Below are 70,012 nucleotides of genomic sequence, written 5' to 3' on the forward strand. Positions count from 1 at the left end.
AGACGGCAAAGATGCTCTTCACTGCTTGTCCTACAGGTTGGGGGGGGGCAGGCAGGCAGGACCCCCAGACGCACAGCCCGACCACGCCGGCCCCCTGGCTGACTCACGGCACAGACGTGGCAGCCTTGCCTCCCTCCCCGGCCTGGGTCCCTGCCCTCAGAGGGATCCGTGTGACCGTGAAGGTGGTGCTTGGACAGGCATCGCGGCTGGTGTGAGTGGCTGTGAGAGCAAGTGTGCACAGGTGGGTGTCACCTATGGCCCCAGGGGTTCCCGCAGCGGGGACACCCACATTCTCTCCCTCTGGGTCATCTGTGAACCCCCAGCCTGGGCAGAAGAACCCTGCCCACATGGCCATCTCTGGGAGCCCACCCATCCACCTAGGATGCCTGAGCAGGCCTGCCCTTCAGGGTGGGCTGGAGGTGGGCCTGGGAGCCGGCCAGCTTCCCGAGTCTGAGGGAGCGATGAGCCGGGGTGACCCTGGGCCCCCCTTTTTTTACTGGGGCCTGTTCGCCTTCTCCTGTGTTTGCTGGGGTGTGGGGCTGCCCTCAGAAGTGGGGCCGGGGCTGCGGGAACCAGGCCAGGTGGCAGTGAGGAACCAGGGGCTAACCGTGTGGCGGGCCTGCCCTTCTCAGCTCGGGCCGCGGCTCTGAACAAAGGCGCTTGTCCACCCTGCCCGACAGCAGCCCACATACACGCAGACCTCGGAGCCACGGGGGGGGCAGGGGAGTGCAGACACAGGCGGAGGGCCTTGAGCCCTGGAGCCCCTGCCAAGCAAGCTCCTAAGAGGGGCCAGAGCCCCCCAGGGGTCCCACCCAGGTCCCTTGGGACAGGACCTTGGAGTGGGGGCGCTGAGCCAGGAGGATGCGGGAAGGGCTGGAAGGTGGGGTTCAGAGCGAGCAGCTGGGGACACCAGGCCTAGGGTGCTGGGGAGGGCCTCCCCGAGCATGCAGGGCAGGGAGGGGCCTCAGGGGCTGAGGAGGGAACGGGGTGGGCAACGCCCCTGAGTCCAGGGAGGGGCACGAGGCCTCGCTCGCCACCCCGGCTGTCTCCAGCATGCTCCCCAAGTCACACAGGCTCCAAATATTCCCACTTTCAGGGCTCCTCCCAGCCAGCCGGACGGCAGGGGTGCAGGGCGGGAGGCTGAGGGAAACCCTTTGGATGAGGCCCGCAGGCTTGCAGACAACATCTGGGAAATCCATCACGCCGGCTCCTAAACCTTCTGCCCAGATTAAAACCACCATCCTTTGATTTGGGGCTGGGGGGGTGGGCAGTGTGGCCAGTCCCCCTCGGAGCAGAAATGTAACCACAGCTCAGCCAGCAGGGTACAGGTCTCCCCAGGTAAACGCCGAGAAGCTCCAGAGTGCTGACACCCTGGAGCAGCCGGGGAGAGGGTTTCTGGAGTCCCCCTGGACCCCCGCTTGGGCCCTGGGCCCTAACAGGCAGTTGGGTCCTGTGGGGTGGGGGGCAGCCTGCCTCACTGTGTCCAGGGGCCTCGCTGTGTCCTGGAGCCTTTACAGCTGCAGGAGGAAAGGCCAGCCAGAGTCAGGGCTCATCAAGCTCCACACTCCAGGGATGGACAGGACCACAAGACCCCAACCCCAGGGATGGACAGGACCACAGGCCACCAGCCCCAGGGGTGGAGAGTACCACAGGCCCCCAACCCCACGGCCGTGGCAGTGGGTCAGGGGGAGGCAGCGCTATAGCCCGCAGGCCCCGCACGGCAGCCCTAGCGGTCAGCGGCTCGACCAGCAGTCCGGCCAGAGAGTCCCGTCTGGCCCAGCAGCACCAGCATCACCACCAACATCCTGGAAGTGCGGACCTGGGCCTGCCTAGATGGCAGGAATCGGAGCTGTTTCCCGCGATTTCTAGTCAAATTGCCAGGGCTGCGTGCGGCCACAGGAGCGTCTCCTCTGCGTCCAGCCTGGGTCCCCCCGCTTGTGGGATGGGGTCCAGTTCCTTGGAAGCTGACAGCTGGACCCCTGCCTGGGGCGGCCCTGGGGCAGGCCTCCGTCGTGGCCGTGCACACAGCTGCCATGGTTCACTCCAGGGGTCACAGTCGGGGTGCTGCCGCGGGAGCCCTGGGGGCCGTCCGGCAGCCTCTCCCAGGCCGTCACTCCCACCCCTGAGTGCCCTCCCAGCCCTTCCTGCCCTGCAGTTCCTGCCCTGGCCCCTCCCAGCACAGGCACCCTCAGGCATGCCCGACCTCTCACCCCTCCCAGCACTGCCCCCCCGACTTGTGGCCTCTGCCAACCTCAGACGCAGCCCCAGCTCGCCATCACCCCTCAGAACCCCCGCCCGGCCGCCACCCCCAGCCCACTTTGGCGGGGAGGACCCTGCGGTCTCCCAGCCCCTGTCTCGGCTCCCAGGACCCTGCGGTCTCCCAGCCCCTGTCTCGGCTCCCAGGACCCTGCGGTCTCCCAGCCCCTGTCTCGGCTCCCAGGACCCTGCCGTCTCCCAGCCCCTGTCTCTGCTCCCGGGACCCTGCGGTCTCCCAGCCCCTGTCTCTGCTCCCGGGACCCTGCGGTCTCCCAGCCCCTGTCTCTGCTCCCGGGACCCTGCGGTCTCCCAGCCCCTGTCTCTGCTCCCAGGACCCTGCGGTCTCCCAGCCCCTGTCTCGGCTCCCAGGACCCTGCCTGGGCTCCCTGAGCTGTCCGTCCGGGGCCCAGCACAGGGTCAGCACGGGGCACAGAGGTGCCAAGCAGACAAGCGGACAGGCAGGTGCAGAGGGGACACCCGGGGCCCCGCCCTCGGCTCCCAGCCCTTGGCACTCCAACGCCTCAGCAGGAAGCTGCCTGTGGTCTGGGGGCGCCCTGCTCCCTCCCACCCCCACACCCCACTCTACCCGGTGAGGGTGGATCGCGCACACTGCAGACAGGGCAGCTTCATAAACAGTTTCACACAGGAAGCCGGCACGCGAGCTCCAAATAAGCCCCCGAAAGGAGAATAAGACTGCTTTACCGCGGTATCAATTCACCTCTAATCCTAATGCTCTGCAAAGGTATTTTCTCATAACGACTCCATCATTCCACGAGACGGTGGGTAACAACCCGCCTCCCAGCTTCGCAGCCCGGCTCTTCCCCAGCGAGCGCGGGGCTCCCGCTGTTTGCAGCCAACCCCGCGTGGCCAGAGCACTCGTGCCTCCTTCAGAGTGACCGTGGGGAAGGGTCCGCCAGTCTGGGGAGCAGAGAGGCCAACCCTGAATTAGCCCCCCTCCACGCCTCCGGCTGCCACGGGATGGCCGCGTGTCTGTGGCTCAGACAGAGCACCAGCCAGCCGCCCTTGCCCCACCAGGGGTGGAGCAGGAGCCCTGGGGTCAGCTGGGCTCCTCGCCTCCTGCCAGCCACGCGGACTCCCTGGCCTCGGCCCCCGTAGACCAAGGGCGCCTCCTTCCTGGGTGTGCTTTGGTAGCACATGGAAGAATCAACTTTGTAATCACTTTTGGGCTTCCCTGGTGGCTCAGCTGGTAAAGAATCTGCCTGCAATGCAGGAGACCTGGGTTCAATCCCTGGGTTGAGAAGATCCCCTGGAGAAGGGAAAGGCTACCCACCCCAGTATTCCGGCCTGGAGAATTCCACGGACTGTATAGTCCATGGGGTCGCAAAGAGTCAGACACGCCTGAGAGAGTTTCACTTCACTTGACTTGCATTGAGGTCAAGGGCACGACCCCAGCAGTCCTTTCCAGTCTCACAAGGGCCCCACACGTCCGTGCAGACCTTAGCTGCCTGGACACCACCAGGGCCTTTCTCCTCACGTGACTCTCCCACCTGCTCCTGGATCTGACCCTGCGTCTCCCAGGCTGCTCCTCCAGCACCTGATCCTGCCATACAAGCTGGGAGCCTCTGGAAGGCTCGTGGTCACTACGGACAGAAGCTGCCGCAGCCCTGGCTATGCAAGTGCCACGCCCCCCGCCCCGCTCTGCCCCCTAACCTGCCCCCAACCCCGACTGGCCCCGCCCCCGACTGGCCCCGCCCCCGACTGGCCCCGCCCCCGACTGGCCCCGCCCCATGCCCCTGCCCCCTGTCCACCCCTCCTTCCCTGCCCCCCACCTGGCCCCGCCCCCTGCCCTGCCCTGTGTGGGTCCCGCACGTCCTCCCATGAGCCGGTCACCAGTGTCCCCACTTGGGCCTGGCTCCTGCCTGCGATCGTCCACGGGCCAATTGCTTTCTCACCAAAACTTTGTAGCTGGTTTTACTGAGTAAATCAGAAAAGCCCAAGAAGTCCCAGAAGATGTCTGAAATGCAGATACTTCCCTGGTGGTCCAGTGGCTAAGACTTTGAGCTCCCGACGCAGGGGACCCGAGTTCAATCCCTGGTCGGGGAAATAGATCGCACATGCCAGAACAAAAAGATCCTGCATGCTGCAACTAAAATTAAAAAAAGATTCTGCGTGCCGAAACTAAGACTCCACACAGCCAGATAAACAAATAGCACATGGGAATCGTGTGGGCCAGGACATGCAGGGTTTTGGCCTTCTCAGGGTCCGGGCTCGAGTGAGCCAGTGCTGTGGACCGTCGTGACCAAGCCTGGGACTCCCAGACGTGGGACACGGTCAGTTGGTGCCAGCCCTGTTGCCCCAGAGTCAGGGGCATCTCCCCAAGGGCTCAGCCCATGCCCGCCCACACAGCTGGCCCTGCTCTGATGCCAGGTCGGGGCCTGACATCAGGGCAGGAAGGGAGGGTGGGGGGAGCAGCTCCCACGGCCACGGAGCCCAGGATGGAGTGGTTCCCCTGAGCCCCACACTCAGAGTGAGGACAGGGCAGGGGTGAGGCTGGGAGGCAGGCACAGCCTCGAAGCCCCCTCCCCACCCCCTGTGACATGCGTCAGCCCCCGCCAGCCCATCTCCTCAGCTCAGACCCCCACACAGGGTGCCCAGCCCACTGGTCCCCAGCCTCCCTCTGCCTCTCCCGGACCCTGACCAACCCTCCCAGACATTTCCATCATCAGAGGCCTCTGGCCACCTCTCCCCACCCAGGGGACTCCAGCCCTGGCCACTGGAAGCTTCCCCAACCCCGTCATTAACTGCCCTCCTCACCGCTCCCTGGGGACAGCAGAATGTCAGCCACCTCACACCAACATCCTCAGCTGGCTCTCGGGACCCAGGCTGGAGCTTTCCACCTTCATTAGCGAAGCACAGAGATGCATCCCCCCACCCACCCCCCCAAGACCGTCCACAAGAGCTGAAAGCAAGGTGTTGGTGTGGACCGGCTGCACCTCCAGGCCTGGTCAGAGTGACAGGTTGGATATGGCGAAGGCGCGGGACTGTCTGCAGACCGGGGGTCCGGGTGGACTGGATGGGAGCTGGAGAGCGAGACAGGCGGCGAAACCTGGAAGCGAGGCCGTGCGTCCTGCTGTCCTGCCCGGGGCGAGCCTGTGAGTCTGACGGCGAGAGAGGACATGTCGCCCAAACCAGCAGCTCAGCGCCTGCGGAGGAGGGGGGCCCACGCCGGCCCACGGGCACCCCAGGCAGGGCAACTGCCACTCAGGCTGCCCCGCCATTTCCTGCCGGAGAAAGCAGGGGCCACACCGGGACCCCCAGCCCTGTATCCCTGGAGTCTTCAGGGACGGCTCTGATTGCTGTCAACCGCTCAGAGGGTATGGAATGATGCTCTAGGGTCGGCAGTTTCAGGAGCATCTGCTTGTTTCTTTGGCTGGCTGGGTTTGGTCTCTCTTATCCCTGTGGTTCTTCCCCCCCAGGTGAGGGGACCCCGCAGCCGCTGCGGTCACATGGCCGAGGGGGACGGTGGGGGCCGGGCCAAGGCGGAGGGCCGGTCTGCACGTCACTGGACCTACTGCGAGGGGCTGGAGCTCAATTCCATTTGCTCCCTGGCCTCTGGGAGCCCTCACGCGAATCCCGAGGGACCCGGGTCCTCGACACCCACGCCCACCCAGACCCCCCGCATCCCCCAGCAGGTCTGGCCCTGGCTCCTCTCAGCACAGCGTTTCTCTGGAGACCTGCGGACTTGTCAGGCCAGACGTTCGGGGAGGACTGTCTCTGCTGGGGGTGGAGAGGACCGTCTGAAGGACAAGCGCTCCCCGCCCGGGGCCCGCGGCTTGGGGCAAAGCCCAGGCCAGCACCCCAGGCCCACAAGCCTGGGCCACACAGACCCATGGGCCTCCAGGGCCCCACTGACCACACACCTCTGGGCCCGCACCGCTGCGGACCAGGGCCCCGCGCCCGCCTGCCGTCTGCAGAGCGTGGCCTTCGGGGACCCCCAGAACCTAGACCGCCCCACGGGCAGCGCTACTGCAGGCCGGCATTCACTGCTCTCGACGGGCAGACGCTGGCCCAGGGCCGTGCAGTCAGGGCGGGGGGCCTCCCCGCTGGCTGTGGCACCAAGTCCTTCCTCATGCTCCCGCGAAGGTCCAGACAGCCGTGCACAGAGGTGCCAGGACACTGAGCTGCCCCCCTGGGGCCCTGTGTGGGCATGTCCCCGCGGAGACCACGTCCTGGTTGGGCCAACACTAGGCCTACCCCGGGGGTCCATCCACGAGGGGCCTGAGAGGCTCGGAGCCGTGCCCTGAGCTCACACACGTCCTCCCCCAGCGAACACACTCACTTTTGAGGACGGAGCACGTGCCCACGCTTGGGTGTAGGGTGGATGCACAATTCTGGTGTGTGAATCCAGGGCGTGTGTGATGGGTGTGTCCACTCAACCCTGGGGCCAGCTGGAGCCAGGTCCCCGAGACCAAGAAAAGCAGGAGGTGTGAGTTGCTCAGTTGTGTCCGACTCTTTGCAATCCCATGGACTGTAGCCCACCAGGCTCCTTCTGTCCATGAGATTCTCCAGGCAAGAATACTGGAGGGGGTTGCCATTTCCTTCTCCAGGGGATCTTCCCGACCCAGGGATGGAACCCGTGTCTCCCACATTGCAGGCAGATACTTTACTGACTGAGCCAGGGAAGCCCAAGAAAGGGAGTGACACCCACGAAACCGGGATCAGCCACCACGGGTGGTTCTGGCCAGGGGCCCAAGCCGGGGTCACCTGATGGCCCCATTAAAGCCCAGACGGACCCCCTCAGCAGCTCAGGCCACCAGCCCGAGCTCCCCTCTCCCACCCCCCACCACCACCATCGCTCCATCGCCCAGACGCTGCCAGGAAAAACAGCTGTGACAGGCAGCTTTCCGCGGCCCCTGTCTCGGTTATGGCTTCTGTACGGCCCCCCAGGCAGCTGGCCCTTGGGAGGGACGGGCTTTATAAATAAAATTTATCATTGTAATTACGGCTCCTGTAGAGAGCGGAGGACTTTTACGGCCTCCTGGAGGTCATGAATAATTTAGGAGAAGGGAGAAGGGGCCTCTCTGTTAGCGAACAATGGGGCCCAGAGGTTCCCATTACCGCAGCTGCTGAGGACGCCAGGGCCCGGCACAGGGACCAGGGCCCCACCAGGCTCTGGGGGGACACTGCCTGGGCACCCCATCTTGTGAACAGAGGTCCTGGTCAGTGAGCAGACGCGGCCCTGACCGCCAGAAGCTGAGGATGACAGGCTGTGGCTCCCATGAAGGGCATCGATGGGGCAGGTCCAGGGCTGTGGCCTCGGGTGGACCCTCAACCTGCACCCACACCAGAGGGGCAGCGCCTCTCCTGGGGGCCCACAGGGGCCAGACCCCAGCCCGCCTGACCTCCAGCTCTCCCTCTGTCTGCACACCCCCACCACGCACACTACCCTGGAGAGATCCCAAAGGCAGGAAGCCTCCCTTGCTTGCCTCCAGTCACAGAGGACTCACCACCTCCCTGCCCAGCCTCTGCCCACCACGCCAGCATGACCTCATCACACGGCAGGGCTCGGGGCTTGTGCTCAGAGCCCCCCAGGGTCGTTCCCCCAGCCCCGTGGCTTTCTGTACCATCTCTGAGATGGCTGGTTCATTGGCTGTAGCTTTTGTAACAAACTGCCACAAACCCTTCGACTTAAGCAACAGAAACCTATCCTCTCAGGGTGCGGAGGGGTCCTAAGTCAAGCTGTTGGCAGGGGCACATGGCCTCTGGGGGCTCGAGGGGAAGGCCCCGCCCACGCCTCTCAGCTTCTGGGTGGCTGCGAGAGTTCTGGGCTCGTGGCCCCTTCCTCCAACCTCTGCATCTGTGATCACATCACTGCTTCCTCTTCTGTGTTAAATGTCCCCCTGATGGGGACACACATGGTGGCCCCAACTTTATTGACATTCACAGGCTTCAGACCAGTGATACAGCTGTGTTTTGGGGGACCAGTTTTTCAAGCTACCAAGAGGGTGACCCTAAAGTCACACCTCTCACTAGAGTCACCTTGCACCAGACATGTACATCCAACTCCCCCACCCCAGGAGCCCCACACACATCTCAAATTAACTGGCTCTCATCTCTTAATCCCACAGCACCCCGGAAACCTGCACCCTGCCATCTGCCGAGGGTCAGAATGACGCCCCCCAAAAACGTCCACATGCAAACCCCCTGAATCTATCACGTTAGGTCACGCAGCCAAAGGGAATTATGTTGAGGACAGAATTAAAGTTGCACGACTTTAAAATGGGGAGATGATCCTGGACTAAGGGGGGCAGGGCAATGTAGTCACAGGGTCTTTATTGTTGAAAGGGGGTCAGTGAGGGGTTGGAGCAGCTTGAGTGGGGGCTCTGAAGATGGCCGGGGCCATGGACCGGAAAATGTGAGTTGTGTCAAGGCAACGTGTATGCAGACGTCTGCAGCGGCCGCTGGCCACACCTACACCATCCTCCCAGCAGTCGGGTCTCTCCACGCCTCTGAGACCTCGTTCCATGGGGGCTGCCACGTGAGCCAGCACATCAGGAGCTGGTCTGGGGTGGGGGCTGGGGGAGAGCGGGCGCCAAGACTGGGCCAGGCCGGCCCCTCAAGGCTGTGTGACTTCGGGCGAGTCACCTTCTCTCTCTAACCTGCATTTTCCTCATCCACAGGTCTGGGGCGGCTCAGCGCCTGCTAGGCAATGAGACACAACAGAGAGCTGAACCCCCAGCTCCCGGCCCAGGACAGACCCTGGGAAAGCCGGGCCCTCAGCCCCATGGCCCCTCTGCCCCAGGCAATGCTGGGCCTCAGACGTGGGGCCCTGAACCCGCAGCCTGGGATCTGTGCTCTGCCCTTTCCTCCGGAGACCCCCAAGGCGGGATGTGTGGGGTGCAGGAGCAGGGGGCAGGGCGGGCCCCTGTCCGTTCCGGGCTTCGCTCCAGGCCGGATCAGTCAGCGGCTGGACGCTGTGATCACCCCGCCCGGCCCCCACGTCGGGCCCCCATCGCCTCTCTCCACAGCACTCTGCCTCTGATGCTGCCCTTGGGTTTTCCAAGAACTGCTTGTCTCCAGAACCGGCCCGGGAGGACACATGCAGGCCTGGAGGGCAGCGAGAGGGCGCTGACCCCTCGTCTTGTCTGCAGGCCTGGCCTGTGCTCTCAGGGCCTGGGAAACGGCCACCCCCTCCCCGCTCTGGGGCCAGCGGCCTGTCCTCGGGGTCGCTGCTATTTCTGCCAAAGAGGAGAGTAATTATAGCTCAGCCTTTGCCAGCTGACCGAGCTCTGCAGCCCGGCAGAGGGGCCTGGGGCGGGGACGTAGATTGGCCGGAGATCGGCCCCGCGAGCAGGCGGGCAGCAGCTCCAGACCGGAGCCAGGGTAGGCCGGGCAGGCGTGGCCCCGCTACCTGAGCGTCCCAGCGCCCACCTCTCCAGGGCACAGGAGGGGTGCCGCCACCAAGACTGGGCCAGGACCGTGCTGGACACCTCCTGCTGGGGCAGCCACGGAGGCCGGTCCACACCGCCCCTCGCAGAGCTGGGCGGGAGCCAGGTGAGAGCCTCTCCAGGGAGCAGGGGATGCTCATTCCCCAGTTAGGAGTGAGGCTCAGGGCGGAGAGGCCCCAAGACAGATGCAGGCGGGGATCCTGCTGCAGGCGGGCGGGCGGGCAGAGCGCACACTGGGGGTCCTCCTGGGGCTGCGGGCCACCCGTCTCCTCCTCCAGGGCCGTGGGGCTGCAGTGGGCACAGCCCCGGGTGAGCCAGGCGCTCGTGATGCCAGGAGCCCTGGCCCCTCTGGACCTGGTGCTTGGTCTGCCCAGCGGGGGTGGCGAGTGCCCCTGGTGCTCTGAGCGCCTCCCCAGGGCCCAGGCCTGAGCTGAGGGCCCCCCCGGCCCTCCATCCATGCTCCTGCCTGAGGCCAGGCCGTGCGTGGGCAAAGCCGCCCACACCCCGGGTCAGGCCTTCCGAGGTGCAGGACTGCTCCGGGCATTCGGCAGGGACCGTGGCCTGGATGGCAGGGTGGGACCCTGACCCCTGCCAGCCCTCCGCAGAGGGCCTTGGGGGACTTGTTGAGGCCCGAGCTTGGAGTGAACAGACATGTTCCTGGGGTCACTGGAACCCAGGCCACAGCTTTCGGGTGTCCCCACGGCTCTTTTCTGAGCTGACTCAACCAGAGGGAGTCCCCATCCCGCCCACCGTGTGCGTGGGTAGCTTAGGACACAGCACTTATTTGGCACCTGCTGTGTGCAGGCACCATGGAGGCGTTTGCTCTCCAGCCTGACGGCACTCTGGACAGTGGGCAGAACCCAGGGGTGGACTCGGGGTGAATGTGGCCAGGGTCTGGATGGGGGTCCACGGGCCCCATCACCTGGGGCGTTCGAGGCCAAGGTTGGCTGCCGCCTGCCTGGGGCACACAGACGTCACCAGGGCCTGCTGCTGCCCCACATCCTAAATGCACCCCAGAGATGTGCAGGCTGAGTGTCCCAGTGTGGAGGGGCCTCAGGGACCCCCGGCCAGCTCCCACTCCCCGACTCCCTGCTCCGGGCAGGGCCAGAGGCAGCAGGCAGCCCCAGTGAGTGAGGCCAGCCCGGGGCTCCCCGGAGTCCTCCCCCAGCTCAATTTGGAAACGGTGCTACCTGGGGAGCTGCCAGGCTGAGAGCTGCCAGGGCCGCTGGCTGGCCGGCCTCCCTACTCCCACCCGCCCATGGTGAGCCGGCGCGGGGGCGTCCACAGCCTTCTGTCTCCTTCCCCAGCTCGGAAAAGGCAGAGCCCGTGGGGTCAGGCCCCTGAATTCAGCCCGCCGCTCTGGGCGGGGGTCAAACGCCACCAGGCCACCGGCCCCACAGCGACAGCCTCCTCCAGCAGGGCCATCCAGAGGGCCGCTGAAGCCGCAGCCCCATAGTGTAAGAGAAGCTTCTCGGCCGCCCGTGAGCGGTCCCGGCTCCGGTTCCCTCTCTGCCGGAGGCTCTGCTCACCACTGGACTGTGGGCGCAGGTGGGCAAGCTCGCCCGGGGCGCAGCAGCCAGGGGCCCAGGTGAGCCAGGCAGCAGGCGTGAGTGCGTGCATGTAAGCGAGTGTGGAGACATGCGTGTGATGCCTGTGTGCTGTGTGTTATGTGCATTTGTGTGGTGTACATGTGTGTGTGTACATGTGTACAGATGGGTATGGTGTGTGTGGTACATGTGAGTGTATCTGAGTGTCTGTGTGTGTGTGGTATGTATGGTGTGTGAGTACATAGGGGTGTGTGTGTGTGTGTGTGTGTGTGTGTGCTGCGTATGTGTGTGTGTCTAGGTATGTATATACGTGTACATGTATGTGGTGTGTATGTGAGTTGTGTGATGTGTGTACGTGTACATAGTGTGTGAGTGTGTATGTATGTGTGTATATGTACATGTGTGTGGTATGTATGTGAGTTGTGTGGTGTGTGTACATGTACATAGTATGTGAGTGTGTAGGTGTGTGTGTACGTGTGTGGTGTGTACGTGTGTGTGTACATGTGTGTGGTGTGGTGTGAGTTGTGTGGTGTGTGTACATGTACATAGTGTGTGAGTGTAGGTGTATGTGTCCATGTGTGTTGTGTGTACGTGTACAGAGTGTGTGAGTGTGTATGTATGTGTGTATGTGTACATGTGTGGTATGTATATGAGTTGTGTGGTGTGTGTACATGTACATAGTATGTGAGTGTGTGGGTGTGTTTGTGTACATGTGTGTTGTGTGTACATGTGTGTGGTGTGTACATATGTGGTGTGTGCGTGAGTTATGTGGTGTGTGTACATGTACACGTGTGTGTGTACATGTGTGTGGTGTGTGTGTGTGTATGTAGTGTGTGGGTGTAGGTATGTGTGCATGTGTGTGTACATGTGTGTGGTGTGTATACATGTATATAGTGTGTGAGTGTGTAGGGGTGTGTATGTGTACATGTGTGTGGTGTGTACGTGAATTGTGTGCTGTGTGTACATGTACATAGTATGTGAGTGTGTAGGTGTGTATGTGTATGTGTGTGTGTGTACATGTGTGTGGTGTGATGTGAGTTGTGTGGTGTGTGTACGTGTACACAGTGTGTGTGTAGGTGTGTGTGTGTAGGTGTGTACATGTGTGTGTACATGTGTGTGGTGTGGTGTGAGTTGTGTGTACTTGTACACAGTGTGTGAGCTGGGGGACACATGAGCTCAGCCTCCGGGGCGGGGTCCTGGCTGGCCTGGCTCTCCCTCCTCCGCCAGCGGGACGCCCCTGGAGGTGGTGTGCCGAGTGACAGGACAGCGGGAAGGCTGGCCGAGGCGCTGCCGGCTTGGGCTCAGGGCCCCTGAGGGCTGCAGGACTCAGCCAGCTTGGCCTTCGCCTGAGCCCAGGGCCCCACGGGCAGTCGGGCACGGGGAGGCTTGGGGGGTGACGGAGCAGCGGTGGGGTCCGAGCTGAGGAAGGGCCCCCAATGAGGACAGAGGCCGGCAGGCCGGGGGCAGGTGGGGGGCGGACACAGGGTGCGGACCGCCTGGCCCGCAGGAAGCAGCAGCCCACTGGGGCCGGGGCAGATGCCAAGGGGTCGGGGCCCAGGGCTTGGCGTTGTCCGAGGCCTTGAACCAGGTGGGAGCTGGCCAGGCCAGCCCACCCTGCACCCCCGGAGGCCGGATGGATACTGTTGCCGGCTCCTGAAGGCGTCAGGTCACAGTGAGGAGGGAGAGAAGGTGCTGGGCCAGACCCCACAGGCCATCGGGGGGCGGGGGTCCTGGGGGGCACAGCCCTGGCCAGACCCCTTCTCCTGGGAAGCAGGCAGAAGAGCCCCGCTTCGCCCCCTCAGGGCCCCCAGGACTGGACCAGGAGCTCTGGGGGCACCCAGGGTGGGTTCCCAGCCCAGGGAAGGACAGGGTCCCCCCCAGGCAGTGGCCTAGCAGGCTGTGCCCGCCCTGACAGGGGGTGGGGGAGCGGGTGACACTCTGCAGGCCCAGAGCTATTTTCCACCCTTATCGCCCATCTGTCACAAGGCGGCCTCGGAGAAGGGCACTCATGTTACACGCCGTCCCTGCTGGAGGCCCCGAGGCCTGCCCGCCCCCACACAGGGCGCCCACACCGTCCACCCCGGGGCAGAGACGGGGCCTGCGTGCAGGCGGGCGGCAGGGTCCAGAGCAGCCTCACCCACTGGGCAGATCAGAGCCATGCCTTCCTCCAAGTTCCTGGGGGGAAACTAAGGCCCAGCCCCTTGAGTGAGGCCACTGAGCCTAAGAATGATGGGGCCCAGCACTCAGGCCAGTCCTGGGGGCTGAGAGGCCCTGCTTCCTCTGGGGCGGACCCGGGGCACCCTTTAACAGAAGCTGGAGCCTGGGCGAGGCTGCGGGTGCGGCCGAAGGCCATCGGGAGCAAGAGAGGCCCGGGGCTCCTGAGAGATGGCAGGCAGGGGGCCCCCGTGGGGAGCTCCCCATGCACATGGGCTCCGTGCTGGGCGCGTCCCACCCTCTCCCTGAGAGCTGACCCAGGCTGACGGCCGCGGGCACAGGCGGGTCCCGGTCACCTCTGCGCCCCGGCAGGAGCTGCGGAGGCATTTCCAGCTGAGGAACCGGAGGCTCCGAGAGGTTAAGGGGCTTGCCAAGGTCACACAAGGTCACAGGCGGCGCAGGATGGGGCTGAGTTGGGCTGCCCGCCCTGCAGGCTCAGAGCTGCCAGGGACACTCACCGCACTGCTCGTTCACAGCCAGTCGCGGGCACATGCACGTGTACAGGCACATTCACACACACACATGCACCCTGGCACGTGTGTGCACGGACAGAAGGCACGTACCCCGACACTCATCCTTACACGGGCTCCACATTCATGTGTGTGCTCACTTGCACACGGTCCGTGAACGGTGCGTGAACACGGTCATGCACAGCTGTACACGCACTCTTGCCCAACACATGCAGGTATACCTGTGCACTCACATGCGCACACATGCACTTACACATGTGCACACACACGTACCTCTATGGACATCCACACATGCACACTCACAAAAGTGCTCACACGGGTGTGCACACATTCACACGTTGTCCCACCACCCCCGGCCTCGGGGGAGGGCCCTGGGAACCCCAGTAGGAGTTCAACCTCTGGGCCGCTGGCAGAGCCCTGGCCCCCTCAGAGCTGAGGCTGGGCCCCCAGGGACTCCGTGAGAGCAGGCCTCCCTCCCCACCCCTCCACCCCTGTGACCCTATTTGCAATAAAAAGCCTGATGCTGAGGTAGGAGAAAATTGCTCCTTTTTGAAATAACTGAATGGCCAGACTGTTATCTCCCAGATGGAGAGCGCCCTCCCCCAAAGCAGGCCCCCCTGGCACTGCTTCCTGACCTGGCAGCTTCCACCTCACTCAGCCCCACCTCCACCCTTGGGGGCAGGGTCCTTGGAGGTTGGATGGAAGCCAGGTCATCCCTCATAAAGCGCAAACATCTGCCCCCCTAGAGAGGGAGCAGGAAGGCCCGCCCAGGACCCCAGAGCAGGACCCTGGCAGAGCCTGGGGCTGGGGATGGGAGGGGAGAAGCCACCGCGCTCTTGTCATCCATGGGGACGGGGCAGAGAGGACTGGGTCACACCCCCCGGCGTCCACTTTGCTGCACAGGTTTAAGGCAGATCTTGGGCAACAGCTGCCTGGCTTCACCCGTGCAGGACTGGGGGAGGCCTCAAAAGTCAAGGACCCTTCAAAGGACATGAAAGAAAATTCACACCTGACTGGCCGAGCCCAGAGGCTCCCAGAGGGGGCAGTACCACCTTACACCTAGTACATGAGCAATCTAAAAACCAGGGAGAGAAAGAGGGAGGGACAGAAAGACAGAGGGAAAGACGGAGAGTCTGGGCAGGCCTGAGGGGTGGGCCCAGCAGCTCCAGCCCCTGTGAACCCCAGAGAAGCCTCTCCCAGCGCCCACAAAGCCCTGCCAAAGCCTAGCCCTGGACGCCAGCTTTCAGCCGGGAGCATCCCCAGGAAGGAAGCAGCAGTGATGTTTACTGAAGTCTTATCTGTGGCCTCAAAAAAACTGCAAGTGGCAACAGTAAAATGCAAACCTCCCGAATGTCCGCACTAATGAAGGAGCCTGGTCGTAAATCACAGGGTCAGCCCTGCGGAATATTATGCAGCCACTAAAGCTGATGATTAAGAAGATGGGCAGCAGGCGAGGCCGCTGACCGTGCGGTTCTAAGCAAGCAGGGTTCCTCCGCACCAGGGGCAGGTCGAAGGGAAGCCGTGTCTGCTTGTGGGCGCAGCTGAGGGGTGGGGGGATGCCAGCTCAGCTTCCTGGGAAGAATCTCTCCCTCTTTTATTTTATTCCTGCGCGTGTTCCCTGGGTAATAAATAATGTCTGTGCTTATCTCAGGACCATGTCCCAATAAATGAAGACTGCAGCGCACGCCTTGAGCCCCAACTCCCGGCCAGAGACGCAACATCAGACCAGAAAGAATGAGGAGGCGGCTCCAGGCTCGCCGATGCCCAGGGCGGCGAGGGTGAGGCAAGGCCCGGGGCGGGCGCTGGTCTTGGGGGTCCCAGGGCCCCGTGCACCTGGTCCAAGAGCTGGGCCTCCGCGGGAGGCGGGAAGGGGAAGCAGAGAGGGAGGGGGTCTCTGCCCTTTCCCTGAGCTGGGCTCGGCCCCAGGAACCCCAGGAGGGAGAGCGCTGTGTTGGGAGACCCAGTAGGCCTGGTCCCCTGCCCGCCCGGGGGTCCCCCTGCAGAAACCCAGAGGAGGCAGCAGGCATGCTGGCGAGGCTGCCTGTCTTCTCCAGGCTCCAGGAGGCCAGACAGGAGGGTCTCACTTCCGCTCGCTTCCCTCTACCTCCCACCCCCCAGGAGGGCAGAAAGAGCCCCGCCTCAATCCTGAGACGAAGCCCGCAGGAGCACTGTGGCCGTGGGGATGAGCCGCGGAGGCCCACGAGACACGTGCGGTTCCGAGAGCCCCTGGAGGTGGCCGTCCACTGTAAGAGGGGAGGCGAGCCGGCCGCGACCGGGCGGGAGGGGGGCCATCGCCCGGGACCTCGTGGAGGGCCGTCTGCAGGGACTGCAGTCACGGCCCTGTCCTCACAGTAAAACCCAGGCCCGTGGGCTCAGTCTGGACCGAGTGACAGGAAAACAGCAACCAGACAGGAAAACTAGAACCAGAGCCACCTGGCCATCCCTGTCTCCTTGAGGAAAGGCCAGAGGGCAGGGCTCCCCACACCCACCCGCTCTTCCCTCCTGTGTCCTGAAGCTCCTCCCTGCCCCCCCGCCTTCAGTGCCCACCTCCCGCCCGGCGCCCCGGATCCTCCCCCAGAGCCCGCTCCACACCCCTGCCCAGCTCACTCCTGCCCCAGCCCTGCCGTGGGCCACAGCCTTGTATCAGCTAGCGATGCCTGGTGATGAATACCACAGACTTAGCTGCCTCAGATCCCCCACGCTGATCATCTTGGCGGCCCTGTGGGTCAGGGTGCTGGGCACAGCCACGCCAGCCCTCCCTCAGGGAGGTGGCCACTGGGGAGCCAGCCAGCGCTGGGCCTCACCAGGGGCCCAGGGCCCCAGTGCAAGCGCACGGGGCTATTACAGAACTCACGTCCTCCAAGCGGTACCTCCAAGGGCAGCAGCAGAGCCGCTCCCTGACCTCCAGCCCCTCTGCTCCGAGAGCTCATCTGATGGGGCCAGGCCCACTCGAGACCCCGTCCCCTTGACTCGGTCCCCTTGGGGAGTCCAGTCAGAGCCGCGGGACCCTGGCCCCTCTGCCGTGTCCTGCTGGTGGAAGCACGTCACAGGCCCCCGCGCCCAACAGGGGGGACCACACAGAGGCAGGGATCTGGGGGGGATGGTGGGGGCATCTTAGATTCTGCTGCCACGGCCCCTGAGGACGGGGCTCCCTGAGTCCTGCCGAGCTGTGAATGCAGCTCGCCGCCCCGACACGCGTAAGCATCTCCTGTGAAGGCCGGGGGTAACCAGTGGGAGAGGCCTCCAGCAGGGCCTGCGCCCCGACCCTCAGCTGCCCCTCCCACCCAGATCAGCCCCACCCCCAGGAGCTCTCGACACCTGAACACAGAGACCCTCAGACAAGGAGTCAGGACCCGGTCGGCACTGGCCTAGGGCCCCCAGTGAGCCAAGTAGGATGGACAGCTGGCCGGGCGTCCGGCTGCCCTCGCCCCAGGAGCCCTGCAGTCTCCACCCTCCCTGTCCCTGCCGACGTCACACCCCACCTTCCCCTGGGACCCCCCAGGAAGTGCCCAGAATCTGGAAGCCGGAACCTGAAGCCTATGAGGCTGGGCGGGACCCTGGGGGGTGCTGGCAGAGTGGCCAGCCAGGGGGTGGACCGCCCGGCTGGGTCAGGACCTGCGGGAGCTGGTCTCCATCGGCAAAGCGGGGAGCTCTGTCTGATCTGGTCCAACTCAGGGTCCTCAGGAGGGCGGGTGACGGGGGAAGCCTGGGGGCACCTGGCTGGTGGAGGGGGTGCACCTCCCCGCGAGGAGGCCCCTCCCCGCCCAAGCCCACTCTCACTCTCCTCCCCAGACATCGCCTGCAGGGAGCCCACCGCCACTGCCAAGGGTAAGTTCAGAGCTCTCACCCCCCACCCCCAGAGGCCCCGCCCCACACGCTCCAGCACCCCCCACCCCCGCGGGGCCCCGCCCTCAGCTGGGGTCCCTGACGGACGCGGGTGGGCAGCAACTCCCCAGAGCTGCCCTCTGTCCCTCACTGATCCCCGTGGGAGGGTGCAGGGCAGGGTGCCCGCAGCAGGCCCCCGTTGCAAGGAGCCCACTGGCCAGAAAGGGACAGGGAGACCCAGGCCCCCAGGGAACCTTGGGGGTCACTGAGGTGCCAGCCCCTGGGGGACCCCTGCAGTGTCCCCACCAGTCCCCACAGGGAGGAGGGCACCCGCGGGGTCCCCGCCAGGGCTGGGGAGTCAGGCCTGCTGGCCGGGCTAACCTGCCCCCTTGGCCCCCAGCGCCCAGCCGACCCCGGCCCCGTGGTGGCTCCCTGCTCCTGCGGCTGACGGCCTGCATCCTGCTGGTGCTGGCGCTGGGCGTGTGCTGCGGCCAGGCCGGGCCCGTGGCCGGGGCCCTGGAGGGCCTGCGGGTCCGGCTCCTTGCCGCCCTCCTGCGCCTGCGGCTGGCAGCCCTGGCCTGCTGGCGCTGCCTGCTGCAGCTCTGATGGTGACACCCGCCCCCTGGGGCCCAGTGGCGTCCACTGGGAGGTCTTCTCCGAACAAGAATGTCACCACTGAAACCCGGGCACCCACTGGTTCCAGCCCCCAGGGCTACCCTTCAGGCGCCCCCTCACCCCGGCAGGAACTCTCGGTGACCTTGGGCTGGGCCTGGAGGTGTCTGCATATAGCCCCTTCAGGCCGGAGGCACCCTCCCTCTTTCCAGGGCACCCAGAGGAAGAAAGGAAACTGGGCTTTGCTGCTTGGGGGTCTGAAGCCCAGACCCCAAAACCCCGCTGGGAGAGGTGGCTCAGGGGCATGCTGTCTCCTACAGTCACATGTGGGGGGGCCTGGCACCCCCAGCTTATCTGCCACCAGCGCTGGGCCCCAGGCCTGGGGAGCCCCGCTTGTCCGGAGCATGCATGCCACCTGGCACCTCTGAAGCTGCCAGCCTGGGGGCAGCAGAGAGGGGACGGGGAGCGCTGAGCAGCAGGGTCGCCGCCCTCGGGACGCGGCCGTCTGGGTCCCGACGGCCCCACGTGGGCTGTGTGGAGCCCGGGAGCACCATGACCGTGTAGCCCATGCAGCCAGACCGAGGGGGCCCTGCGGAGACTGACCCTGGGTCCTCTCAGATGCAGGGAGGGAGAGGGGCCTGAGCAAAGCAGAGAGGCCCCACCGGGGGAGAAGCCCCCCACAGCCGAAGACGGGAGTCCGCATGCCTCCTGGACTCCTGCCGTCTGCCCCCATGGGTTAGGTGGGGAGACGCCGGTTTTCTACTCAAACACTGCCGCCTCTTTCCTCCTGGAGACATTGGCCCCAAGGAGGGAAGTTGGGAACGATTTGCTTTGGATTCACTTCAGCAGCTGCTGCAGAGGTCGGGGTGCTGTGCAAGTCGGCACCCTGGGGCTTCAGGGGCCGGGGCACCTGTCTCCAGGGTCCCTTCGGGCTTCAGAACTCAGGGAGCCCTGAGCCAGGAGCCCAGCGGACAGAGGCCCGCCTCCGGGGGCAGCGGCCCTTGGGGACCCTCCAGCATCACAGCTGCCACCCTCACAGACGCCAGCCGTCCCCTGCGCCCACCCCACCCCCTGAAGAGGAGGGGGCAGGCTAAGTGGCAGATCCAAGCCCACAGGTCTCAGCACCCCCAGCCCTGAGCCCGTCGTGAGGGGAGCACCCGGCAGGGACCGGGCTCCCCGACACCCCTCCTCACGGCCCACCGCTCTCAGCTCAGGGCTTCTGCAAAGACCCGCTCAGCTCCGGAGGGTCCGCAAGACCTGGTCCCCTGCTGCTTTTGGAAAAGTATCGCTCAAGGCACACCCGACAACCTGGAGAATCCTGAGACACGAAATTCGTCCTCACACCCGAGAAGCGGCGACGGGGAGCAGACAGAACAGAACCCACGAGGAGACGCGCAGATGGTGACCGCAGCCGCGGGGGGCGGGGGCACTCCCGGTTCCCAGTAAGTCTGGGAAACTCCGGGAGCAAACACAGAAGGCAGTGTTTCCAGTCTTAAATTGAAAGCAGACAGAACAACAGAAACAAAGGCAAACGGATGGATAAAGAGATGCCTAACCATTCACGTTAGAGGCTCAGGTATTTTTGTTTTTATTTTGACTTGAGAAATAAATACATTTGCGTTGAAGAACCTTCACTTTCAGTTAAGCTGGAGTAGAATTAAAATAGGACGTCCATTACCAAACAGCAATGGGGAGAAGCAGGCATTGAGGAAGCAATGGGGCAGACCCTCCTCAGGGGGCCCCAGGGCACAGCCGGCCCCTCCTGTCCAGCCTCAGGGGGCCTCCCCGGCCCACTGCTAGGCCACCGGCTCCTGTCCCAGGACCCCCTCCCCGAGGCCGGCTGTGCCTTTTCCGGGAGCCCCCAGGATGGGGAAGTCTGGGGATGCCAGTGCCTCTGGCCCGGGACAGCCTATGTATCAGTGACAGTTCCGCCCTGCAGGTGGCCCTGTAAGTGGACACAGGTCTCTGCTGGTCTCACCAAGGGGCTGCCCAGACCAGCTCCAGGCCATCCACAAGTGCCCAGGCTCACCCACACCCGCAGCAGAGCCTCCGGTCCAGAAACCCACATCCAGGTCCTGCTCCGCCCTCTAGGGCCCAGATGGCTGCTGCCTGCTGGGGGGATAAGGCAGAGCCACCCCCTTCTGCGGGGAACAGACCAGGAGCTCTCAGGGGCCAGTGGACTGGGCAGGCAGACCCCCTTGGGGGCCTCAGGTTCTGTCAAAACCCTTCCCCAAGTACCCTGCTGCTCTGGCCAGAACCCCCCGCCAGGCCAGGGGCCTCCGTCACGTCCGCCCCGAGCCCCACTCCTGAAAGGTGCCAGCCGAGCACATCATGACAAGTGACCTGCACCTCCCTTCCCGGGCCCAGACTGCCTGCCACACGGGGCCCCTAGACACAGGCCCAGATCTGTGGCCCCTGGACGCCCTGGGCCCCTCCTTTTAGGGAGATCGAGCCACTGCAAATGAGCACGCAGGCCAGATCTGTCTCCTGAGCCGGGGGCCCTGAGGGGCGTCCACAGCCAGGCAGCCCCCAGGTGGCTCAGCACCAAATCTCGGGTCCTGGGTCCCCCTCACCAGCTCCTCCGCCTACTGCCACGGGGCAGGACTGTGCCCTCAGGGCCCCCTGAGATGGGAAAGCGACCCCTCCTCTGGGGTACGGGGGGCCCTGGGGATGAGGGTGCAGACAGCTGCCCGCTCTGGTCTCCACCCACACACGCACGCTCGCACACACACTTGTGCACGGGCACACGCATGTGTACACAAAACACGTTCACAGACGCTCACACCTCGTCACGCAAGCTCATGTGCACACACGCACGCTCGCACACACTGACCACGTGCACTCACATCACACACACATCCACACCCTCACACGCCTCACAGGCACACACACACCCGCGGTGGCACCAGGCCCCTCTCCCCTGCAAGACGGGTCACCCCCACACCCGTCTCCACCCCACAAACACAGGCCCAGCCCACAGGGGGGCCCCTGGGGCCACCCCAAGTGAGGCCCCCAGGAAGCCCGCACCATCGCTGCGGCCTGACTCCAGACCCACCCACCATCCTCTGCTTTCCCAGGGGCTCTGGAGCCGGAGCAGAGGGGGACTCAGCCCCGGGGGGCGCCGGGGCGAGGGGCTCCTTCCCACACGCAGTGCTTGGCTCGCAGGGGGCGGGCTCCTCGTCCCCTGCACGCTTCAGAGGGCGGGTGACGGGAGACGTGTGGCCACTGCTGGCCGCTGGGGTCACACTGTGGCCACAGGCTGCGGCCACGGAAGCTGGCAGGAAGTCACAGATGGCGTCTAGCCGAGGCCCGCCGGGGAGCGCGACCACAGCAAGCCCACTGGCTGGGGGCCTCCCCCAGGCTCACCCCCGGGACGGGCGGAGGCCCCTGCTTGGAGCCTGGGGGAGGCTCCCCCGGCCCAGAGCTGAGGGCGGCCCCACTCCCGCAGGCTGCCAGGCCCGTTCAGGATGGGAACCGGGTGCCCGGGGAGGGGGTCGCTCAGCACTGCACACAGAGCCGAGAGGAGGCATGCGAGGCGTGGGGGCTGGGCAGAGCCAGGGCCGCGGCCCAGAGCAGCACGCGCCCCCCAGCCCTGGCGAGGGGGCCGGCCGGGCCTAGATGACGGCGCTCTTCTCGTCCTGGAAGGCGGCGCGGGGGGCGGGCCGGGCCAGCAGCAGCTCCTTCTCGTGGACCAGGTTGTCCAGCAGGTCCTCCTGGCGGTAGTTGTGGTAGACTTTCAGGAAGGCCAAGATGGTGATGGCCAGCCAGGCCAGCCACGAGGCCCAGAGGCCAAACTGCAGGGGCGGAGAGCGCGTCAGGAGGCCAGCCAGGTCCAGGGGCCACTGCCAGGGGCACCCGCCCGCTGCCCAGGGCCAGAAAGGATGGGGGCATCACCCCCAGCATCCGACAGCCCTCTTGGCCCCAAGCCGTGCCCCTGCCTCAGGAACACTGCCCACCCTCACGTCCAGGGCCCAGGGCGGGGGGCGGGTACTGGGCTCCAAGGAGAGCTCGTTTCATCTGTAAGGGAGCCTCTTCTAATCGCTGGAACAAATTGACCTTTATCTGCTGTTTCCAAACAGTTGGAGGGGAAACAATTTAATCAGAACCAGGCTCCAGGCACAATTAAACTGGCTCAGTGGAAGGTGTCTGTCATCACTCAGCCCACACCCTCCTTATCTAACCCAGACAAACTCGGGCAGGAGCGCTTCCCACAAAATTTACATGAAGGTGTCTCCGGCAGGCTCGGCTCATCTCAGCTGGACCCACCGATGTCCGGCCCCCCAGCCCCCACCCCAGAGGGCACCTCACTATGGAAAGAATCCTCAGGCCGGCCACTGGCCAGTGCAGGACCAGAAGTGGACCTGGAGGCTGGCGGGACCTGCCCAGAGCCGAAAGAACCCGCCTGCCCAGGCACCCCGCCATCCCTGCCATCAGGGTCATCGTCAGGGTCAGGCACAGATTTTGAGGGACAGACCCTCTCTGACCACATGTCCTAACACACCTGTGTCCAGCAGACGGGGTCCCTAGACTGACGCATGGTCTCCTGGAGGGAAAGGGATGAACCTGATCCAAGGGCAGGACTGGCAGAGCAGCGTCTCCCCAACAGTGGCTGGGGGCTCCTCCAAATGCGAAGGCCCCCTCCAGATCCCCTCCAGAGACCCCCTCCCTCAGACCCTGCCCCGGCTGCTTCACTGGGGACTCACCGTGGGCCCTCAAGCATCTGTCTGAGGGCCCACATGGCACCAGAATCAGGATCCAGACTCCTGCCCCAGCCTGCAGGCTCAGATGAGCAGCACAGAGCCACCCCTCACCCACCAGGCCTCCTGCTTCTGCCCTTAGTTCAGGCTGTTCCCTCCTCCCAGGATGCCCCACACCCCACACCTCCCCACCCGCACAAAAAATGCTCTGCCTCGGAGATCCAGCCCTCCTACAGGAAGCCTTCCTGACTGCTCCCCCAGCACTGTGCTCACTGTGTCTCCTCTGCCATGACAGCATCCTTAACCAAGAGTCTGTTTCCTCCTGGATGTGGGGGAGTGGGGGCGGGGCGGGGTGGCAGGGCTGTGCGCTCAGTGAATAATCAGCGGTGAGTGGTCCCCTCCCTGCTACCCGGGCAGCCCTGCCTACCTGGGCAATCGCAAACTGATCATAGAAGGCAGAGTTGTCCACGTTCAGCTCCAAGTCGATGCCCTGGAGCTCTTCACAGCTAAAACGGCAAGACGCAGGGGTGGACGGTGACCACTGGGGGTACCAAGCAGGGGGACAGCATAGCATCACCCCCAGATGGCGAGGCGCTGTCCCCAAGGTGGGGCAGACAGGGCCCATCCGTGGAGCAGGGACCCTGCAGATCTGACCCCATCTGGCCCTGGATGGTGGGGGCTACCAGCCCTGGCCATCGCTCCCCTGAAGCCCCCGGCCCTGGCCCCCATGGCCACATGGCACTGCAGGGCCAGGGGCTGCAGAAGCAGGGGTGTGGGTTGCAGCTTCTGACCCCTCAGTCCCCAGACTGAGCTGCACGGCAGCCCTGCTCGAATTTCCTGGGCATCCAGGGGGCACCCCTTTAACCACCTGGGGCTGGCAGCACAGGCCAGCAAACCCAGCAGCAACCAGCAGGACACCGTGCAGTCCTAGGGACCTCCACAAACTCCTTGTCTGCGGACAGGCTGGGCGGGCTGGGCCTCCGAAGCCTGGAGTGGATGAGGCCTGGCCTCAGGGACCTGTAGCCTCTCAAACGTCAGGACACATTAATGGGAGCCTGGTGCCCAGAGAGAGGGAGGCCCAGAGGCCCAGGCACGCCCCAGAAGGAGTTGGGGGTTGAGGCTGAAGGGCTGGAAATGGAGTTCATGAGGGTAAAGAAACTCTGGGTGCCTTTCCAGAGGAGCCCAAGGCCATACCCAGCGGCCTGCCCGTGCTCTGAGGGCTCGGGATGGGGGGCAGGCGGTGGTGAGCAGTCAAGTGTCTGGGGGCTCAGTGGGGAGAGCCCACACAACTCAGCATGGGCAAGACCCCCACACTCAGAGGGGCTGCCCTGCTGTGGACCCTGAGGGGGTCACCCACCCAGGGTGTGCAAACCATCCTCTGTTGTGCGCCCCAGGCTTCTGCAGAGGCAACAGGGACCCCCGGGGTGAAGGGGCAAGGCAGCAGGTAGGTGCCCCCACCCCTGCCTCTCACTTCAGCTCTTTTGTTATTTATGTGTTCAAGTTCCAGATCAGATTTTTCTTAGAGAAAGAATCTGGAGCCTCTGGAAGAGGTGAGGTCCCTGCCTTTCCAGAGTCCTGGAAAGTGGATACTTTCCTGGATACTGGATACTGGATACTGCCCTGAGGGCCAGGCAGGGGGCAGCCCCAGGCCAGGGTCCGGCAGTCACCATGCTCCACCTGGGCTGCCCCCAAGCCAGAGACGGTCCCTCACTCAGGGCCCAGAGCTTCCTTCCCAGCCCGAGGCCTCTGTCCCCAACCCCCTCTGACCAGAAACTCCCAGTCCTGCCCCTCGGCACCCCGCTCACTTCATCTTCATCTTCCTCCTAGGACCTGGAGCCCACCCCGTGGGGTCTCATCATCTGACCATGTGCTGGCTTTGATGGGGAAGCTGGAACCTCTGACCTCCGGGACCTCCACCCCCAGGGTCCTTGGGGGACCTGCTCTGGCATGAAGCTGTGCCAGGCTCCCTGAACTGGGAAGGGGGTGCAGACCAGCGGCGGGGCTAGCCAGAGGTGCGCAGGCCGCAGGGGGCACCGTGGGGGCACCATGGGGGCACGGGGGGGCTCTTGCGGGAAGAGGCTGGTGGGGAGTCGGGGTGGGGCCCGGGGCGCACCTGTGGGGCACGGAGCCCTTCTCGGTGATGGCGTCACACCACATGGTGAAGCCCACGCTCACGATGGTGCTGGCGATGAAGACCAGGAAGACCACGAAGGCGCTGACCAGCAGGTTCAGGAAGGCGTAGAGAAAGGAGCTGCAGCAAGGGCAGGCAGGGCGGTCATCATGCCCGCCTGGCACCCCAGGGGCCCCGCAGGGCCAGGCGGCGGGGTAGGGCAGCCCCCGGCCCTCAGGTTCCCAGAGGACGGGGTGGGGCCGAGCAGCGTCCCTGCCCTTCCCGGAGCGTCCGTCATCCCACAGCCCCGCTGCCCAGCCCATCCTCCCAAAGCCCAGGAGTGCGGGCCATCTTATAGCAGAGACGGGGCCTCTGTTTAAATGCAAGTCCACCTTGTTCCAAAGCATCAAGGCCAGCACGCACACTGGCAGGCAAGACTGCCTCTCCCGGCGGCTCACCCTCGCGGGCACCCACCAAGGCCGTTTACCCGCACAGCCATCAGTGCGGCTGACCGGCGCCTGCACTGGGGGCCACGTGACCCTGCTCTGATTTCCCCACTGGAACCTGAAAGGCCAAGGGGTGACCAGGGCAGGCACCTGGGGGACCTGGGGGGCAGGGCTGAGGGGGCGGAGCTCACTCAGGGCAGGACTGCACTGCCGGGGAGCGGGGGCGCCCAGGGCCTCTCCAGGATCCACATGGGCAGGTCCCCACTGGGATGCTTTCAGACGGCGCCAGTATTTGCCCTCCCATGGGGCACGCGAGGGGGCATGGTGGGAATAACCACCCTCCAGACTCTCCAAGCCACCCACGAGCATCCTGTCTTCTCCAAACCACCCCCTGGAGACCCAGAGCCCTGCAGGAGAGCAGGTGGCCCAGCTGAGGCTGCAGGGGGCGGGGGGACAGGGCTGTCCCACCGAGAAGGGCCAGGCGGCAGAGGGAACTCCCTCAGGGGGACAGCAGCCCAGCCCCACCTCCCACCTGCCGCAGGTTTCACGTGAACATCAGTGCTTTCAGGACATCAAATCTGAGCAGAATGATTGGCCAAATATGGCTTCACAGAGAACATTCATCAAACAAGGTATCGTCTGGGACCTCAGCCAAGAAAACATCAAAGTTACTGTCCCCGCACGCGCTAACTGTTGGCTGAGGCCAAGGGGTGTTGGACATGATCTATCCATCGTCCACCCCCACAATCTGTACTGAATCCCACAAGCCCGGGAGGGCTCCTTGCCCTCTGTGCGGACAGACACCTTCAGGGAGCCCTGGACAGCGGGCCTGAGACACAGCCGGCCCGTCAGAAAGCTGCCCCTTCCCACCTCTGAGGGTGACTTACGACAGTCTCTGAGAGACAGAAGCCCCAGACACTCCAGCCGCATTCCTGTAAAAGGGGCACAGTTTGGGGGTCTCCATCCCACAAGACGGGCTTCCCTTATGTCTCAGCTGGTAAAGAATCCGCCTGCAATGCAGGAGACCCGGGTTCGATCCCTGGGCTGGGAAGACCCCCTGGAGAAGGGAACGGCTACCCACTCCAGTATCCTGGCCTGGAGAATTCCATGGACTTTATAGTCCATGGGGTCACAAAGAGTCGGACACGACTGAGCAACCTTCACTTTGATCCCACGAGACAGGGAAGGGCCCATGCTGGGGTCCCGCCGGCTGACAGCCGCCTCTGACTCTTCCCTCACTTCCTGCCAGTTTCCTTGACATCTGCCCCAGGCTTCACAGACTTTTGGAGAATCGGGTGTGTGGGAGCCTCACCCGGCCCTCCAGAGCTCCCAGTACAGGAATGGGAGCCTGGCACTCACGGGGTTAACTCCGCCTTCCTCCTGCCACCTCCCAGGGCGCCCAGCCTGGATGTGCCGTCTCCATGGTGACAGCTATCCTGGGAAGCCCTGGGAGCAATGTGCAGGCTGAGGGACGCGTGTGGGCAGGCAGATGGGTTGTGTTAACCCAGCACTCCCCAGCCGTCAATCACACACCACGGCCACCTGGACGCGCAAGGCTGCCCCAGGCCCCCGGGCCTGAGACTCACCCTCAGCTCAGCCAGAGGCCTGACATGGCGATGCCCCAGGAAGACACAGGCACCACGGATCCATGGACCCCTCCCTCCAGGCAGCAACCAGGGTGACTCCCCCTGTACAAAAGCAGCCTCCGCCCCTGACCCTTCACACCTCCCGGGCGCAAGTCAGGGGCGCCCACTTTGCAGACACAGTCTGCACGAGGAGGGAGCTGGCACCATGGACTCCGTGTCGAGACCATGAGCTTGAGACCCAACTGTGAGCCCTTCACACAGAGCAAAGGGTAGGATTCCACCCTCAGTCTTGGTGGGCGTCCTTGGTAGTCTCTGAGGCTGGTCTCTTGAGAGATTAAGGTGCACGCTAAACCCTAAGCAGGTAGGACCTTCTGAAAACCTGAGTCTGACCAGGGCAGTGGGTCCTCTGTGTGCTGGGCTCCAGGGGCCACCACTGCCCCTGAGAGCCTTGTCCACCACACGGCTCTCTCTACTGCCCCTCCCAGCCTCCTGGCTCTCCTTGACCCACCCCAGACCTGCTCCCCTGGTCTGTACAGCTTGACCAGCTGCGCCAGAACTGGCTGCCCGCAGCTGACCATTCTGCCCATGGCAGGTCCAGACCTGGCTGACCCAGCGATTCCAGAGGGCTGACCCCTTGGCCAGACCGCGAATCTGCAAAGGCATCCGGGCCCGTGAGTGGCTGTGAAGCAGCAAACCTCAGGATGCAGCAATCTTTCTGTCCTTCATTCAACAATCACTAATTTGGTGACTCCTGGGCACCATGCCCGATGCTCAGCCCTGAGCACACAGAGGTGAGCAAGGCGTGTGCCCACCTTGGGTACAGCCAGCCCAGGGTCCCCTCGGATGGACAGCCATGACCTGGGCATCCACAAGAGCTTTGACCAGGTCCTGCAACCAGAAGAAATGGAAGAATGACACTCATGACAGATGGCATCACAGCTGACCGACTGCCAACAGGGTCCTGTGATGGACAGGGTGGGGCAGGGGGACACAGGTGGACAAGCACGTGGCCGTAATTCCTGAGGGCCGAGAAGGACATTCTGCAACAGATGTGCCTGGAGAAGAGAAGGCTGGCTCAGCCTTGGCCGCCATGGTGGAGGCCACTGGTGGCAGGACAGGTGAGCCCCTGGAACTGATGCAAAGCGACAGAGGACCCAACATGTTCCTCCAACCAGGACAAATCAGTGGAGCAGAGGCTCCCTCTGTCCTCGGGGGACGGGTGCAAGGAAGGAGCGCGGGAGGCACGTACTCTCTCAAGCCTCAGTTTTCTGTCTTTAAAACAGGGATGGTAAAAATTCTAAAAAAGAAAAAGAAGGGAGATATGCGTATGACTGATTCAGTTCCCTGGTGGTTCAGACGGTAAAGAATCTGCCTGCAATTTAGGAGACCCAGATTCAATCCCTGGGTGGGGAAGATCCCCTGGAGAAGGAAATGGCAACCCACTCTAGGATTCTTGCCTGGAGAATTCCATGGGCAGAGGAACCTCATGGGCTACAAGTCCATGGGGTCCCAAAGAGCCAGACACGACTAAGCAACCTTCACACATGTATACATGATTCACTTTGCTGGATAGCAGAAACTAACACACCATTGTAAAGAAACTATACTCCCAGAAAAAATAATTTGAAAAAAGAATGGGGATGCTGATGGTTTCACAGAGCTGATGGACACCTTCTATGAGACGATGAAGGATAGAAGCTGACCCCGGTTCCTGCCCAGCTTGTGTGAAGTGGGCGGCGTGCATGACCAGGACTCCTTTCTTGCAGGCTCTGGGCTCTCTGCACCCTGCCTGCTCCCAGCCTCTGGGGTGTGTGTGTGTGTGTGTGTGTGTATGTGAGTTGCTCAGTCATGTCCGACTCTTTTGCAACCCCATGGACTACAGCCCGCCAGGCTCCTCTGTCCATGGAATCCTCCAGGCAAGAATACTGGAGTGGGTTGCCATGCCCTTCTCCACCAGCCTCTGGTGGTCCCTCTGAAATCTCACATCTCTCAGAGCCACAGGGGCTGAGCACCACCTAGAGAGCCACTTAAGTGTCCTCAGCAAGTAGGCGCTGAACACCCTGAGGCCACTTATCTTGTCGAAATGAGCAGGAACCATGGGCGTGAGCTGATGGTCAAGCCACGGCCCCCACCTGGCCAGTGCCCACTGCCCTCAGCTTCGCAGACTGAAGGGACCTGTGCCTGCCCCACCTGCCGGCCACCCGTCCTCTTCCTCAGACCCCGTCTCGTAATCAGAGTTCCTCCAGCCCTGACCTGGACCAGAGATGCTGACCGCCGACACCGCGCTTGGCAACGTGGGTGCAGGTGAGGCCTCACATGTCTCCTCAGGACACAGCTGTCGTGAAGGTTGAGGGAGGGATGAGCGGGGCAGGTGCCCTCCAGGACTGACCTGGGCTCACCCCACAGAGCCCCCACCCTGCAGCACACAGAGAGCCCCCCCCCAGCTGACCCGTGCCTTCTGCAGACCCCAGAACCTGAGTCCACTGGGTTGAACCACATCCTCTACACTGGCCCACGTCGGCACTGCAGTATCTGAGTGAGACCTCCCTGGGAAGTAGGGTCTTTGTGGGCGTCACTAAGCTCCAGATCTCAGGATGAGGTCATCCTGGATTTAGGGTGGGCCCTAGGTCCCGTGACTCGGGTCCTCCTAAGAAGAAGGAAACAGAGAAGAGGCCCCGTGGAGACTGGAGTCACAAAGACCCAAACCAAGGGACATCAGCGTGGCAGGCGGCCACCGGGAGCCCGGAAGAGGCCTGGAAAGGATTCTCTTCCCAGACGGAACCAACTCTGCCAACTCCTCAGTTTTGGGCTTTTGGCCTCCAGGACTGTGGGAGAATAAATCGTTTTAAGCCCCCAGTTTGTGGTGCTTTGTTACAGCAGCCCCAGAAGCTCATGCACATGGGTTGCTGGGATTTCACACCTTCCCGGGTTGGGATCCCCCAGCCTCACTGGTCCCTTTCCTCTTCAGCTTGCAGCCTCCCATTATCTCTCCACCCCTCTCTCCACCCCAAAGCCAAGAGCTCTCAGGGGCCTCTGCTTATCTCTTACCTCCCCCCAAAAGAAGTGAAAAGCCACTCAGAACTGCCAGAAGATGATGGATGGGGTGAGTGGGGCAGAGTTTGGGAGAAGGCTTGGACTTCCACCTGGACATGAGGGCTGGCAACAGGTAGGATCGGCCTGTGCAGGAGCTCTGGCCACTCCAGGGTGCGGCGATCCATGGCCTGGGCATGGGGGGCCCACAGTGGGTCCCATGGGGTGGAGGCCCAGGGGGTGTGACCGCTGAGGACCCCACCCCAGGGAGCCACATCATCCTCTCTCACAGAATCGAGCCAAGACAGGAAAAGGTGAAGAGGAAGACGGAGGCCAGGAGGAAAGGAGGCAAACGGGGACCTCACACGCGAGCCGCTCCCTCCCCACATCCCCCAGCCAAGGTGTGAGTGCCGGCCGGGGGCCTCGAGGGGCTTTCCTCCAGCTTCCCTCCTCCACCGCCTCCCTTCGCAGGAAGATGGGGACGCGGGGAGGGTCCCCTGTTAGTCTGGTGGGCCTTCTGCCTGCCCGTTCTTCCCCATCCACCCAACTCGACGGGGAGCTGTCCGCGGTGCTGACGGGTGTGGGCCCAGCAGAGCCAGCGAGGGAGGCCCAAGCCTGCTCAGAGATGACGATGCAACATTTGCGCCCCGGGGACGTGGATGGTGACGCGCACTTGTCCAGAGAAGCACTGGCCTTCTACGGAGACGGCCATGGCCCCTGGGTTCTGCGTGGAGACAAAGGGCAGTTTCCCTGGAAGTGATGAGCCACGCCTGATACTTCAAGGCCTCTGGAACCATGGGGAGATGGAGGGGCTCGCACTCCTCCTGGGGGAGCGGTGGGCACACACGGGGCGCCGTGCCAGGGGTGTGGGCTGCGTCTGTCGGTGAAGGGCAGCCGTGAGCCCCCCCCCCCCCCACTTACCCCTCGTGTCCCTTGCAGAGGAAGAAGAGCGCGCGCCAGGCGTGAGCGGCGGCGAGCAGCAGGGAAAGCAGGCTGGCGAGCAGGCTGAAGCGGCAGGCGGCCGGCGGCCCCCACTCCTGCACGGTGAAGCGCTCGCGCTCCTGCACTGTCAGGTTGGCGCTCAGCCACATGCCCTCGGTGAAGAGCAGGCAGCGGCCGCGGAAGTCGTGGCCGTTCTCAGACAGCGGCACCACCACCACGAAGCTGAACAGAAAGGCCAGGAAGTAGCAGACGCACTGCGCGAAGAGGAAATTGTTGAGCGCCATGGCGAGGCCGGCGGGCCGAGGAAGCGGCCGGAGGACACGGCGAGGCCGGCTGGGGACGCGGGGAGAGGGGCGCCGGCCGGGAGCCGGGGCCGCCTGAGTCTCCCGGCGCCGCGCGCAGGCCCGGCCGGAGCCGCGCGGGAGGCTGCGCAGTGGCTGCGCCGGCGGGTCCTGCGCGCCCCGCCCGGGACGCGTGCGCAGCGGCCGAGAGCCGGCCGCGCCTGTGGTCAGCACCGCGGACAGCTGCCGGCGGGAAGGCCGCAAGCGGGACCGCGGGCGTGGGAAGGCCACGCCCGCCGAGAACCGGGGAACTGGGGCACCGACGCGGAAGCGGAACGAAAACCAGGAAGCAGGAGGACCGCTATGTCGGCTTACGGAGAGCCGACTCTGGGACCAGGAGTTACACGTGGGGGCTTCACATGGAACGGTTCCCTGGTTCCCAGCACCCACATCAGCGTTAAGGGGCGAAGGCCGGGAGAGAGGCACTCAGAGGGACGCAGGGAGGGGTGGGAATGAGGTTTGCGGTCCAGGCTGCAGCAACTCTTTTGGGGTGGGGGTGGGGGGGCCGGGCTTGCAGGAAGTGTGCGGGAAATGAGACAGAGAGCGGAGAAGCTGGGGTCATGAGAACGACAGAGGTCATCCTCGGAGCCGGGAGCCGGGAGCCAGGAGCGGGTCTGTGAGCTGCTTTGCTTCTCCACCACAGCCCCCTCGGAAGGGCCATCTCTCACATGGCCTGACAAGCACAGCTCCGCGCTGGTGCTGGTGAGATAAACAATGGATGCCCCAGCACCTCATTAAGACAGCCTTTGCTGAGATGGAATCTGCTGGTGCATTAATTAATAGAATTAACGCCTTTTCTGGTTCCTTTTGAGACCGAGGCACGTTTAGTCCAATTCCCAGAGCAGAGAAAGCCTCCTCCTAAAAGGAACTGCCAAGTGGTTTAAAATTACATCAGCGTTTTTGTTGCAAGCATGAAAAAATCATTTTGTTTTATTGCCAAAGTAATATAGGCTCATTTTAAAAGTCAAGCCACATAGAAACGTATAAAATAAGAAGACAATGTCTCCTTCTTGTCCCCCCATCCCACCCCCACCCTGCCACACTACCAGGATGACCACTCTTCACAGTCCGGCTCCTGCTTTTCTGGGCACGCTGCTAAGCACATAAGCACACATGACCACAATTTACACATATGCTTTATACTATACACACCATTCTGCAGGTTGATTCTTTAATTCAGCAATATGTCATGGACATTATTCCCTGCCCACACATAGAGATTTACTTCATTCTTCTTAATAACTGTGTAACAGTCGATAATTATGATGATTCCACAATTTGCATAACTGTTCCTCTTTGGGTAACTGATTAATGCCTTTCATTTTTGCTATTTCAAATACTGTTGAGTGAGTTTCCTCATGCACATAGGCTGTGCACTGCTACAAGTGCTTCCTAGAAGAGAAATTCTTAGAAGAGGAATTGCTGGGTCATGGGTTTGTGTGTTTTGAGGGTTGGCAGAAATTAGCAAACTGCTCTCTTAAAATGTCATACAAATTTACCTTTATATCCATATTTCAGACACCTGCTCCAAAACTGAGAAAAATTGGTTGTTTTAAAATTCTATCAGTCTTATATGGGGGGAGGGGGAATCTCACTGACGTGTAAACTTGGGTTTCCCTTATCATTATGAAGCTGAGCATCTCCTATGCTGGTGCCATTTGTAAGTCTGTGAATTGCATATCCGCTTGGCATTCACTTGAAAGTACACACCAAAGACCAGCCTCAGGTCTGGGACAGCAGCCCTTCTCTTGGAGGAAACACACAGGGTTTCTGCTGCTGTTGAGTTCCCTGATTCAACCAATGGATCCCACTCAGGAGATTCAGTGACACTCCACCCCCCACAACTTGGAGAAGAGCTGAAATCCATGCATTCATTATCCAGTGAAAGTGAAAAGGGAAGTCGCTCAGTTGTGTCGGACTCTTTGCGACCCCATGGACTGTAGCCCACCAGGCTCCTCTGTCCATGGGATTTTCCAGGCAAGAACACTGGAGTGGGCTGCCATTTCCTTCTCCAGGGGATCTTCCCAACCCAGGGATCAAACCTGGGTCTCCTGCGTTGCAGACAGACGCTTTACCATCTGAGCCACCAGAGAAGCCCATTATCCAGTGGATTGGCTAATTTAAACACCTCAGGGGACTATCCTGGTTGTCCAGTGGATAAGAATCTGCCTGCCAGTGCAGGGGATGTGGGTTCAATCCCTGGTCCAGGAAGATCCCAGATATCGCAGAGCCACGAAGCCCCTGCATCACAACTACTGAGCCTGAGCCCTGGAGCCCGGGCTTCCCCCACAGGAGAAGGCACCGCAGTGAGAGAGTCCTTGCACCACAGCCGGAGAGGGGCCCCCGCTCGCTGCAACTAGAGAAAAGCCACACCCGGCAACTGAGACCCGGCACGGCCAAAACAAACACATGCTTTTCTTAAAATTTACAAAGAGAGACATCTCTGGAATAGCATATCTATTTTTAAAAAACACACATGAGGGGGTCTTACACTTTAAAAGCTTGGCCAAAACAAAGGAGACCATGACAGCTAAGAGGCAAGTGACCCAATGGGACAACCACAGAATAAATTCAAATGATTATTAAATATCTACCATCTTTTAAAGTCTTTATTGAATTTGTTATAATATTGCTTCTGTTTTACGTTTTGGTTTTTCGGCCAAGAGGCACGTGGGATCTGAGCTCCTCAACCAGGGATTGAACCCACATCCCCCTCACTGGAAGGCAGAGGCTTCCGCTGGACCCCCGGGGAGGTCCAAGATCTACCACTGCAAAAGGTCCAAGACTCCAGCATTTTTAGAGATGAGTTCCACTTACCCCTCAAAAGTCATGGAATTCCCTCGTCATTAAAATACTTTCAATCTATAGAAAATGTGGAAAACTCCAAAATTCATATTTTAGAAGTCAGTGTTGCACTAATGCTAGAATTCTCTTAGAATAGTGAAGGAAAGAAAGTAACGAGAAGTTGCATTTACAAATACTGATGTAAAGAATTGCAAAGGAAATGTTGGCATCTTGAATACAATCCAATGTAATAAGAAAATAAAACATTATCAAGCAGAAGTTATTAAAAAATGTAAGAACAGGTTAGCTTTAGGTAATTTATCAATAATTTATTACATCAACAAGCAAAGGAGAAAATTGCAAATTTTTCATCCAGTGATACCCAAAGTCATTCATATAACTGAATACCTGTTCTTTTTTCTAAAGTCTGTGTGATAAGAAGAAAAGTACCTGAATATGATTTAAAAAAAAAAAAGCTACCTTAAAACAACAGCAGGGAACTTCTCTGGTGCTTCAGTGGTTGAGTCCGTCTTGCAATGCGGAGTGTGCATCGCACCCTGATCAAGAAGCTAAGATCCCACAAGCCGCAGCTAAGCCCGTGCACCGCCACGAAGAATCGGAGTGCCACAACCAAGACCCAACACAACCTAAGTGATCAATCAACCAGTTTTTAGAAACAGTGTATATAAAAAAGCAACAGCAAAAATCTGCACCCATTCAAATCAGAAACAAGACAGGAAGTTGCACTCTCACACCTATTATAATCTGCTTGGCAACTCTACCCAATTAAACAAGTCAAAGAAAAGAATGAGCTATGTATCTATGGAAACAGACAGAATTATATTTATTGGAGAATATGACTATATGGGGCTTCCCAGGCAGCACTAGTGGTAAAGAACCCCCCTCCCAAAGCAGGAGACCTAAAAGACCCGGGTTCCATCCTTGGGTGAAGAAGATCCCTGGGAGGAGGGCAACCCACCCCAGTATTCTTGCCTGGAGAATCCTGTGGACAGACAGAAGCCTGGTGGGCTACAGTCCATGGGGTCGCAAAAGAGTCAGACATGACTGAAGCAGCTTAGCATGCACGCACACGTAACTGTATGCCTACAGCGCTCCAGATACCCTGCTAAGGAAACACTAGGATTTACAGGAGGATTCTGTGAGAGGAACGGACGGACGTGAGACAAACACACAAAACTCAACAGCCGCCATCGTCTAAACCAGAAGCTCGGGTCCGCTTCTCCGGGAAACAGATGCTGAAGACTCTGAAATCCACACGCGGCAGCACCCATGAAGAGGTGAGGCGGCAGAACCCGGCAGAGGGGCTGTCGGCCTGGGATGCAGCTGCAAGGAGGCCTCAGCCAGTCCCACGGGAGGCTCTGAGCGCCCGCAGACGTGTCCCAAGCCGAGGCCACGGGATGTGGCCATGGCGGGCATGAATTGTCTCTGCTGAGGCAGCTTCCTGAGGCAGAGGGCAATTTCTAGAGAGAGTCATGCTTGTGGCCCCTGAGCAGGTCCGCCTGTCCTGAAGCAGGTGTGTGCCCCAGATCACAGCATGCACCGTAGTCCACACCCTGAGCAGCCCCGACCCATGGACTGCACAGAGACCCCAGGCTTCTCGAAAGCTCTACCGGCTGCGGAGCTTTCCCTTCTCTCTCCGCCAGGCCCAGACTCACAGGCGGAGCGGGTCTGGCCCACACACCCTCCTCTCCTGAGTTTTTCCGGGTAGATGCCAATGAAACCCCGCCCCTGCAGCTCACCTGTGACTTTCACCGCGACCCCTCGATTGAAGTGAGCTACTTCCTTGTTCAGGCGGACTGCCGCTGCAGGGCACGACTTTGTGAGGCAGCCCGTGCGGGGCAGACCTGGCCATGTGGTCAGCTGAGGCCCCGTGTCAGGCCCTCTGTCTCCACCAGGGCCAGTGGCTGGTCCGGAGCTATTGCATAAATGGTGGTCCCTTCTGCCTTGCTCCAAAACCTGAGGGTCTGCACTGGTGATCCTGCTGGGCTTATAAACTCCGCGTAGCATCCGTTCCCACATAAATACCTCTAACACCATAGGCACAAGACCGGCCCATTAGTATGGCCCGAGCACAGGGTTGCCCACATCCCAGCTTAGAATTTCTGTAGGGTCTCTCCTGCTCCGGGAACAGCCAAAGCTGCAGCCTTCCTTCCACAGGACTCAGTAAATGAGTTGGAGCAGGGCCCCCACATGTGAGCTTCAGGCCCAAAGAGGCCTCTGAGCCTGGTCCTTCCTCCACCTCAGCGGCGGCAGGCGCTGGGCTGGGCGGTCTGCTCTGGCATCACAGAGGGCGCCCCAGCATGCCGTAGACCACGGGACCCTACACGCACGCCAGAGCGGCGGGCCCTGAGTCTGCATGGCTCCAGCGTCTCCCCGAGGCCTCGCACGCCCGCCCCTGCCAGCTCCTTCCATCGGATGATCACGGTCACGGGGGACCTCGGGAGAGTGTGAAGTCTGTCCAGATGGTTCAGGCCCTTCGGCAATGCAATGACAGAAGACAGGAGAGTTAATGCAGCCCTGGGGCAAGACCGTAGTGAGCCTTGCGTTTCCTCCCACACAAATGCAAGCTGTCGCCTCGGGTAAAAAGGAGCGTATCGGCCACACGAGTGGCCGGGTGCCCGGTGCTGCGGGCCCATTACTCTGCTCCGGCAGAGACGCCACATCCAGGCGGGGCCGTGGTTCAGATTTCTATGTGGTTGCGTTTGCACAAGTCCACTGTCATCCTCCGTGGGCCCGGGGGCTCAAGAGAACGGCGGGAGCCGGGACTCCTGAGTGTTTGTTCCAGGAGGCTCCCTGGGAAGCAGACTCCGGGGGTCAGGGAAGGGCTTGGGGACCCACAGGGGGGAAGGTCAGGACAGACCAGGATGGGGCTGAGCTCCCAGGCTGGCCTCAGCTGCCCCTGGGGCCCAGGGCCTCCCCTGTCCACCAGTACTGACCAGTCCCGGGGAGCAGCTGTCCCGGGCGGAGGTGACCCCTCGTCAGGCGCAGGGAGAGGGTAGTGCTCAGGGAAGCCGGTAGACTGAGCCCAGCTTCTGAAGCAGCTCCGCCGGGGGGCTCAGGCGCCGCCGCGGGGCAGGCCTGCCGAGGTCGAGAACCCCGCCTCCTTGAAGCCAAGCCCTGGGTCTGGTCCCCCACTGTTTCCGCCCTCATCACGGACTCTCACACTGGCCTTCAACCGGACCGCAGGTGGCTCAGCTGCCGGGCAGCCTTCTCCAGCAGCGGCACCAGCTGTCTGATCCCGCAGCTTTGTTGTGATTGTGTTGCTGCCGCCAGGCGCCGGCGTGGGGCGCAACAACCACGGCACGCCCCCACCCCAGGGTCACACCCCGGGCGCCGGGGCCGCAGCGTCCCCAGCATGACCTCGCCACCAGCATCAGCGCCAAGGTCGCCGGTCCCACCTTCATGCTGTGTCTGCAACTGACTCCAGGGACCACACGGGAAACAGACTCGGGGCTTTGTGCTTTGTGGAGCAGGGGAGGGGCCTCCTGGAAAAGAGCTGTGAGTGACCAGGGGCAGCAGGACGAGACCTGAAGTTGCTCAGTGACTCAGAGGCAACGAGAGCCAGCTGACCCCACCACAGCAGCCCCCGAGAAGGGTCCCAAACTGGAGCTGGGACTGGACCTTTCACCCCCAGACTGGCCGGTCACTGGACATGGACTCCCCCCAAGGAGGCACTGCAGGAGCTTGCCCCCTGACTTCAGCTGCCCCCAGACTGGCCTGCGGGGAGGCGGCTGGTGGTCACAAGCAGGTGAGGGAGCGGACACCTCGGTCCTGCGGGGCCTCCGTGTGGCCCATCCCAGGCCCCCGGGAACCAGCCAACCACTGGGAATGGAACCCCGGCCACAAAGTCCCCGACCACGAGGAGACTGGAGGGGGCACGTGGCCGAGACGAAGGGACATCCACGCTGCTGTAGGACAGAAAGTGAGGCTGGTGGCCCAGAGGGAAACACCAAGCTTCTGGGTGACCATCTCCCCGCCACTGAAGGCCAGTCCTTCCCAGAGAAACCTGCAGGGGTGTTGCCACTCCAACCCAATTCCTAGTTTTTTACTTTAAACTTTAGTTATAAAGAACGGATTTTCCATGATTGTCAGAAAGTTATGCAAAGTGTTAAGCACTGCCATGAAGCAGGTATAGAACAACACAGGGCAACGGGCTAGAGGGACCAGACACAGTTCAAGTGCACGGGAAGCTGGCAGAGGAAAAAGTGGCCCACCCGTCCGGGGAGGGGGGGGCGCTCACTGCACAGAGATGTTGGCACAGCCGATCAGACGTGTGAAGGAAAGTACGTGTAACCCTACCCTCATCCCAACACAAAAATAAGCTCAGTATGTTTTAAAGGACCAGAATGCAAAGCAAAACAAGAAACATCCAATAAGAAAAAAATGTAAGACTATTTGCATAATTCCAGGAAAGGGTGACACTTTCAGCCAAGACAGAAGTCCAGTAACAAAAAAAAGAGAACATTCAACCATTATACAAATGTTAAATCCTCTATGGCAAAGTAAAACACATAGCAATTTTAAAATACTACATTGTGTGTATGTGTGTGTGTGTGTATGTGTGTGTGTGTATGTGTGTGTCTGTGTGTATGTGTGTGTATGTGTCTGTGTGTCTGTGTGTGTGTCTGTGTGTGTCTGTGTGTATGTGTGTGTCTGTGTGTGTATGTGTGTCTGTGTGTGTCTGTGTCTGTGTGTGTCTGTGTCTGTGTGTCTGTGTGTGTCTGTGTGTCTGTGTGTCTGTGTGTGTCTGTGTGTGTCTGTGTGTGTCTGTGTGTCTGTGTCTGTGTGTGTCTGTGTCTGTGTGTGTGTGTGTCTGTGTGTGTGTGCTAGTCGCCCCAGTCGTGTGTGACTCTTTGTGACCCCGTGGACTGTAGCCCACCAGGCTCCTCTGTCCATGGGATTCTCCAGGCCAGAATACTGGAGTGGGTTGCCATTTCCTTCTCCAGGGGATCTTTCCGATCCAGGGATCGAACCGGGTCTCATGCATCGCAAGCAGATTCTTTACCATCTGAGCCACAAGGAAGCCTATTACATGAGTATACTACGTATTAAATAGACAAACGTTACATTTGTGTGTTTCAAACACACGAGAACTGAGTCTGAAGACAAACACCAGGGCCTGTAGCTTGCACGGCTGTCTCTCCATTTGCAACAGAAAACACGCACAGCCCGTGTAATCCGGGGGTTTAATTCCCCGCCTGTACAAAGAGCTCCCGCAGACTGAGGAGACGAAGGATAAACGGAGGGTTCATGCAAGTGGAAACACAAGCCTGGATATGGAAAGCTGCCTGCACTCTCGGGCAGCGAGGAGACGCAAATTAAAACGGAAATCACTCCGAACGCAAAAGGTCAGTAGTAGGGGTGGGGGGCGGGTGTGTCCAGGCCGGGAGGCGGGGTTCCGGCTGCGGAGGGAGACCGGCTGGGTCTGGGGGCTGGGGCACATCTGAGAAGCTGCGTCTGCTCCGTCCTCCGCACCCCCCACCCCGCCGCCACCGGATCTTCCTCCTGTAAGGACATATGTCCATGAATGTTTATCACAACGCTCTGTGCCTCCCAAACGCAGAAACAAGCAGAATGTTTACTAACGAGCGCCAGGCTGAATACACTCCTGTGCCTCCTCGATGGAAAAATACACACACGAGAGGAGCCAGGGCTCCGGGCTTCGGCGGGAAGGATGAACCAGCACAGAGCGAAATCTGAAAAGCAAATCGCAAAGTAACGTGTGCGGTGCTGTGCGTTCTGCACGTGCGGAGCCTGGCTGTTTATCTGACGCACAGGTGAGACGGGTGCGCCCGGAGCAGGAGGCGGCAGGCCAGCCCGCCGTCGCCTCGGGGGCGCGGAGCCTGCTGGCGGCCCGGGCCCACGTCCGTCCGTCCCCTCTGGCCCACAGGTTCCTGATGCCGCTGGGGTCTGAAGGAGCACTGTGCGACTTCACGGCGGTCACCCCAGAGTCAGATGCGGAGGCTGCTTTCGGGGCCTGAGGGCGGCTGGCAGCTCCCCCAGCGTCCTGGAGGCAGGATTTTGTCTGCCGAGCGGAGTGGAGGAGGAGCAGCGCTCGGCCTCCTCCTGGCCTCCTCCCAGGCCTGTGGCCAATCGGCTGCAAACCTTGCCTCTCTGAACCTTTGCCTCTTCATCTACAGGTTGGGCTAATATCTCCCCACCGCAGGCCAGGCGTGTGTGGGGGCAGGGCCACGACCCAGGGCTGTTCTCAGGAGGACATCCATGAGCTCTTCTCCGTGGACCGCGCCTGGGCACCTGCTCCATACTGGCCCCGGGTCAAGCACCGGCTCCCCGTCCCGGCCCCCAGACCTGGAGGATGGGGACCAACTTCTGACCCTGTGATGCAGGTACCACAGCTCCCCAGGGCATCACCACGCTGACCAGAGGAAGAGGCTGACCCGAGGAGGGCCCAGAAGGATCCGGACCTGGGAGGGCCCTGAGGGAGAGAGCCGGGGACACACAGGGGTCACGGCGCACTGCCAGCTCTTCAGAGTCGGAGAGTCACAGATGGAAGACTCTGGAAGGAACGCCCCCGTCAGGCCTCACCACCTCCTCTGGCCTGGGGGAGCAGGGTTGGGGGCGCTGGTGGCGGGAAGCGGGACACACAGCAGGAGGGGAAGGCCTCCCACCAGGATTCTGGATTTACAGATTCCTTTTTGCTTTGTGTATGTCTCACTGTATTGCAGCTTATGGCTTTCCTGTATTCTTTGTGAGCTTTTCTATTTGCCAATTAGAAATATCTTCCTTTGTCCCTCTTAAATATTTTGCCCTGAATTTTATTTTCCATGATATAAATACTGCGTTACTTACATTTTTTGGTATTTTTGATAGGGGTTATTTTTTCAGCCTTTTTTGTCATTTGTTCTAATTCCATTTGAAAGTCCTAACCTTTTAACACATTTACTTAACCCATTGACATTTATTGTGATTTGTGATAAAATAAAGTCTTACTTTATATTTTCTATTTTATTTGTTTTCCCCTTTCTTACCTTATTTTACAGAAAAAAGCTTTTCTTATTCCATTTTTCCCTTAGCTGGCTTTGAAATATTTACATTCTATTTTCAATCTTCTCTTGATTGCCTGTAGACTTAAACTTACCATTTTCTGGCAGTGATCTGGGCTTAGACACCCTCAGAACAAGGCAAGGCTTGCAGTGTAATTTTATTTCTCTCCATGTCTCACGTCTCCCCCAAGCCTCCCCTAAGCCTCCCCTGTTGACCCCACAGGGAATTTTAGCTTCAGAGTGTTAACATTTTTACAAGTGATACCTATTGATTTGAACTTCACAATGTGCTACCTTTTTTTTTTCTTGCATCTTCATCCTCCCCTGTGAAACGTGAACAGCAGCCCCTGACCCACAGCCTCACCGTGAGGATCAAGATAGGCCTTCTGGGTGCAGCTCTGAGCGGAATTCTAACAGTAAAACAATAACCATCGCCGGCAGCACCTGCCTTCCCTTTCTTCCTGCTGAAACACCTCTCCTAGCAGCTCTTTCAGAACGGTGGGTGATGGGAGCCAAATGTCTTTCTTCCACATAAACAATGGACTATCCAGGCATTTCCTCCCAGAACAGGGAAGACTTTTCTGTCTTGTCACTTCCAACATGGAGAAGACAGGTGTCAATGTCATCCCTGCTCTTTTTCAGTAACATCCCCTGCCTCCTCCTCCTCACCCAACTTGGAAGCCTTTAGGATTTTCTCTGTATCATCACTTTGCACTTTAATGTGTCCAGAAGCAAGTTTGGTGTGTGGGGGGTGGGGGGAGTTGTTTGCACTGATCCTGCTCAGCACCTCATGGTCTCTTCCGGCGAGCTTGGTTTACCCCCCAGTTGTCTAGAACCCCAGAAGATGGGTGCCGGGGCATTCAGACCTGCAGGCCCCATCTCAGCTCATCTTGTGTCCTGACTGTCCCTTCGCCTCCGTTGTGGTAAAACCTTCAGCTCCCCGTCCCAGCCCACTGCCTCCCGGTGGCATCTCCAGGCTTCATGCAGCCCAGCCACAGACACATGTTGGCTTGTTCCTAATGACTATTTAAATCCCAGGCCTCTCGGTTTCTCCGACACACCCTCTGTCTCCCTTCTCAGGACTCCAGTCCTGCGTTTCAGATCCTCTCTGCTGGCTCCACTGACTCTGCTGCCTTTTGTTCTCACGAAGGCGCACATCCCTTGGAAACTGGGTATTATGTGACGGTGAGCTCACCTTAGCTGTGGCTTCTCCCCATGAGGCCCCTGATGTTTTGCCTGCCACACCCTTGGGGGTGACAAGGCCCTCTCATGACGAAACCTCAGTCTCTTCTGAACACTCTTTAGAAACAGGCCTTGTCCTTGGCCTGCTGAGTCCAGTTGATCAAGAATCCCCCACCCCCGGGACTTCCCTGGTGGTCCAGTGGCTAAGACTTCGCACTCCCAATGCAGGGGGCCCAGGTCCCACGCCTGGTCAGGGAACTAGGACCCGGCACAGCCAGACTCAATGGGCATGAATCTGAGCACACTCTGGGAGATGGTGAGGGACAGGGAAGCCTGGCAGGCTACAGTCCACGGCATTGAAAGAGTTGGACACGCACAGCGACTAAACAACAGCCAAGTAAACAAATAAACAGAATCCCCAGCTCCTGACCCCCAGCCAAGCCCCGCCTCTCCCACCTGGGATACGCCCCACGTCCCTCTGGGTCACTTTCCATCCGTTCCCTCACCCTGCCCACCAGACCCTGAGTTTTCAGAGTTGAGCCCAGTCTCTCTCTCCTATTGCAATAGTCTTGAATAAAGTCTTCCTTGCCATATCTAAACGTGTTCGGGGTAATTTTTTCCTCTTTTACAAAAGGAAGGCTAAAGGCTGAGACTTACCTTCAGTCTCCAGTAAGAGTGGAAGGGCAGATCATGCCCAGCTGAGGTGATTGGGTCCAGACCGGGCGTGAGTGCTGCATACCCCTCCCAGAGCCACCAGATGCCAGGACATGCCCTGTCCCTTTGAACCAAGATCCCACTGTCACTGATCCTAGTTTAGGCAGACCCTTGATCACTGAGCTTGACCCCAGGTCGGGGGGCGGTGGGCAGGGTACAAGAGAAGCCAATCACTGCCTGGTGAGAAAGCCTCGTTACACACAAGCATCCGTGCTACAAGAGATCAAGGAAACGGCTTGCACGGGGGGGGGGGGGGGGGGGGGGGGGGGGGGGAGCCTTTATGGAACCGAGGGCCCCGTCCGTGCCCTGAGCAAAGCTTGTTTGATGTCTAGGTTGTCCCACACCCAGGGATGGCTTTGTCTGCCACCCACAGAGCAGATGTCCCCGCTCACCATTGTGAAAAAGCTGCGGCCACAGACAGAACACGGAAACAGTCTCCAGTTGCAGAACATCTGGGGGTTGGGGGGATGAGACGGCGGCGGCGCAGGAGAGGGTAAAGAGACCAGTGCAGGGAGCACATGTTTGGAGAACTTCCGCCCTTTATTTGGCACTTCCTTTTTTAAAAGAAAATGTTTATAGCCCAGGAAACCAAGAGAAGAACCAAACATAAAAAACTGCCATGCCCTACGATCAAAGGCCAATTGCAGTGCATCGAATTTGTGCACAGAGGCAAAGAAATTGTTCCTGAAAAAAAAAGTGCAAATTGCTAGTTCGCTGCATGTAAATGAACCGTTAATTGCTTTTTGCAAACAATATTTATGCAAATGGTCTCCCACTCTGCAAGGCTGTGCAGATAATGCCCTCACATCCCCATTTGTCACCAGCCCAGCCGGACCCCCACCGCACACTCTATCTTCTCCCTCCGCAGTCCTGGGACCCTCTCTGCCGCCTCCTTCCTCCTTCCTCCTCAGCACCTCTGCTCCGATATCCTCCTCCCTGAATCCTGACTCCTTCCTTCCATACATGCAGGTCCTGCTATCACACCTCCTATCCCCAAGTGAAAGTCGAGGAGACTTTCGCCCTGCACGTATGGAAGGAAGTCACGTGGCAAAGGCAGAAAGGAGTGCAACACGGAGACTCCAGGTCCCCTTAGAAAGGCCGAACCAAACTTTCACTCGCCTCTCACCCTGCACTCAGCACTGCCAACATCTCTCCATCAGCAAAATCAACAGGAAATCTAGGAAACTGGGTAAGTCATGCAGACACGTCACACTACTCCCAGTACGTAAAGACCTTCTGAAAACCAATAAGAGAAGGCCCACAAGTCAGCAGAAAGAAATTTTCAAACAAGATGAATCATTAGAAAATAAAACCCACTGAGTCTTAAACACATGAAAGGGATCTTTAAATCGCTTGCATAAGAAATGTGCTCTGAAGCTCCCCTAACAGGATTTGGGGAACCAAAGAGGATGGAAGCAGCCTGGGTCTACATCCCCTGAAGAGCTGCCAGAAACAACGAAGAACAAGAAGAAACACAACCGCACGGAAACCGCGCCCTCAGCACGACTAGAAGACCAGACAGCCCTGACTTCAAAACAACTGCAAGTGCAGAAAGAAAAGGAGAAAGAGCAAGAGACGCCAGCAGGCAGTCTTCCCCTGCTCGGCAGCAAGTGAGAGCCGTCCAGGACGACTGGGGAGGGGGCCGCAGACGGTGGCTGGCCGAGCAGTCAGCGCAGAACCAGAACCGCCGGAAACAGGGCAGCCGGGCGGCCCCACGTGCGTGCACAGCGACACGCATCCTACACATCGGGGCGTCGAGCACAGAGACACCGCGTAAAGTGGGATCTTTGAGAAGCAACGCGTCAGGAGAAGCAAAACAGAAGGAAGACCTGCCCTGTGGGAGTCACGTGGCAAAGGCAGAAAGGAGTACAACACGGAGCTTCCAGGTCCCCTTAGAAAGGCTGAACCAAAGTCCAGAGGACACACCGCCTGTCCCACTCCCACCACCACCAGAAATAAATCTATTAAGGAACCCGGACTTTGCTCTTTGCTGCACAGATGGAAGAGGGGCTAGAACCAGCAATCCTGTCAACAGTCCCCCTCCAAATCCACAAAATTACAGGTCAAAATTACCTCTATTCTGACATGAAAGTGAAAGTGAAGTCGCTCAGTCCTGTCCGACTCTTTGTGACTCCATGGACTGTAGCCCGCCAGGCTCCTCTGTCCGTGGGGATTCTCCAGGCCAGAATGCTGGAGTGGGCTGCCGTTTCCTCCTCCAGGGGATCTTTCTGACCCAGAGACCAAACCCCAGTCCTTACTCCTCCTGCATTGGCAGGCAGCTTCTTTACTACGAGAGCCACCAATATGCTCAAAAAAGCATTTGGGGATAAGGAAACCATCCAGAGTCAGAAATTCAAAGTCTAAAAACACAAATGGACAAAAGTGGGGAGAAGTGAAAAGGTTGGTGGAGATCAGACAAGAAAAGGAGGCCGGGGAGAAAGAGGCGAGTGAGAAACACCAGCAAAGAAGGAATTCCAAGGCGTAAGTGCAGCCTCTAAGGAGGGAGACCGGCAGGAACAATATTCACAACCACAGCCCAAGAAAATGGTCCAGAAGTAGAGACCGGAGTCCATAGGGTGAGAGTCCATTCCCGTGGATATCGCGGAGGATTGGCCTGCTATGATTGACTCTGAGACACTTCCTGGAGAAACACCTACAGTTCCAAGAAGAACCCAAGACAACTCACAAGAGCAAAAGAACTCTGCTGGCATCAAAAATAACAGCAAAGCAGCAGTGAGGCAATATTCCCAAAACACCAGTGAAAGTCTGAACCAAAGAGTCTGCACATGCAGAGAAAACACTTCCTGTTTCTGCAATGCTGTGGATTTCTGAGCCAGAAGTGCTGGTGACTTGGGTTACAGGTTGCCTGGGGGGCAGACCAGCCTTGAAGTTTCAGACAGTGACATACCTAGGAGAGAGGATCCCAGGTCTATCTCCCTTTGCCACGTCTTTAGATTTCAAAATGGGATAAAACTGAGAGCTATCCCATTACATCCCCAAGGTGGTAAATGAGGGACCGTCCCTTCTGTTCTCTGCATTAGAAAGAGAAGCTTCTTCTCCCGGGCTCCTGGGGAGGTGAACGCCGGGCTGAGGAGGGAGTAATCTGTATAGTGGCTCATATATGAGCCGCAAGAATCATAATTTTGGGTCCCTCTCCAATGGGCAAAGCTCCTTCTGCATGACAGGGTCCATCCTACCCTCGCCTGCTGCCCTGGGTGGGGACTCGTCACAGGGAACAGATGTGAGATATTCTGCAAATGAGCCCAAGGCCTTCCTCAAACCCAGAGATCTCATGCTTAGCCGTCCAGGATCCCATGCTTACTTAAGCTCAGGATGAGATAGATAAGTTTAGATACAAAAGTGTATCCATACCCAGTCAAGGCATCCTTCAAGTATCAAGGCCATAGCAAACGGTTTCAAACACATTAGAACTTAGGAAATTCTGAACCAGGAGCCCTTCTTGAGGAAACTTCCAGATGATTAACTTGATCCAACCCAAAGGATGACCCAGAAGACTTCAACTGAACCAATGTGGTGGAGGGGAGGAGGGAGGAACACTAATTCAGTAATATTATGTGTGTGTCATGATAAGGATAAGGCGACACTTAGAAGCAGGCCTTCGCAGGAGGAGAGAAAGAAAAAGAGAATGTGTCCGTCTGTGTTGCACAGACAGAAGGGGGGCGGGAGTCATCACCAGAAACTGACAAACCAACAGTGAGGATGTAAATAAGAAAACAGGACACTATGGCACTTACAAAGTAGGAGCCCAGCGGTCACCGTGACAATACAAATACAAAGCCACAGAAAACAGCAACAAAAAGAGCAAAGGACGCATGCCAGAGAGCAAACATTATGACATGCACATAATCATAAAATGCGACAGCTAACACCAAACACGCAGGTCACATTAATAAGCGTTAACAGGTTCGGTGCGTCCGTTAAAAGAAAAATATTCAATTTGGCTCACAAGCAACAGCCTGCTCACCACACCACAGGAGGGACCCACCTAAAAAGGTGTAACAGACACAGAAGCTGCAAGGAAAGAGGTGGACATAGCGAACGTCAGACAGAAAGCATCAAACAGGACAGAGAAGGCCTTTAATGCAAGAAGACGCAATTCCAGACAAAACGGAACAGTCACAGAGAAAAGGACACAGCAGCCAGCTGCCTGAGGGAAAATCTCAGGAATTCAAGGAGTCGTAGAGACACAAGGAGAACTCGACTTCACTGCATCCTCGCATCCTCGCAGGGCCAGACAGACACGGGGACAAGGAAAGAAGGCGTGACTCTAACCAGGAGACACACCCAGGCGACTCCACCCACCCCCGGCCGCCTGGGAGTGAAGCTGGGCATCAGGGGCCACATAGGGCAGCACTGAGGCTCTGACGACACCCGGTGGGTGGGCGGGGGGGTGGCCGTGGCTCAGACACAGCCGCCCCCGGCTCTGCACCCGGGACCCAGAAACTGCCCTCCACACAGGTGCTCCTGGCGGGATGCCTGAGGGCCACACCTGCACAGGAGACAGAGGTGTCACATCCGGCCAACAGGGAAGGGCCATGGACAGGCCTCACATGCACACACACACAAACATGCACACACACACGCACACACATGCACACACACACATACACACAGAGACACACGCAGTCACAGGAGACAGACGGCTTCACATCCGGCCAAAAGGGCAGGGCTATGGACAGATTTTACATACACACACACACATATACTCACACACACACACACACACACACACACACATACACATTCACATACATGCAGACCCACATGCACATGTGCACATACATACATGTGTGTGCACACACACATGCATACACATGCGCAGGCACACATGCACATACATAAACACGCAAACACACACATACACACACCTACACACATACACATATGCGCATGCACACAGACCCACAGATACATGCACACGTGCACATGCATACACACATGCACGTCAGACACATACACGCACGCAGACACGCATACACATATCTGCACACACATGCATACACACAGACACTCACAGACACACATACATACACGCATAAACACATACATACACAAATACATATAAATGCACATGCGTACACACACACACACACACACACACACACACCATAGGCCTAGGGAGAACCTTCTCAGGCACTCATGGAACAGTCACAGAAATTGGTCCTAGATGGGGTCATAAAACATCAGGAAGCTCCATAAAGTAGAGGTATTACAATAAAAAATCAGCTCGTAATATAAAACTGGAATTTAACAACAACATGAGGGGGGGAAAGGCCCTTCCTCTTGGACATTTTCTCTTTGGAACCAAATAATTCTTAAATGAAAGTAGAAATACACATTGAAATTGCATACTTTATTTTAAAAGCAATAATAGGGAAAAGGCTACATATATGGTTCCAGGGGATATATTTGAAGTGGTGATCAAGGGGGAAATTCATAACTCCAAACACTTTTATCAATAAACGTGAAAGATAGAAGGAACAGAATTCCCAGCTCAGATATCTAGAAAAAAAAAGCCATAGACTAAACCAAAAGAAAGCTCAAGGAATGAAATAATGAAGATAAAAGTTCAAATTAATGAGTCAGAGAACAGAAAAACACTGGCAGATTAATAAATCAAAGCCCTGATTTTTTTAAATTAACAAAATAGGCAAACTACTAACTAACTTGAACACAAAAAAGGGAAAAGATCAAATACAAAATAAGAAATGACAAGAAGAAATTAACCATTGGAGCAAAAGAAACTAACCATTGGAGCAGAAGAAATGTTTAAAATCATGGGACCACTTTGTAGACATCCATGCAAATAAAATTTAAAACCCCGATGTTTCAGGTTAAATTGTGTCCCTGTCCCCCCAAAAAAACCATAGTTACTATTTTTGGTATGAGATACCATCCTCAGTGCCTCAGAATGTGACCTGATTTGGAAGTGGAGTTGTTGCCAAGGTAATTAGTTAAGGTGAGGTCACCTTTACTCACCTTAACTCGTTGAAGTAGAGTGAGCCCCTTGTCCAATGTGACTGCTGTCCTCCTAATATCCCCAGATGGGGAATCTGGGACTTCCCTGGTGGTCCAGTGGTTAAGAATCTGCCTTCTAATGCAGGGGATACAGGTTTGATCCATGGCTGGGAAACTAAAATCCCACATGCCAAGGGGCAACTAAGCCTGCACACCACAACTAGAGAGCCTTCATGCCGCAAAAAAAAGGACCCCATGTGCCACAACTAAGATGTGCTGCAAGACAAGGAAATAAATAAATTTTTTAAAAAAATAACAGGAAGGGATTTGGATACCATCCCACAGAGAGGGAAGACACCACGTGAGGATGGAGGCAGAGACCGGAGTGAGGTATCCACAAGCCAAGGATAGTCAGCAACCAGCAGAAATCAGGAAGAGGCAAGGAAGTCCCCTGCAGGTCTCAGCAGGAGCCTGGCCCTGATGTCATCTCTGCTTCACACTTCTACCCTCCAGAACCCAGACAATAAAATTCTGTTATTCTAAGCCACCCAGTTTGTGGTACTTTGTTACAGAAGTCCTTGGAAACTAATACACTTAATAAAAAGGATAAATTCCTAAAGAAACGTTTGGTCCCTAGGTCAGGAAGATGCCCTGGAGTAGGAAATGGAAACCCACTTCAGTATTCTTGCCTGGAAAATTCCATGGACAGAGGAGCCTGGTAGGCTGCAGTCCATGGGGTCGGGAAGAGTCAGACACGACTGAGAGACTTCACTTTCACTTTTCACTTTCATGCATTGGAGAAGGAAATGGCAGCCCACTCCAGTGTTCTTGCCTGGAGAATCCCAGGGACGGGGGAGCCTGGTGGGCTGCCGTCTATGGGGTCGCAGAGAGTCAGACATGACTGACGTGACTTAGCAGCAGCAGGAGTGATACATTTAAATCTTATAAATACAGTATAAAAAAGAAAATGATAAGCCAGTATCACTCACAAACAGTGATGCAGAAGCACTAGGTAAAGCAGCAGCAAACAGGGTTCGATGCCACATAAAGAAAGAAAATGCAACATAACTGAGTGAGATTCATTCCAGGGATGCAGAGTCGGGTCAACATTAAAAAGATTTTCCTCTAAGATTAGGAATGAAGCAAGTGTGTCCAGTATCTCTGCTACTATTCAATGTTGTTCTAGAGGTATTAGCCCATGCAATTAGACAAGAGAAATTAAATAGAAGCATGTGAAAGTGAAAGTGTCACTCAGTCATGTCTGACCCTTTGCAACCCCATGGACTGCAACTCGCCAGGCTCCTCTGTCCATGGGATGCTCCAGGCAAGAATACTGGGACCAGTAGCATTCCCTTCTCCAGCGGAATCTTCCTGATCCAGGGATTGAACCCAGGTCTCCTGCACTGCAGGCAGATTCTTTAGCATCTGAGAGAAAAGAATTTAAACTATATTTATGAATGATAGGCTCATATTTCTAGAACACTCATAAAGAACCAATGATAAAACTAACTCAAATAATAAAATATTTCAGCAAGGTAGCAGAATGTATAATTAACATATGGAAACCAATAGCCTTCATGGCCTTCAATGGTGTGGATCACAACAAACTGCAGAAAATTCTAAAGAGAGTGGAATACAAGATCACCTTACCTGCCTCCTGAGAAATCTATATGCAGGTCAAGAAGCAACAGTTAGAACCAAACATGGAACAACAGACTGGTTCCAAACTGTGAAAGGAGTACGTCAAGACTGTATATCGGCACCCTGCTTATTTAACTTCTATGCAGAGTACATCTTGCAAAATGCTGGGCTGGATGAATCACAAACTGGAATCAAGATTGCCAGGAAAAATACCAACAACCTCAGATATGCAGATGACACCACCCTTATGGCAGAAAGCAAAGAGGAACTAAAGAGCCTCCTGATGAAGTGAAAGAGGAAAGTGAAAAGGCTAGCTTAAAACTCAACATTCAAAAAACTAAGATCATGGCATCTGGTCCCATCACTTTATGGCAAATAGATGAGGAAACAATGAAAACAGTGACAGATTTTCTTTTCTTGGGCTCCAAAATCACTGCAGATGGTGACTGCAACCATGAATTTAAAAGACGCTATGACCTACCTAGACAGCATACTAAAAGGCAGAGACATTACTTTGCCGACAAAGGTACGTTTAGTCAAAGCTATGGTTTTTCCAGTGGTCATGTATGGATATGAGAGTCGGACTGTGAAGAAAGCTGAGTGCTGAAGAATTGATGCTTTTGAACTGTGGTGTTGGAGAAGACTCTTGAGAGTCCCTTAGACTGCAAGGAGATCAAACCAGTCAATCCTAGAGGAAATCAGTCCTGAATATTCATTGGAAGGACTGATGCGGAAGCTGACGCTACAATACTTTGACCACCTGATGCTAAAACTGACTCATTTAAAAAGGCCCTGATGCTGGGAAAGATTGAAGGCAGGAGGAGGAGAAGATGACAGAGGATGAGATGGTTGGATGGCATCACCAAATCGATGCGCAGGAGTTTGAGCAGGATCCAGGAGTTGGTGATGGACAGGGAAGCCTGGTGTGCTGTAGTCCATGGGGTCACAAAGAGTCAGATGCGACTGAGCAACTGAACTGAACTGATACCTAAAATACTAACCAGATGGAACCCCCGTCTCCCATGTTGCAGGCAAATTCTTTATCCTCTGAGACACCAGGGAAGCCTAGTTAGAGGACATAATGGTACAGAAAACACTAATTACAGTAGCAACAAAGATTAACTATTTATTCTTGGGGAAAAAATCAACAAAACGTGCAAAACCTTTATAAAGAAAACTTTAAAATGTTTTCTTTAAAACTGAAAGACTTAAGCTAATGGAAAGAATTTTTGTTTTTTGGGGTTTTTTAAATTTTTGGCCGTATCATACAGCATGCATGACCTTAGTTCCCCAACCAGGGATCTAATCCACACTCCCTCCAATATAAGTACCAGAGTCATAACCACTGCCCCACCACGGAAGTCCCAGACATCCCCTGTTCTTGAATAAAATGAGTCAACATAAAGATTTAAGCCCTCTCAGTGAAGTTATAATATAAATTTAATGGTATCTCAATAAAATGCCAACAAGGCTGTTTACAGAGCTAGACAAGTTGAAGTTTGTATGGGGAAAAAAAAAAAAACATATACAAATAGAGCCAGGAAAACATTTGAGAGGGATAAAGAAAGCTATAAGGCAGCACTCTCTATCAGATCTTAAAACATGTAAAGCTGCTGTAACTGGGAACTGGAGCAACAGTAGATGAACAGACTTGGGGAATGGAATAGAAAGTCCAGAAGTAAGCATATGCATATACGAAAATTTAGTATATGGTAAAGACAGCATCTCAACTCATAGGAGCAAAGATGGACTCTGTGTATATGTTATCTGTATGCACATATGTGTTTTTTTAATATTTTATTTTGAAATAATTATAGACTCACAAGAAGTTGTAAAGAAATGTCCAGGGAGGTCCCAAGTGGATAAGACTCTGACTGCCAATACAGGGGACATGGGTTCCACCCCTGGTCCAGGGAAATTCCACATGTTGCAGATTCCACATGCCTTGGGTCACCGAAGCCCCCAGGCCACAGCTACTGAGCCCACGCTCCTCGAGCCTGTGCTCTGCAACAAGAGAAGCCTGCACATCACAGGTTAGAGAGTAGGCCCTGCTCGCCGCAACTAGAGAAAATCTGCACACAGTAACCAAGACCAAATAAATAAATTTGAGAAAAAAGGAAAACAGAAAAAGGCGTAAGTGGACATCTCACCAAAGAAGATACACAGATGGCAAATGAGCACAGGAAAAGATGTTCAATATAATGAATAATGAGGAAAATAAAAACTAAAACCACACATATCAAAATGGCTAAAAATAAAGTCATAACACCAAACGCTGCCAATGCTACAGCAAAACTGGACTGCTGATGGGAATGTAAACAGCACAGCCATGCTGGAAGTCTAGTGGCTTGTTTTAAAAGACGCACTTTTTACAAACCGTGCTGGGACAACTCAGAAGCCATTTGGAACGACATGAGTCAGAGCCACGCCTCACACCACACCCAACAGCAGACTCCAACCAGACCAGTGCGGAAGGAACCAGGAGTGAATGCCTTTAACTCTGACACAGGGAAAGAATCTCTAACTGTGACTCAATAGCCAGAGGCAATAAGAGAAAAGGCGTACAAACCTGACTAAACAAAAGCTAAAATTCTGCACAGAAAAAGACACCGCAAGCAAAGTCAAAAGATAACTAACTGACAAAGTAAGAAAAAGTATTTATAGCACATACCATCCCATAGACTATACAGTCCATAGATTTCTCTAGGCCAGAATACTGGAGTGGGTAGCCTTTCCCTTCTCCAGGGGTTTTTCCCAACCCAGGGATCAGAACCCAGGTCTCCTGCATTGCAGGCAGATTCTTTACCAGCTGAGCCACCGAGGAAGTCCAGATAAAAGGGTAATATTCCTAATTCTGGCTTCCCTGGTGGTTCAATGTTAGAGACTCCACCTGCCAATGCAGGAGACGTGGGTTTGATCCCTGGGTTGGGAAGATCCACTGGAGGAGGAAATGGCAACTCACGCAGTGTTCCTGCCTGGAGAATCCAATGGATGGAGGAGATTGGTGGGCTACAGTCCATAGGGTCGCAAAACAGTCAGACACGACTTAGTGACTAAACGACAACATTAAAAGTTCTTAAATACTGACGGCAGAAGGAAGAACAAAAACCCACTAGAAACAAATGGAGAAAAAACATGAACAGAAAATGCCCCCAGAAAATGTAGAAGTGGCCCTTAAACATATGAAATAGTGTTCAACCTCACACACAACTGAAGAATGCAAATTAAAGGCACAATAAGGTATTCAGCCTCAAAAATGAATAAAATCCTAACACAGGCTTCAGCTCGCCCGAACCCTGAGGGTACCATACTCAGCGAACTAAGCCAGTCACCAGAGGAGAGATCTGGGTGATTGCACTCACAGGAGGGCCCTAGAGCGTCAGTCAGGGGCCGGGGAGGAGGGGTGAGAGGTCAGTGTTGGACGGGGACAGGGCTTCTACTCGGGGAGACGGAGAGTCCTGGAGGCCACGGCGGGGCTGGGTGCACAACAGTGCCAGCATACTCAGCGCCGCAGAGCTGCCCACTGAAAAGTGAGCAAGGGGCTTCCCTGGCACCCAGTGGTAAGGAATCCGCCTGCCAGTGCAGGGGACACAGGTTCCACCCCTGGTCCGGGAAGATCCCACAAGCTGAGGGGCAATGAAGCCCGTGTGCCACGACCGCTGAACCGGCGCGCAGAGCCCGTGCTTCCAGACAGAGGCGCCGCTGCAGTTAGAGGCCCGCCGTGCAACCAGGCCCCTGCAGCACCCAAGACCCAGCGCCGCCAAACACCCAGAAACAAAAACGCCCAAAGTTTCATTTTTTTCAAAGGTTACCATTGCAGGTGTTTATCCTACCACACCCACACCAAAAAAAACCCACAAAAAACCCTACACTCAGATACAATTTCATACTGATGAAACCAGAAGGAGTGGCAACTCATCCCGCCGGTGAGGCTGTGGGGAAAGCAGCGCCCTGACACTTGCCGGGAGAATGCAAACGAACAAACACCTGGGAACCGGGCAACGTCTTAGAAACCACACACCTTCTTGCCTTGTGACCCAGACGGCCGAGGATGCACCCTGAAGATACCACGGCAAAGGTTGTTCGCTGCAGCCTCCTCCGTAGTTGCAAAATGTCAGAAGCAACCTACATACCCACATCCTTTCCTCTCTCTCCCACCCTCAAAATTCTAGCTTAGCATTTGCATACTTAATTAAATCCATTCTGTGCTCCATTGTTGGAGGATGTGGATGATCGAAGGATTTAGGGCAGGGGCGTAGAGTGTGTGTGACACGCAGAGACTGTGTGTTTGCATAGATTCGCCTAGTGCAGAATCATCAGTAGTGAGTTTCAACATTTAAAAATCAGACCCAATATTTTAGAGTGTTAAAGTGACTTTCTGCCTCAAAGTATGGTTCCTGTTTGGTTGTCAGTGGGGAGAGAACTGGACCAGAAGAAACACAGAATGAAAGCAGTCTTTTTAGTTGCAGTGGTTCAGCACACAGACCCCAGGGTCTGGGGTTTTTATCGGGAGCTGCTCATGACAGCAGCCTCTATCTATCAGAGGTTCAGCATAAACCATATTGTTTGCACGAACACTTTAGTCATGGCAAGTTCCAGAGGTGGCGGGAACTCTCCGGAAACCCACATCCCCAGAGGTCAGCCACAGGTCACCCTTGCAAGCAGGACTTTCTAAGGACAGCAGTCTCAGCCCCCCTCTGCGAGCCCTCTTCTGCACAGACAGGGGCTGAGAAGTTTCCAGAACTAATGAAAGGTAGAGTCTCAGGTCCGTGACTCATAAGTTCCAGGCAGAATTTAAAAATCAATTACATACCTAATTATACCACAGTGTAACTGCAGAACTTCACAATAAAAAAAATATATTAAAAGCAAAGAGAGAAAAGCATATGTCTTAGTTTGCTAGGGCTGCCGTAATGAAATATCACAAACTAGGTGGCTTAAAAAATTATTTTTAAGAAATTTATTTTCTCATAGTCCCAGAGGCTGGAAGTCCCAGACCAAAGTGTCTCAGATATGGGACTTCCCTGGCAGTCCAGTGGTTAAGACTCTGTGCTTCCACTGCAGGGGGTGTGGGTTCTATCCTTGGTCGGGAAACTGAGACCCCAAAATACTGGATTTAACAAAAATGCATATAACAGACGGGCTCTTCCCTGCTTCGCCCACAAGTTTTGATAAGCAGTTACTGTTCAGATCTATTTTCTCATTTCCCTATGAATACCTCTTTGAAGCTGGATTATTGAGAAGCGTTTTTTTTCATTCTGAAACTGTGAGGTTTGCTAATACCGTTTGCTACTGATTTCTAAGTTGACTACTCTTTCAGCAGAGAATGCGTCCTGCAGGATCCACAGGTTGGTATTTCTGAAATGTGGCCAGTTTTTGTAAATCTTCCATCCTCCAGGAGGATGACCTCTAATTAGTGCTATTGTCCACGTGCGTTCTTGCAATTATGGAATCATGTTTCTACACCTCTCCTACCTTTATTCATTTTTATAATTATCAGCTCAGGTGACTACTGAGCATTTGAAATACCACCAACAGGGTCTGAGAAACTGAATTTTGAATTTTATTTCACATCAGTTTGTTCACATGTAAACGGTACGTGTGGCTCCGGGCCACCACACCGGCAGCGCAGGCGGAAAGTTGGCTTGTTTCACAAACGGCACCAGGACACCACCTTTCCACGGGAGGAGGGTTCAGTTCAGCGCCTGCCTTCCACCACAGGCACCCTGAGCTGCAGGGGGAAGAAAATCGCCTTGTAGGCTCTTAAGTTTGTTGAAATATGAAAAACCAAACTATTGGGTTGCCCCAAAAGTTCATTCAGGTTTTTCTGTAAGCCTCTTACAGGACACAGACTATGCTCATGATACTGGTGAAGCACAGAACTTCTTAAATAAGGCACAGAACAGACAGACAATAAGGAACGTATCGATAAGCTGTCCAGCTTGAATGTGAAATTCTGAGTGCCAGAAGTTTCCCGCAAACAGAGAGAAAAGCAAAGAGACTTGGATAAAAGTGTTGCCGTGCATGTGACTAGTGAATTGCTAGAATCCAGAAGATGAAAACAACTCCGACAAAAAGCGATCTGGAAGGGAAAAAGACATGTAACTGGAGAGTGGGCTGAGCATACGGTCCAGGGGCCCCTAGGGTCTCCGGCACCTTTCACTGCTGCCCGTGGCCTCCTGCTTGGGCGCGGACACCCGCTTCACCAGAGCCCCGCCTTGGCTGTCACCCCAGTGGCATGGCCAGCCTGCCCCCGCTGCCACTCACCGGGCACTGACGTCCTCTGCCTGGTTTTGGACAAATTCAGGCCAATCCATTCTCCCTCCCAGCGGCACTGATTAAACACTTGTATCAGAACATCCATGTGCCACGAAAAATCATAGCCATGGGTTGACCCTCGGGCTCTGTGGGCAGCAGGATGGCTGAAGACCCAGCTGCCCACCTGCTGTCTGAGACCCCAAGCCCTAGGTGGCCCCTGGCCCCAGGTCCCACGGCCAGCCAGGCAGTGGAGACGGGTGAGTAGGGCCAACTGTGACCCTACTCACGGGCCCCGTCCACCCAGGCCAACGTGGAGGTGAGGGGCTGGCCCTGCAGGTGAGCGGGACCGTCCTGCATCTCCATCTCACAGGATCCCTCGGCCTTGGGTAGGACCCGGCACAGGGCTTGGGCCAGCCTGGGTTTCTGCAGCCCCACCGTGGGCCTCAACCCAGCTGCGGGCCTCAGCCCTGCGGAGAGCGGACCAGAGCAGCCTTCTCCTGACCTCACTTGATCTTAGTTACCTTCTCTCCAAACACAGCCACGTTGGAGGTTAAGCTTCAAACAGGAACTTGGCAGGGAAGGAAAGCGAGTTCAGTCCCGCAGCCTGTCCACCAGCGCCTCTGGATGGTGCCAGCTGGGCCCAGAGGTGGCACTTGGCGGCCCAGCAGCCACTGGTGGGGGAGCAGGACAGGGCACACCCACCCAGTGAGGGGCAGCTCACACCCCGAGCGAGCCCGACGCACAGTCTGCAGCTGCCCGGACCCTCCCCGAGATCAGCCGGGAGGGCAGGCAGGAGCAGCGCGGGGTGGGGGGTGCCCTGCAGGGGGCACAGGCGGCCCGGACAGCAGGCTCCAGGTCCACGTGGGCTGGGGGGGGACAGCAGCGGCCACACGGGAGTTTCCTGCCCTGGCTGGAGCCCACACCCTCCCGCACCCCAAGACCTGGACAGACAGTTCACTGGGTGCTTTGAACTGAACGGTACTCTGAGCTACTTCTTTCATTTACAGGCAAATTCACATTATCTACACAGGAGCACATGAGACACTCCTCCTCCCAGGAGGAGCGGGGTGCTGGCTGTGGGAAGGCACGACTTCTCGCGCTCGCATCTCTGGAGTCCGTCTGTCTTTCCCGCTGACCTTCATTCCCAGCCCGCAGCTCCCAGCCTAAAGGTCCCAGAAGATCGCCAGCCGCTTGTGGTTTTACAGGATAAATTGGGCTTCGTAACTTTTATATGCAGATCAATAAAAAGCCTTTGCTATCTCATTTAAATCAGTGAGCAATGAACCGGGATGCGTACCTCCCCCATTCCCTCCTCCCACCGCCCCCCTCCCCGCAAACCCCTGGAGCCAGGAGGCAGCGCGAGGGGCCTGGATGGCCGCCCCCAGAGCAGCAGGCGGGGGTCACCCAGGACTGGCTGTGTGGCCTGCCCCCACCCACCCTGGCAATGAGCGGCAGCCCTGCTGGGCCCGGGGCCTGGGGACTGGCCAGTCCAGCGGTCCAGGGGACTCTGCCTCCTGGTCCCCCAGCAACGTGCCACACTGGACCACCCTCATCTAGGATGTGGTCCGAGCAGTGACCTTAGCGGTCCCAATCCAACCCCTGACCTTGACCGCAAAATGCCCCCTCACTCTCAGATGCAGAGCACCAGAGGGGGTCCACGAGTAACCAGCCCCTGAGAGAGGAGGAGGTGGGGGCAGAGGGACTATCCAGTGAGGCGAGGACACGGAGAGGCCAATGGAGCGCCACCCTCAGCCCCTCTGTTCCCCACACCCACCTCCCGCCACCCCTCCGCCCCCCACCCCTCCACCACGCCCGCCGCCCCTCCACCCCCCACCACTCCACCACGCCCGCCGCCCCTCCACCCCCCACCACTCCACCAAGCCTGCTCCTCCGCCCCCGCCCCTCCACCACGCCCACACCCCCCACCACGCCCGCCCCCTCACCTGCCGCCCCTCCGCCCCCCACCACTCCACAGCGGGACACCACGGACAAGGGCTCACCCAGACACATGGGTCTCACGGTCCGGAGGCGGGACATTCAAGGCCAAGGTGCCGGCAGGTCTCTGTCTCTAAAAGGGCACCAGCCGCACCCTACGACCTCATCTAACACTTTTTAATACTTTTTATTTATTCGGCTGCATCAGGTCTTAGTTTCGGCACTCGCGATCTCTTCCTTTCATTCATAGTTGTGGTACATAGGATCTAGATCCCTGACCTGGAATCAAACCCTGGCCCCTGCACTGGGAGCATGCAGTCTTAGCCACTAGACCACCAGCCAAGTCCCAACCTCGTCTAACTCAGCCCCTAGTCACCTCTCAGAAGCCCCACCTCCTACCACCACCACACCGGGGCTCAGGGCCTCAGCATCCGAACCTGGGGCACCAGGCTGAGGCATCACCCACTGCCTCCCCGTGAGAGCCGGCTCCACACGGCAGACACAGGTCCCGTCGCCCCTGCAGAGACGCCCCTCCGGAAAGGACAAGGGGAGGCGCCAGCTCTGCTGAAGCCCCCCAGACCTCTCACCGCAACCCGAGCAGCATCCCTGGGTGCCCGGGCTTGTGGGCACAGCCTGAAAGCCCAGCCGCGCCGACCTGCACCCCCACCTCCCACCCAACTTCTCCGCCCTGCACGGAGCTGGGGGATCGCCAGGGGCCACAGGTGTGAACCTGCAGGCAGGCCGGTGGGGCGGCCCAGCTGAGGGGCAGGAAGCACTAGTCAGGGCAGCCTTCGCTGGGGGCCCTGGGCGGCGCTCCCCTCTCCCGGGGCACCTCATCCTCACGGCTGCCCCAGGATCATGCCCCCCAGTAACCAATACCCCTGGAGATCTGGCTCTCCACAGTCCCTGTGAGAGGCTGGGACAAGCCTGTCCACCATCAAAGAACAGGAAAGACCACCGGAAAGTTCACTCACCCGCCTCTGAACAGAGAGGGGGATGATGAACAGAAGTCTTTGGGGTCCAGCGCCTCCTGCACCTTCCCTCCCCTCCTCCCTCCGCCGAGCTTCAGGGTGTCACATGCCTCCCTGGGGCCAGGCTGGGGGGACAACGAATCAAAGAGCTCCTTCTTGGAGCCCTGGGTGGGGGTGGTCTATACTCCCCAGACCCCAGACCCAGGGCCACACCTGAGCTCATGCTGATGAGTGGCTTTGGGTGGGGGGGCTCGACACCAGACAGATCAGGCATGAAGGGGAGGAAGGGGCTGGAGCCTGACTCAGCCGCATGGCCAGATCCAGCCGTCAGGCCACGTGATAATCGCTTTGGTGGGCTTCCGGGCGGGATGCAGGGCTGGGCCAGGAGGGGGCCGTCCCGAACCACAAGGAGCCAGCCTGGCAGCTCGGGGCTCACCCAGGCATCTCCTCGTTTGGCTGGTCCCGGGCTGCACCCTTTATAAAACCGTCACCATGAGCAGACAGCCTTCCCAGCTCTGTGAGTCGGGCGAGTGACCCAGGGACCCTGCGGAGCCCTGGGAACGTGGGTGTGGCTGGGGGTCAGAGGCCGCTCACCGCGAGGTGTTGGTGGGGACACCCCTTCACCATGAGGCTGTGCCACCTGCAGGGGTCCACGCAGAACCACCTCAGTGTGCGGGCAGGGCAGGGGGGCGGGGCGGGACATGGGGCAGCTGGGGTCCCCGGGGGAGCGTCACATCCCAGCAGGGAGGCAGCGTGGCGAGGCCTGGCCGTTGGGGGACAAAGCTCAGGAGGGATATCTGAGGAAGGAGCTCGAGTCCCAGCCGCCGTCTGACTGCTGTCCCGGACAGCGTCTGGAAAGGTTTGCCACCTTTCCAGAAGCACAAGCGTCAAACCTCCAGCCGCTGTTGGCAGCTGAAGGAAAGCCGGGCACAGCGGGGGTGAATCTTCTCCAGAGCGCGGCGGTGCCCCCCCTCCCGGGGACCGGGGACCATTCCATGCGGAAAACAGGGGCCTGGCGGCTCAGGCTGCAAAGTGGTCTGGGGCCCTTCCTGGCCCGAGGACCCCAGGGCCTCCTGAGCCGGTCGGTCTCCATCTCGTCTCTTTCTACGCTTGCGTGGGCACGTGCTACGCAGACCGGCGTCAGAGAGGTCCGGAGAGCGCTGGGCGAGTCCAGCTCGTGGTTCACAGGAGGCGCTTTTTCTTTCCGAGAGGTTCATAAAGGAACGGCGCTCCTCGTGATCCCTGCCAGTCCACAAGACCTGCTTCAAAATAACACCAGCACCCCGGTCCACAGGGTCCAGACAGCTCGCCCTTAGATGAGCGGAGTCTCCTGAAAGGAGCAAAGCAGGAAAAAAGCCACATGAGTGATGTCGGCAGACACAGCAAACGTCTGCACAAAGTTCAACACCTATTAATCTCTAAAAACTCCTGGAAGGCTTCGAATGCAAGAGAACATTTTTACTTGATAAACTCGATCTTCAAAAACCCCTCGGGAGACAGCAGATTTAAAGGACAAATCTAAGAGTCCTCAAGATCAGAGGTAAATCAAGAATGTCACCCGCCCCCACCCTGTTGAACATAATTTGAAAGACCCGGGAAACGTGCGGGACAGAAAAAATGAAGTCAGAGAAGGGAGGGTTGGAGAAGACCCTCGTGACGCGTGGATAACGTGACCGTCTCTGTAGAACTAACAGGACACCAGATAAACCTCCAGAAATCATGGTAAGACTCCACACTGCCGTAACACGCGGGAGGTGAGCCACGGCTCACAGCGCAAACAGCAGCCAAGCCGGGAATTAAGCCGCGCCCAGCGGACTGCGCGTGCGCATCTTAGGGCTCCGAGGAAGGGTGCCGATGCTGACCGAAACGAGAAAGAGCCGCGGTCAGCTCGGCTTGGCCGACTGTCCCCAGGTGAGTGTCCAGACCAGTGTCCTGCAAATCCGAGCCCCAGCTCCTCCTAAATCTGCCCGCGGAGACTGAAGGCCCAGGAATGGGGACGCAGACCGGAAAAGAGCAGGAAGACAGCGCCCACTCCCCCAGAACGTAGATGACCCCACGGCCGCGGTCACCAGGGTGACTTACCGACAGGCCGGCTCTGCGGACGAAGGAGCAAGGTCGCCCTGAACAGGCCTGGGGACACGTGGGCTCCAGGGGGCACCGGTGACCCACGCCCGGCCAGGGAGACACGGTGCTGGGAACGCGGCTCATCCCTGGGGAGAGAAGGCTGGTCTTTATAAAAAGCTGGCTCCAGATGGGCCGCAGGCGGGACCGCGAGGGCAAGTGTGAGAGAACCGTGGGGACAGCCGCTTGGCGGACGACTGCCCACGGGCACCCCGGGGGAGCCCCAGGCTGTGCCGGGCAACTGAGCCACACACTTGGAGACCGCAGGGCCGCGGCTCCCGCCCCCCAGGCTGGAACACAGAAAGCTGGCGCTGCCCAGGGTGGGCCAGGACGCGGGGAGGCGGTCACCTGCATTACTACTGCAGAAAGCCTGCTGCGCAGGGGCAGACAGGAGGTCCTCGCCCCGAGACTCATCAAAGGCAGGGCGCTGCGGGACACCACCCTGGTAAGTGGAGTCTGGGGCCCCGGCTGCAGCAGAGGGCCGCAGAGATGGCCCCAACCGCCCCAGCCTCGGGCAAGGGTCCCGACCCAGTCAGAGCCCAGCCTGCTCTGTCACACACGCTCAGAGCGGGAGCTCTGGGCAGGGGCTGAAGACCACCGGTTACCAGCTCTCCATGTCACCACCCGAGGCCCACAGTGCAGGAGACCCCGCCACTGTGGCCTGGAGTCTGCAGGGGCCTCCCGGGCCTCGCCAGCCTGTCTGAGGGGCAGCCCTTCCCCCTTCTGCCAGACCCTCACCCACCCCCTCCGCCCCCAGACCTTACTGCCCTGTGCAGTGGACCTCACTGGTAACTCACTCTGAGACCAGCTGGGCGCGACACAGGAGCCCTGACCGGTCAGCAGCGGCCCCTCTGCGGGACTCGGCGTGGTGGCGGAGGGGGGGTCGCTGGTCAGGGCCCAGGCAGGAGGGGACCGCCCCACTGCCAGCCCCACCCCCCGCGCCCCGCCCTGGAGACCCCACGTCCCCTACAGCTATCAGCAGCCCCATCTTCAAACAGGTTCTTTGAAGGGGAGGAGAAACAATCTCCTTCATATAAATGTTTAATTGGGAATTAATATTTATGAGGCTCTTGAATGACGGGCCGCAGGTTTAATAAATATTAACAAGGATGCGTCTCCCCCGCCCCAGGAGCCGCGTTAATACCTGTTTGTGCAGCGTCCATTATTCACCCAGAACCTCAGTTCCAGCCCCAGGAAGCGGGGCGGATCTGCCCCCCAGCTCCGGGGGCTCGTGGGTAGGGGAACCTCCTCGTGGAGGGGGAGGGGGCCGTGGCGCGACCTCCGCAGCTGCTGAGTCCATGAGATGGACACCTATCTTCGGGCGGTAAGAGCTCCGACCGCACGGGCCCCTCTCTCGTCCCGGGCAGCCAAAGGTGCCGCCTCCCGCAGGAACCCCCGCCCCTGGGGCAGAGCCCGCCTCCTCCCTCCTCCGCGGAACCATCTCGGGGCGCCGGGAGAGGGCAGCGTTTTCCTATTGGAAGCCGGGTGGTCCTGCAGACCGCGCCCACCGCCCCTCTGTCTCCCGAGCCAGGGCCGTGGGTGGAGCTCGGGCCCCCTCGCGTGGCCAGTGCCGGCAAGACTCCAGCGGGGACGCGACGGGAACGGGGGCCCTGGGTTGGGGGGCAGCCGGGCACCCACGAGCGCCGACCCCACCAGCGGCCGGAGCCTCCCACTCCCACGACCCAGCGCTGACCGCGTGACCTGCGTCGGCCGCCTGGGCTTCCTCCCGCGACCCTGGTCTGGCGGCCCGGGGACTGTCCGCAGAGATGGGGAGAGGAGCCCAGAACCTCTGCCGGCAACCCCTACGTGCTCACGGAAACAGCCCTGCCCCACCTTGGGGGCCTGGCAGCCTGGCCTCCCTCCTCCCCCCCAGAAACACCTCTGGGGTCACCTCTGTGCTGAGGGGCCCACTTCCATCCTTGGGGTGCCAGCCTCTCCTAAGTGGCTCTCACCAAGGCTGGGTCCCTGTGGCCTGGTCCTTCTGCCCGCCCCCTCTGCACCCCCAGGGCGGATGGCTGGTGGATTTCAGGGGAGGGCAGGGGGAGCCCCAGCACCCCACCAGTCCTGGCTCCAGCCGCCCCCTCAGTCCATCTGCCCCACCTGCGAGGAGGAGGAGGAGGAGGAGGGAAACGTCCTTCCTGAGGTTTTGGGGGGAGGGGGCAGCAGACCCCGCAAGCCCCCTCTCTCAGCTCTCCCCAGGGTCAGCACCATCCCTGGGCCCCGCTCACCCCCGCTGCCTGAGCCTGGCATCCACCGCCCTCTCTCCCCTGGATGCCCACCCCACACCTGCCCCTCCTGCTCTCCTTAAGTGTCCGTGTGTCCCAGCACCACCCTGCTTAGAGACCATCTCTGGCTCTCTGGAGAGAGACCAGGGCCCGCCCCACCAGGCCCTGCCCACCCCCGCAGCTCCCAGGCAAGTGCGTCAGAGCACCCCGACTTTCTGTTCCCCGTCTGGAACAGCTTCCCTCCCCCTCACTTGTGTCTCAGCTGCTTGGGTTTAGGTCTGACTCGTTTCCTCCAGCGAGACTCCCCTGAGGTCCCAGGTGGGACCGGAGATCCCTCTCCTCCCATCATGTTCACTGACTGAGTCCAGTGAGACCTGGAGACTTGGCTGAAGGGGGCCGCGGGCAGGCGAGCAAGGTCATGCCCCAGGTCCGCAGGCCCCCAGGCTGTACAAAGGGGGGTCCCGCGGCCAACACGGCAGGTGTGCACCAAGGTCACGGCTCTGGGGAGACAGAGAAGACCCCCTTAAAACAGCTGTGCTGCTCACGACACATTGTACTCAGCCCGGTCTTTTATTTACATATGCAAACATAGAACTGAGAACCCAGATAACAGGGAAAGCAACACAGCGCAGGCTTCCCTGGTGACTCAGTGGTGAAGAACCCACGGCCAATGCGGGAGATGCGGGAGACACGGGTTCAGTCCCTGGGTGGGGAAAATCCCGGGGAGAGGAGATGGCAACCCACTCCAGGATTCTTGCCTGGAGAATCCCATGGACAGAGGAGCCCGGCGGGCTACAGTCCATGGGGTCCCAAAGGGTCAGACATGACTGAGCGACTGAGCTCGAACAAAGTGCAAGGGAAGCACTAAAATTATAAACAGATCAACTCACGAGGAGACAGTTAACACAGGAAACAGGAGGAAAATTCAAAGAGATCGTGAGATTCCAGAGGACAACACGGGCCACCAGGGAAGAGCATCAGAATTCCTGGCGTGAAGTTCGTGGGTGAAGTTCACGGAAAGGCCAGCGGCTCAGACCAGGCTGAACACTCAGGGAGGAACCCAGGAAATGTGGTCACGGAATTCTATCTGGGCCTGAGGCAAAAACAAGATGGGGCATCTGCTGTTTGTTACAGCCACTAGCTTTTTCCCCCTTGCCCAACTCCAACCCTGTGGTCTGAAAAAGGTCAACATTTCATTTTCCCAGTCTCCCTTGGAGCAAGTGTTGTCATACCATGCATAGCTGGGAATCTGCTGAGGGGTTTCTGGGCAGGAACTTTCTCTCATACAAAAGAAGAAAGGCTTATATGGAAAGTCATGCCAACCTGGCATCCCCTCCTTCCTGCCTTTAAACACAGTGTTTGTGAACCTGATGGCTGAAGCTCTGGCAGCCAAATTGTCACAAAGAGGCAACAAATCTACATGCTGAAGATGGCAGAACAGACGGAGAATGCAAAAGCCTAGGAACTTGCAGACATTCTAGAGCCACTGAACCCACCCCAGGACCTCCGTCCTTCCGCTTCTTGATAAATAAGTGGTAAATGTTCACAAGGCACTATAGTATATGTCCACATGGTTTAAAACACTTACACCTGGGGCTTGTCACTTGCAGCTGAATAAACCTTTCTAGGAAAGGATAAGAGAAGAGAAGATCCAGAAACTGTATAATAGGTGCCCTAGGCAGATATAATGGGGAAGATGACAAGAAGAAATAGGGAGAAATATTTTTAAAGAAAATAGTCCTTGTAGGATGACTCTAGCACATACAGCATGGTGGCTCCAGTTAACTGTGCTGAACCCCGGTTACATGAGATTTCACGTGCCGTCGTCATAACTAAGTGAGGAGATGATGTTAGCTAGCTTGACCGCAATGATCATGTCACTGTGTGTATGTCTATCAAACCATCATGTCTTACACCTTAAATGCTCAATATATGCGATTTCTATTTTAAAAACAAAATAAATTTTTAAATAAAACATTTTGTAAACTTTTTTAGGTAAAGAAAATTTTCCTGATCTTAACCAAGACTTGGTCCATTGACTGTCTGGTAGCAATGGTCAGCTAACCACCAGGCAGGAATAACTTTTTTTAATTTAAAAAGTTTTTATTTTATATTGGAGTACAGTTGTTTAACAATGTTATGTTTACCATTTGACATGTACAGCAAAGTGATTCAGTTATGTATATGCATATATTCACTCTTTTTCAGATCCGTTTCCTGTTTAGGTTATTACAGAGTACTGAGCAGGGCTCCCTGCTCTCTACAGTAGGTCCTTGCGGGTTTTCTATTTTAAATACATCAGTGTGTATAGTCCCAGCCTCCCAGTCTATCCGTCTCCTGCCCGCTCTTCCTCCCGGTAACCATAAATTCATCCTCTAAGTCTGCAATTCCACATATAAGCGATATCATGATAATTCTCTTTGACTTATGGAATAAGTTTTTCTTTAAAGGACACACACACCCAGTACACGCAGATGAAAATTCTGAACTCCAGGGATGGAAAAGAAAAGCTGTCGCTGTGAATAAACAGATCGCCTGGTGAGCAGTGCACATCGGAAGGGCAGACGGCTCCTTTGCAACCCAAGCGACCAGGAGACAATGAAGAACCGTCCCCAAAGGAAACATCTATGGAAGGAAAACATTTGTTTCCTCAATGCCCAGGCCAACTGTGATTCAAGTGTAAGGGGAAATCATATTGTCGGATATGGAAAGACTAGTAAACTGCTCAGAGCCTCAATGGAAGAACAAAAGCACTCATACCAACAGTGGCAAAATGAAAGAGTAAATTCAAGAAACAGGGAAAAATTAAAACGAAGGAATGATGATGAACAAAGAAACCATGAAACACAGAATTATTCTTGATAATTATCAGCAATGCAGTCATAACGTTTAACGTGATTATTAAGAAAAGATTCCCAAAATAGTAGATAATTGAGATAAAAGGCATTAATAACAGCTGGAAACTAAAATTCTGGAAGACAGTCAGCCAAACGAAAGAGATGAGGATGAGAAAAGAAAGGACTAAATGGGTGCCAAATGTCATGTCCTATTCAAGGGAGGAAATAGACGTGATTAAAATGCAACGTGAGTGGGAAACACACTTCAATGTTTTTATTTTAAAATTTTAAAAGACATCTCTGGTCCAACGGCTATGACTGTGCACCCACTGCCGGGGGCCCAGGTTCAATCACTGGTAGAGGAACTGAGATTCCACCTGCCAGGCAGGGTGGTCAGAAAAAAAAAAAAAGGTTGACACTAATAAAATACAAATAAAATGTAAAACTTCTAACAGGTCTGGTGTCGATTCCAACCCTACTGCCCACTGCCCTGTGACCTTGAGGACTGATCTCATTCCTCTGAGCCTGGGAGTAACAAACTCCACCTGAAGGACAGCATTACTACAAAGTTAGTGGAGGTGATGGAATTCCAGTTGAGCTACTTAAAATCCTAAAAAAGATGATGCTGCGAAAGTGCTGCACTCAATGTGCCAGCATATTTGGAAAACTCGGCAGTGGCCATAGGACTGGAAAAATTCAGTTATCATTCCAATCCCAAAGCAGGGCAATGCCAAAGAATGTACAAACTACTGCACAATTGCACTCATTCCACATGCTAGTAAGGTTATGCTCAAAATCCTTCAAGCTAGGCTTCCACAGTACATGAACCGAGAACTTCCAGATATACAAACTGGGTTTAGAAAAGGCAGACGAACCACCAACCAAATTGCCAACATTCGTTGGATCATAGAGAAAAGCAAGGGAGTTTCAGAAAAACACCTACTTATGCTTCATTGACTACACTAAAGCCTTTGACTGTGTGGATTACAACAAACTGGAAAATTCTTAAAGAGATGAGAATACCAGACTTACTGTCTCCTGAGAAACCTATCTGAGGATCAAGAAGCAATAGTTAGAACCAGACATGGAAAAACCAACTGGTTTGAAATATGGAAAGGAGTGAGGCAAGGCTGAGTATTGTCAACCTGCTTATTTAACTTATATGCAGAGTACATCATGTGAAATGCCTAGCTGGATGAACCATAAGCTGGAATCAAGATTGTTGAGAGAAATATCAACAACCTCAGATATGCAGACGGTGACTGCAGCCATGAAATTAAAAGACATTTGCTCCTTGGAAGAAAAGCTATGACCAACCTAGTCAACTTATTAGAAAGCAGAGACATTAATTTGCTGACAAATGTCCATATAGTCAAAGCAATGGTTTTTCCAGTAGTCATGTATGGATGCGAGAATTGGACCGTAAAGAAGGCTGAGCACCGAAGAATTGATGCTTTCGAACTGTGATGTTGGAGAAGACTCTTGAGAGTCTCCTGGGTTGCAAGGAGATCAAACCAGTCAATCCTAAAGGAAAGCAACGCTGAATGTTCATTGGAAGGACTAATGCTGAAGCTGAAGCTCCAATACTCTGGCCACCTGATGTGAAGAGCCAACTCATTGGAAAAGATCCTAGTGCTAGGAAAGATTGAAGGCAGAAGGAGAAGGAGGCAACAGAGGATGAGATGGTTGGATGGCATCACCGACTCAATGGACATGAGTTTGAGCAAACTCTGGGAGATGATGAAGGACAGGGAGGCCTGGCCTGCTGCAGTCCGTGGGGTCACAAAGAGTCAGACACAGCTGAGGAACTGAACAACAACCACTCTAATGGCAGAAAGCAAAGCGGAACCAAAGAGCCTCTTGATAAAGGTGAAAGAGGAGAGTGAAAAAGCTGATTTGAAACTCAACATTCAAAAAACTAAGATCATGGCATCTAGTCCCATCACTTCATGGCAAATAGAAGGGGAAAAAGTGGAAGCAGTGACAGATTTTCTTTTCTTGGGCTCCAAAATCACTGCAGATGGTGACTGCAGCCATGAAATTAAAAGGCGCTTGCTCCTTGGAAGATAAGCCATTACAAACCTAGACAGTATATTGAAAAGCAGAGACATCACTTTGCCAGCAAAAGTCCATCTAGTCAAAGCTATGGCTTTTCCAGTAGTCATGTATAGATGTGAGAGTTGGACCACAAAGAAGGCTAAGCCTGAAGAACTGATGCTTTTGAATTGTGTTGCTGAAGAAAACTCTTGAGAGTCCCTTGGACTGCAAAGAGATCAAACCAGTCAACTCTAAAGGAAATCAGCCCTGAATATTCATTGGAAGGACTGATGCTAAAGCTGAAGCTCCAATACTTTGGGCACATGATAAAAGAGCTGACTCCTTGGAAAAGACCCTGATGCTGGAAAAGATTGAGGGCAGGAGGAGAAGTGTGTGACAGGCTGAGATGGTTGGATGGAATCACTGACTCAGTGGACATGAATTTGAGCAAATTCTGGGAGATAGTGGAGGACAGAGGAGTCTGGCATGCTGAAGTCCACGGGGTCACAAAGAGTTGGATGTGACTTAGCAGCTGAACAACAACATCCTGTATCTGTATATTATACATATGTAATATACATGGAGAGAGGGAGAGGGAGATTTGTTATAAGGAACTGGCTTGTGCAGTTATGAAAGCAGAGAAGCCCCCTGCTCTGCTGTGGGCAATTTGGAGACTCAGGGAAGCCAAGGGTGTATGTTTCAGTGTGAGTCAAAAGGCAAGAGACTGATGTCCTAGCTGGGAGACAGTCAGGCTGGAGGAGTTCCCTCTTACTTGACCATTTCCACTAAGCAGCCCTTCAACCGATTGGGTGAGGCCC

The 70,012-nt window shown here is 57.4% G+C and overlaps 2 protein-coding genes across 2 annotated transcripts; one reads left to right on the forward strand and one right to left on the reverse strand.

Annotated features, from left to right (window-relative positions):
• The first annotated feature begins 9,710 nt into the window (after positions 1-9,710).
• C13H14orf180 (chromosome 13 C14orf180 homolog) lies at positions 9,711-18,327 on the forward strand. The gene is made up of 5 exons (XM_061159738.1): positions 9,711-9,771; positions 15,548-15,674; positions 16,015-16,141; positions 17,689-17,724; positions 18,122-18,327. The coding sequence occupies exons 2-5, from the start codon at positions 15,564-15,566 to the stop codon at positions 18,325-18,327; spliced, it is 480 nt and encodes a 159-aa protein (XP_061015721.1). The 5' UTR covers positions 9,711-9,771; positions 15,548-15,563.
• A 1,583-nt stretch (positions 18,328-19,910) lies between these two features.
• Positions 19,911-31,510, reverse strand: TMEM179 (transmembrane protein 179). The gene is made up of 4 exons (XM_061159535.1): positions 31,124-31,510; positions 25,144-25,281; positions 23,458-23,536; positions 19,911-22,127 (listed from the first exon to the last, which is right to left on the reverse strand). Exons 1-4 carry the CDS (start codon positions 31,426-31,428, stop codon positions 21,948-21,950), a joined length of 702 nt encoding a protein of 233 aa, XP_061015518.1. The 5' UTR covers positions 31,429-31,510; the 3' UTR covers positions 19,911-21,947.
• Between the last annotated feature and the right edge of the window lie 38,502 nt (positions 31,511-70,012).

This window comes from Dama dama, chromosome 13 (assembly GCF_033118175.1).
Source record: "Dama dama isolate Ldn47 chromosome 13, ASM3311817v1, whole genome shotgun sequence".
Lineage (NCBI taxonomy): Eukaryota > Metazoa > Chordata > Mammalia > Artiodactyla > Cervidae > Dama > Dama dama.

Bases quoted from the DNA above. Each gene is read 5' to 3' on its own strand.
- TMEM179 (XM_061159535.1), bottom strand. From the start codon at position 31,428: ATGGCGCTCAACAATTTCCTCTTCGCGCAGTGCGTCTGCTACTTCCTG. The intron at 25,282-31,123 runs GTAAGTGGGGGG...CCCTTGCTGCAG, and splicing joins CTCTGCAAGGGACACGAGGG to CTCCTTTCTCTACGCCTTCC. The intron at 23,537-25,143 runs GTGCGCCCCGGG...TTGCCGTTTTAG, and splicing joins AAGGGCTCCGTGCCCCACAG to CTGTGAAGAGCTCCAGGGCA.
- C13H14orf180 (XM_061159738.1), top strand. From the start codon at position 15,564: ATGAAGACTGCAGCGCACGCCTTGAGCCCCAACTCCCGGCCAGAGACG. The intron at 15,675-16,014 runs GTGAGGCAAGGC...CCCACCCCCCAG, and splicing joins CGATGCCCAGGGCGGCGAGG to GAGGGCAGAAAGAGCCCCGC. The intron at 16,142-17,688 runs GTAAGAGGGGAG...TCTCCTCCCCAG, and splicing joins CCTGGAGGTGGCCGTCCACT to ACATCGCCTGCAGGGAGCCC.